Source organism: Dermochelys coriacea, chromosome 28, assembly GCF_009764565.3.
Source record: "Dermochelys coriacea isolate rDerCor1 chromosome 28, rDerCor1.pri.v4, whole genome shotgun sequence".
Lineage (NCBI taxonomy): Eukaryota > Metazoa > Chordata > Testudines > Dermochelyidae > Dermochelys > Dermochelys coriacea.
The window spans coordinates 1,481,007-1,547,585 of record NC_050095.1 but is presented as its reverse complement, the minus strand read 5'-3'; the positions used below and the strand labels follow the sequence as shown (position 1 = coordinate 1,547,585).

Sequence of the window (66,579 nt, the reverse complement as noted above, 5' to 3'; positions counted from 1 at the left end):
CCTGGCTCCCAGCCCCCCTGCTCTAACCCACCAGCCCCCTGCTCCCCTCCCAGACCTGGAGAGAACCCAGGAGTCCTGGCTCCAGCCCCCCTGCTCTAACCCACCAGCCCCCGCGCTCCCCTCCCAGACCTGGGAGAGAACCCAGGAGTCCTGGCTCCCAGCCCCCCTGCTCTAACCACCAGCCCCCGCTCCCCTCCCAGACCCGGGGAGAGAACCCAGGAGTCCGGGCTCCCAGCCCCCCTGCTCTAACCACCAGCCCCCCTCCCCTCCCCGAGCTGGGAGAGAACCCAGGAGTCCTGGGTCCCGGCCCACCCTGCTCTAACCCACCAGACCCCCTCCCCTCCCAGACCTGGGGAGAGAACCCAGGAGTCCTAGCTCCCAGCCCCCCCTTGCTCTAAGCCACCAGCCCCCCGCCCCTCCCGACCTGGGGAGAGAACCCAGGAGTCCTGGCTCCCAGCCCCCCTGCTCTAACCCCTGGCCCCCGCTCCCCTCCCAGAGCCAGGGAGAGAACCCAGGAGTCCTGGCTCCCAGCCCCTCCTGCTCTAACCACCAGCCCCCCGCTCCCTCCCAGACCTGGGGAGAGAACCCAGGAGTCCTGGCTCCCAGCCCCCCCTGCTAAACCCACCAGCCCCCGCCCCTCCCAGACCTGGGGAGAGAACCCAGGAGTCCTGGCTCCCAGCCCTCCTGCTCTAACCCACCAGCCCGCGCTCCCCTCCCAGACCTGGGGAGAGAACCCAGGAGTCCTGGCTCCCAGCCCCTCCTGCTCTAACCCACCAGCCCCGCGCTCCCCTCCCAGACCTGGGGAGAGAACCCAGGAGTCCTGGCTCCCAGCCCCTCCTGCTCTAACCCACCAGCCCCCCGCTCCTCCCAGACTGGGGAGAGAACCCAGGAGTCCTGGCTCCCAGCCCCCCTGCTCTAACCCACCAGCCCCGCGCTCCCCTCCCAGACCTGGGGAGAGAACCCAGGAGTCCTGGATCCCAGCCCCCCCTGCTCTAACCCACCAGCCCCCCGCTCCCCTCCCAGACCTGGGGAGAGAAACCCAGGAATCCTGGCTCCCAGCCCTCCTGCTCTACCCACCAGCCCCCCGCTCCTCCCAGACCTGGGGAGAGAACCCAGGAGTCCTGGCTCCCAGCCCCCCCTGCTCTAACCCACCAGCCCCGCGTCCCCTCCCAGACCTGGGGAGAGAACCCAGGAGTCCTGGCTCCCAGCCCCCCTGCTCTAACCCACCAGCCCCCGCTCCCTCCCAGACGGGAGAGAACCCAGGAGTCCTGGCTCCCAGCCCCCCTGCTCTAACCCACCAGCCCCCGCTCCCCTCCAGACTGGGGAAAGAACCCAGGAGTCCTGGCTCCCAGCCCCCCTGCTCTAACCACCAGCCCCCCATCCCTCCCAGATCTGGGGAGAGAACCCAGGGTCCTGGCTCCCAGCCCACCCTGCTCTAACCACCAGCCCCCCACCCTCCCAGACCTGGGGAGAGAACCCAGGAGTCCTATCTCCCAGCCCCCCCTGCTCTAAGCCACCAGCCCGCGCTCCCCTCCCAGTTCTGGGAGAGAACCCAGGAGTCCTGGCTCCCAGCCCCTCCTGCTCTAACCACCAGCCCCCCGCTCCCCTCCCAGCCCAGGGGAGAGAACCCAGGAGTCCTGGCTCCCAGCCCCTCTGCTCTAACCCACCAGCCCCCCGCTCCCCTCCCGACTGGGGAGAGAACAGGAGTCCTGGCTCCCAGCCCCCCTGCTATAACCCACCAGCCCCCCGCTCCCCTCCAGACCTGGGGAGAGAACCCAGGAGTCCTGGCTCCCAGCCCCTCCTGCTCTAACCACCAGCCCGCGCTCCCCTCCCAGACCTGGGGAGAGAACCCAGGAGTCCTGGCTCCCAGCCCCCTGCTCTAACCCACCAGCCCCCGCTCCCTCCCAGACCTGGGGAGAGAACCAGGAGTCCTGGCTCCCAGCCCCCCCTGCTCTAACCCACCAGCCCGCGATCCCCTCCCAGACCTGGGGGAGAACCCAGGAGTCCTGGCTCCCAGCCCCCCCTGCTCTAACCACCAGCCCCCGCTCCCCTCCCAGATGGGGAGAGAACCCAGGAGTCCTGGCTCCCAGCCCCCTGCTCTAACCCACCAGCCCCCGCTCCCCTCCCAGACTGGGAGAGAACCCAGGAGTCCTGGCTCCCAGCCCCCCCTGCTCTAACCACCAGCCCCCGCTCCCCTCCCAGACTGGGGAGAGAACCAGGAGTCCTGGCTCCCAGCCCCCCTGCTCTAACCCACCAGCCCCCCGCTCCCTCCCAGACCTGGGGAGAGAACCCAGGAGTCCTGGCTCCCAGCCCTCCCTGCTCTAACCACCAGCCCCCGCTCCCCTCCCAGACCTGGGGAGAGAACCCAGGAGTCCTGGCTCCAGCCCCCCTGCTCTAACCCACCAGCCCGCGCTCCCTCCCAGACTGGGGAGAGAACCAGGAGTCCTGGCTCCCAGCCCCCCTGCTCTAACCCACCAGCCCCCCGTCCCCTCCCCGACCTGGGGAGAGAACCCAGGAGTCCTGGCTCCCAGCCCTCCTGCTCTAACCCACCAGCCCCCTCTCCCTCCCAGACCTGGGGAGAGAACCCAGGAGTCCTGGCTGCCCCCCCTCTCTAACCCACCAGCCCACCGCTCCCTCCCAGACCTCGGGAGATAACCCAGGAGTCCTGGCTCCCGCCCCCCCTCTCTAACCCACCAGCCCCCTCTCACCTCCCAGACCTGGGGAGAGAACCAGGCGTCCTGGCTCCCAGCCCCCAGTGCTCTAACCCACCAGCCCCCTGCTCCCGTCCCAGACCTGGGGAGAGAACCCAGGGGTCCGGGCTCCCAGCCCCCCCTGCTCTAACCCACCAGCCCCCCGCTCTCCTCCCAGACCTAGGGAGAGAACCCAGGGGTCCTGGCTCCCAGCCCCTCTGCTCTAACCCACCAGCCCCCACTCCCCTCCCAGACCTGGGGAGAGAACCCAGGAGTCCTGGCTCCAGCCCCCCCTTCTCTAACCACCAGCCCCCACTCCCCTCCCAGACCTGGGGAGAGAACCCAGGAGTCCTGGCTCCAAGCCCCCCCTTCTCTAACCCACCAGCCCCCCCTCCCTCCCAGACCTGAGGAGAGAACCCAGGAGTCCTGGCTCCCAGCCCCCTCTGCTCTAACCACCAGCCCCCTCCCCTCCAGAGCTGGGGAGAGAACCCAGGAGTCCTGGCTCCACCCCCTGCTCTAACCCACCAGCCCCTCTCGCTCCCAGACCTGGGAGAGAACCAGGAGTCCTGGCTCCCAGCCCCCCTGCTCTAACCCACCAGCCCCCGCTCCCTCCCAGACCTGGGGAGAGAACCAGGAGTCCTGGCTCCCAGCCCCCCTGCTTAACCACCAGCCCCGCGCTCCCCTCCCAGACCTGGGAGAGAACCCAGGAGTCCTGGCTCCCCGCCCCCCCTGCTCTAACCACCAGCCCCCGCTCCCCTCCCAGAGCTGGGGAGAGGACCCAGGAGTCCTGGCTCCCAGCCCCCCCTGCTCTAACCACCAGTCCCCGCTCCCCTCCCAGAGCTGGGGAGAGAACCCAGGAGTCCTGGCTCCCAGCCCCCCTGCTCTAACCCACCAGCCCCCGCTCCCTCCCAGACCTGGGGAGAGAACCCAGGAACCCTGGCTCCCAGCCCCCCTGCTCTAACCCACCAGCCCCCGCCTCCCCTCCCAGACCTGGGAGGGAGAACCCAGGAGTCCTGCTCCCAGCCCCCCTGCTCTAACCCACCAGCCCCGCGCTCCCCTCCCGACCTGGGGAGAGAACCCAGGAGTCCTGGCTCCCAGCCCCCCTCCTCTAACCCACGAGCCCCCGCTCCCCTCCCAGAGCTGGGATAGAACCCAGGAGTTCTGGCTCCCGACCCCCTGCTCTAATCCACCAGCCCCCCGCTCCCTCCCAGAGGGGAAGAACCCAGGAGTCCTGGCTCCCAGCCCCTGCTCTAACCACCAGCCCCCCATCCCCTCCCAGATCTGGGGAGAGAACCAGGAGTCCTGGCTCCCAGCCCCCCTGCTCTAACCCACCAGCCCCCATCCCTCCCAGACCTGGGGAGAGAACCCAGGAGTCCTATCTCCCAGCCCCCCTGCTCTAAGCCACCAGCCCCCGCTCCCCTCCCGACCTGGGGAGAGAACCCAGGAGTCCTGGCTCCCAGCCCTCCTGCTCTAACCCACCAGCCCCGCTCCCCTCCCAGCCCAGGGGAGAGAACCCAGGAGTCCTGGCTCCCAGCCCCTCCTGCTCTAACCCACCAGCCCCCGCTCCCCTCCCAGACTGGGGAGAGAACCTAGGAGTCCTGGCTCCCAGCCCCCCCTGCTAACCACCAGCCCCCGCTCCCCTCCCAGACCTGGGGAGAGAACCCAGGAGTCCTGGCTCCCAGCCCTCCTGCTCTACCCACCAGCCCGCGCTCCCCTCCCAGACCTGGGGGAGAACCCAGGAGTCCTGGCTCCAGCCCCCTGCTCTAACCCACCAGCCCCGCGTCCCCTCCCAGACTGGGGAGAGAACCCAGGAGTCCTGGCTCCCAGCCCCCCTGCTCTAACCCACCAGCCCCCGCTCCCGTCCCAGACCTGGGGAGAGAACCCAGGAGTCCTGGCTCCCAGCCTCCCTGCTCTAACCACCAGCCCCCGCTCCCTCCCAGACCTGGGGAGAGAACCCAGGAGTCCTGGCTCCCAGCCCCCCTGCTCTAACCACCAGCCCCGCGTCCCCTCCCAGACCTGGGGAGAGAACCCAGGAGTCCTGGCTCCCAGCCCCCCTGCTCTAACCCACCAGCCCGCTCCCCTCCCAGACCTGGGGAGAGAACCCAGGAGTCCTGGCTCCCAGCCCTCCTGCTCTAACCCACCAGCCCCCGCTCCCCTCCCAGACTGGGGGAGAACCCAGGAGTCCTGGCTCCCAGCCCCCCTGCTCTAACCCACCAGCCCCGCGCTCCCCTCCCAGACTGGGGAGAGAACCCAGGAGTCCTGGCTCCCAGCCCCCTGCTCTAACCCACCAGCCCCCGCTCCCCTCCCAGAGCTGGGAGAGAACCCAGGAGTCCTGGCTCCCAGCCCTCCCTGCTCTAACCCACCAGCCCCCGCTCCCTCCCAGACCTGGGGAGAGAACCCAGGAGTCTGGCTCCCTGCCCCCCCTCTCTAAACCAGCCCACGCTCCCCTCCCAGACCTGGGAGATAACCAGGAGTCCTGGCTCCCGCCCCCCTTCTCTAACCCACCAGCCCCCGCTCCCCTCCCAGACCTGGGGAGAGAACCCAGGCGTCCTGGCTCCCAGCCCCCTGCTAACCCACCAGCCCCCTGCTCCCTCCCAGACTAGGGAGAGAAACCAGGGGTCCGGCTCCCAGTCCCCCCTGCTCTAACCCACCAGCCCCCGCTCTCCTCCCAGACCAGGGAGAGAACCCAGGGTCCTGGCTCCCAGCCCCTCTGCTCTAACCCACCAGCCCCCCACTCCCCTCCAGACCTGGGGAGAGAACCCAGGAGTCCTGGCTCCAGCCCCCCCTTCTCTAACCCACCAGCCCCCCACTCCCCTCCCAGACCTGGGGAGAGAACCCAGGAGTCCTGGCTCCAGCCCCCCTTCTCTAACCCACCAGCCCCCCGCTCCCTCCCAGACCTGAGGAGAGAACCCAGGAGTCCTGGCTCCAGCCCCTCTGCTCTAACACCAGCCCCCTCTCCTCCCAGAGCTGGGGAGAGAACCCAGGAGTCCTGGCTCACAGCCCCCCTGCTCTAACCCACCAGCCCCCCTCTCCGCTCCCAGACCTGGGGAGAGAACCCAGGAGTCCTGGCTCCCAGCCCCCCTGCCTAACCCACCAGCCCCCCTCTCCCCTCCCAGACCTGGGGAGAGAACCCAGGAGTCCTGGCTCCCCGCCCCCCCTTCTCTAACCCACCAGCCCACCGCTCCCTCCCAGATCGGGAGAAACCCAGGAGTCCTGGCTCCCCGCCCCCCTTCTCTAACCACCAGCCCCCCCGCTCCCTCCCAGACCTGGGGAGAGAACCAGGAGTCCTGGATCCCAGCCCCCCTGCTCTAACCACCAGCCCCCGCTTCCCTCCCAGACCTGGGGAGAGAACCCAGGAGTCCTGGCTCCAGTCCTCCCTGCTCTACCCACCAGCCCCCACTCCCTCCCAGACCTGAGGAGAGAAACCCAGGAGTCCTGGCTCCAGCCCCCCTGCTCTAACCCACCAGCCCCCTGCTCCCTCCCAGACCTGGGGAGAGAACCAGGAGTCCTGGCTCCAGCCCCCCCTGCTCTAACCCACCAGCCCCGCGCTCCCTCCCAGACCTGGGAGAGAACCCAGGAGTCCTGGCTCCCAGCCCCCTGCTCTAACCACAGCCCCCCGCTCCCCTCCCAGACTGGGGAAGAACCCAGGAGTCCTGGCTCCCAGCCCCCCCTGCTCTAACCCACCAGCCCCCCTCCCCTCCCAGACCTGGGGAGAGACCCAGGAGTCCTGGCTCCCAGCCCACCCTGCTCTAACCACCAGCCCCCTCCCCTCCCAGACCTGGGGAGAGAACCCAGGAGTCCTAGCTCCCGCCCCCCCTTGCTCTGACCACCAGCCCCGCTTCCCCTCCCAGACCTGGGGGAGAACCCAGGAGTCCTGGCTCCCGCCCCCCTGCTCTAACCCACCAGCCCCCGCTCCCCTCCCACACCTGGGGAGAGAACCCAGGAGTCCTGGCTCCCAGCCCCTCCTGCTCTAAACCCACCAGCCCCCGCTCCCTCCCAGACCTGGGAGAGAACCAGGAGTCCTGGCTCCCAGCCCCCCTGCTATACCCACCAGCCCCCGCTCCCCTCCCAGACCTGGGGAGAGAACCCAGGAGTCCTGGCTCCCAGCCCCCCTGCTCTAACCCACCAGCCCCCGCTCCCCTCCCAGACCTGGGGAGAGAACCCAGGAGTCCTGGCTCCCAGCCCCCCTGCTCTAACCCACCAGCCCCCCGCTCCCCTCCCAGACCTGGGGAGAGAACCCAGGAGTCCTGGCTCCCAGCCCCACTGCTCTAACCCACCAGCCCCCACTCCCCTCCCAGAGCTGGGGAGAGAACCCAGGAGTCCTGGCTCCCAGCCCCCTGCTAACCACCAGCCCCCCTCCCCTCCCAGAGCTGGGGAGAGAACCCAGGAGTCCTGGCTCCCAGCCCCCACTGCTCTAACCCCCCAGCCCCCACTGCCCTCCCAGAGCCAGGGAGAGAACCCAGGAGTCCTGCTCCCAGCCCCACCCTGCACTCACCCACCAGCCGCCACTCCCCTCCCAGAGCTGGGCAGAGAACCCAGGAGTCCTGGCTCCCAGCCCCTCCTGCTCTAACCCACCAGCCCCCCGCTCCCCTCCCAGCCTGGGGAGAGAACCCAGGAGTCCTGGCTCCCAGCCCCCCTGCTCTAACCCACCAGCCCCGCCTCCCCTCCCAGACTGGGGAGAGAACCAGGAGTCCTGGCTCCCAGCCCCCCTGCTCTAACCCACCAGCCCCCCGCTCCCCTCCCAGACTGGGGAGAGAACCCAGGAGTCCTGGCTCCCAGCCCCCCTGCTCTAACCCACCAGCCCCGCGCTCCCTCCCAGACCTGGGGAGAGAACCCAGGAGTCCTGGCTCCCAGCCCCCTGCTCTAACCCACCAGCCCCCCGCTCCCTCCCAGGCCTGGGGAGAGAACCCAGGAGTCTTGGCTCCCAGGCCCCCCGCCCTGCTCTAACCACTAGACCCCGCTTCCCTCCCAGACTGGGGAGAGAACCCAGGAGTCCTGGCTCCCAGCCCCTCGCTCTAACCCACCAGCCCCCCGCTCCCCTCCCAGACCTGGGGAGAGAACCCAGGAGTCCTGGCTCCCAGCCCCCCTGCTCTAACCCACCAGCCCCCCGCTCCCTCCCAGACCTGGGGAGAGAACCCAGGAGTCCTGGCTCCCAGCCCCCCTGCTCTAACCCACCAGCCCCGCGCTCCCCTCCCAGACCTGGGGAGAGAACCCAGGAGTCCTGGCTCCCAGCCCCCCCTGCTCTAACCACCAGCCCCCCGCTCCCCTCCCAGACCTGGGAGAGAACCCAGGAGTCCTGGCTCCCAGCCCCCCTGCTCTAACCCACCAGCCCCCCGCTCCCCTCCCAGCACTGGGGAGAGAACCCAGGAGTCCTGGCTCCCAGCCCCCCCTGCTCTAACCCACCAGCCCCGCGCTCCCCTCCCAGACCTGGGGAGAGAACCCAGGAGTCCTGGCTCCCAGCCCCCCCTGCTCTAACCCACCAGCCCCCCGCTCCCCTCCCAGACCTGGGGAGAGAACCCAGGAGTCCTGGCTCCAAGCCCTCCTGCTCTAACCCACCAGCCCCCCGCTCCCCTCCCAGACCTGGGGAGAGAACCCAGGAGTCCTGGCTCCCAGCCCCTCCTGCTCTAACCCACCATCCCCCCGCTCCCCTCCCAGACCTGGGGAGAGAACCCAGGAGTCCTGGCTCCCAGCTCATACTGTTGGCCCTGGGGCCGACACTGCAGGCTTGGGTGATGCGTGGTCCGATGGCGCCACCTGCTGGCCACAAGGTGGAACCGACACATTCCTAGAACCCGAGCGATTATATGTGGGCTAGATTCTGGGGCGGGGGCTGGGAGCCAGGACTCCTGGGTTCTCTCCCCGGCTCTTGGAGGCGAGTGTGAGCTGGTGGGTTAGAGCAGGGGGGGCTGGGAGCCAGGACTCCTGGGTTCTCTCCCTAGCTCTTGGAGGCGAGTCGGAGCTGGTGGGTTAGAGCTGGGGGGGCTGGGACCAGGAATCCTGGGTTCTCTCCCGGCTCTTGGAGGCGAGTGGGAGCTGGTGGGTTAGAGCCGGGGGGCTGGGAGCCAGGACTCCTGGGTTCTCTCCCTGGCTACTGGTGTAATTAAAAGAGTCTCTAGCCCCTACCGCTACTTTAAGCCCTGGGTATATGAGAATTGAAATGCTGAGTTGCCCCCCCCCAAGTGTGATGTCACTGCTGGGGCACCCCCCTGCTCCCCGCCTCTACTGGGTAGTTTCCTGCATTTGTGACTGTACCACAATGGACTTTGTGTCCAGAAATCTACCCAGGGCTTCCTCTGGGGCAGGGCAGCTGCTTATCCAGGGACTCCTTGCCCAGCTGCCTCCACCATGTGTCTTAGTGAGATGAGACAAAGGGTGAGGGTCCAAAAAACCATCCAGTTTCCTCCCTCCTTGCCCCCCCAATTCCCACCTCCCTTGCCTTGCCCCCCCCACACCCCAGGATTCCCAGAGTAGCCTGGGACAATAGAAGGAAATAGAGCAACTTCATTCAGGGACCAGCCAGTCCCAGCAGCCCCCCCCCCGCTCCCAATTCCTGGATCTAAAAAGGGAGGGTGCCTTAACAGAGCAGTGGGGTGAACTGAGCAGGGATCAGAGCCAGGATTCCTGGGTTCTCTCCCCGGCTCTGGGAGGGGAGGGGGGTCTGGTGGGTTAGAGCGGGGGGGCTGGGAGTCAGGACTCCTGGGTTCTCTCCCAGGCTCTGGGAGGGGAGTGGGGGCGGTGGATCAGAGCAGGGGGGCTGGGAGCCAGGACTCCTGGGTTCTCTCCCCGGCTCTGGGATGGGAATGGGGTGGTGGGTTAGAAGAGGGGGGAGCTTGGAGCTGGATTTGTTTGTGGATCTTGGAATTCTCCAGCCTTTTTCCTGAAAAGTCTATTAATACTCCCCCCGCCCCCCCCCATGGCTGGGCCAGGGCAGGAAGGATGTGAACTAGAGAGAGAACTTCCCCCCCCCCAGGACACTATAAGAGACCCCGCCTGGATCAGCCATTGGAGGCTGGTTCTCCGGACTGGGGGGTTCAGCTGGGAGATTACACTCCCGCCCCCCACAAAGTCCTGCTGGCAGGAAGGTTGGAGGGTCCCTGCTGGTCAGGGTGAGCTGTCACTGCCTGATTCCTGGGTTTCTCCCCGGCTCTGGGAGGGGAGTGGGGGCTGAATGGGTTAGAGCGGGGGAGCTGGAAGCCAGGACTCCTGGGTTCTCTGCCCGGCTCTGGGGGGGGAGTGGGGTCTAGTGGTTACAGCGGGGGGGCGGGGGCTGGGAGCCAGGACTCCTGGGTTCTCTCCCTGGCTCTGGCAGCAGAGTGGGGGTGGTGGGTTAGAGGATGGGGGGCTGGGAGTCAGGACCCCTGGGCTCTCTCTCGAGCTCTGGGAGGGGAGTGGGGGCTGGTGGTTAGAGCAGGCAGGGCTGGGAGCCAGGATGCCTGGGTTCTCTCCCCAGCTCTGGGACAGGAGTGGGGCTGGTGGTTAGATCCTGCCTTCCCCTGCTGTGTCCCTCACCCCCTGCCCTGTTAGTAACCCCATCTCCCCCCCCAGGCCCTGGCCTGCGGTGACCCCCCAGTGTCCGCAGTCACTATGAGCTTGGGTGGGGCCGGGGGCCCGGTGGGCTCCGTCCGGGAGTTCACGCGCCATGCCAGCGACGTGCTGCTCAACCTGGACCAGCTACGTCACCGCCGCGTCCTGACCGATGTCACCCTGCTGGTGGGAGGGCGCCCCCTGCTGGCCCACAAGGCTGTGCTCGCCGCCTGCAGGTGAGGGGGGGGCGGAGCTGTGATGGTCTGGGGGCGTGGCCAGAGAGGGTGTGGCTGGGAACTGCTGGGGCTTGGCTGTAGAGGGCGTGGCTGCTGAGCAGTGGGCGTGACTGGGAAGGGTGGGGGCGTGGCTAGAGGGGGCGTCACTCTGCCAGTAGAGAGGGTGTGGCTGTGAATGGGTGTGGCTGGCTAGAGGGGGCCAGGCTGGGGGGCGTGGCAAGAGAGGGCGTGGCTGAGAAGGCTGGGGCGTGGCTAGAGAAGGCATCGCTTTGTGGCTAGAAGGGCGTGGCTAGAGAGGGCGTGGCTTGGGAAGGGTGGGCATGGCTAGAAGAGGCGTCACTCTGCGGGTAGTGGGTGTGGCTGTGTGGCTAGAGAGGGCGTGGCTGGGAAGGGTGGGCGTGGCTAGAGAGGGCGTCACTCTGCGGGTAGTGGGTGCGGCTGTGTGGCTAGAGAGGGGCGTGTTTGGGAAGGGTGGGCGTGGCTAGAGAGGGCATCACCTGCGGGTAGTGGGTGTGGTTGTGTGGCAAGATGAGGGCGTGGCTGAGAAGGCTGGGGCGTGGCTAGAGAAGGCATCGCTTTGTGGCTAGAAAGGGGCGTGGCTAGAGATGGGCGCGGCTGGGAAGGGTGGGCGTGGCTAGAGAGGGCGTCACTCTGCAGGTAGTGGGTGTGGCTGTGTGGCTAGAAAGGGCAAGCTGGGAATCGTGGGCGTGGCTAGAGAGGGGGTGGCAGTTGCATGGGTGGGCGGGGCTGTAAGGGGCGCTGCCGGTAGGGGGCGATGGTGGGAAGGCGGGTGCATAACTGGGTGGGGACATGGCTGATGGGGTCACGGGAACGGGCTCTGAGTCGTGGGGTCGGGGATGGTGGTGGCCGTGGGGTGGCTCTGGTGGGGCAGGGATATGGCTGTAGGTTCGGTGGAACCACACGGCACGGGGGGGGCCACACCTATCTGGACCACAGCTGGGTCCCCGTCCTGTGGCGACGAGGGTGAGGGGAGGGCCGCTGGGCCACTCTGAGCCACCTTTGGGGTGGGGAGAGAAGAGGCTGAGGCATGGCCATGGGGGGGTGGAGTCTGGGCCACGCCCCAGTGTGGGAAGGGGAGGCGTGGCCAAAGGGGAGGTGTCTATCCCCACGCCCCGCCCCAGCGTGGTCTGGGTGGGCCACGGTGGATGCTGGGAGTTGTAGTCCGTGTCCCACTTCCCATCACCTTCTCTCACCATGGCAGTGGCTTCTTCTACTCCATCTTCCTGGCCCCAGGTGGGCAGCCGAGGTCACTGTCCTCACCCTGCCCGGCTCCATCCAGCCCGGGGGCTTCCAGGCCCTACTGGATTTCATGTACACCTCCCGCCTGCCCCTCACCCCGGCCTCCGTCCCCGCCCTGCTCAACGCCGCCACCTACTGCAGATGGAGCACGTGGTGGACGCCTGTCACCGCTTCATCCAGGCCGGTAGGGGCGCCGGCTCCCATCCGGCCGCCGGGCGGCTCAGGGGGGCGGGGAATGGGACACGAGGCCTGTCTCCTCTAGGGGGCGCCAGCTCCCACCTGGGCCCCAGGGCTGGGACGAGCTGGCTCAGGGGGGCGGGGAATGGGACATGGGGGCCTGTCTCCTCTAGGGGGCGCCGGCTCCCACCTGGCCCCAGGGCAGGGACTGGCTGGCATCGGGGTGGTGGGGTGGGATGGGTCACTGCTCCCCCTCATTTCATCCCTCTCTCTTGCAGTTACGATCCGCGCTAGCTTCTACCCAAGCCCCTCCCTTCCCCAGCGGACCCCAAATCCCTGGACACCCCCAAGGACCCTCAGATGACAGTGGGACGGTGCCCGCAGGGGGTCCCCACCCAGAGGGCTGAGCCCGGGGGCTCCCCTGCGATCGGCTCCTGCCAGGCCGCCGGCGAAGGATTCTGGGGGGGCGCCCCCGGGCGGGGAGCGGGGCCCCCCCGACAGTCCGTCGCGCTCCGAGGGGCACCCCGCCTCCCCCGAGTCCAGCGGCTGCGCCCCCGCCCCCAAGGCTGCAACTGGAGAAATACAAGTTCATCGTCCTGAACTCCCTCCGGGGGGAGGGGGCAGGGGGAGGGGGTGGGGCCGGCCCCCAGCCCCCAACCCCCTGACCCAGCCCGAGCCCCGGCCAGCAAAGACCAAGGTGCCAGCCGTGGGGGAAGAGGGGGGCGGCCCAGGAGCCAGCGTGACGGCGCCCTCTGTGGGTGAGTGGCTGAGCTGGGGGGTGGGGCATCTGGTCCCATATCGGGGGGAGAGGCGGCCGGTCCCATAGCCGGGCCCATACGCTGGGATGGGGAGGGGTGCCTGGGCCCATACGTTGGGGAGGAGGGGCGCCCGGGCCTATATGCTGAGTGGGGGAGGGGTGCCGGTCCCATACATCAATTGAGGGGGATGCCGGGTCCCATATACTTGGCGGGGGGAGAGGCACCTGGTCCATATGCCGAGCTGGGGCGGGGGAGAGGCACCCCGTCCCGTGTGCTGGAAGTGGGAGGGGTTTCCAGTTCCATATGTGGGAAGGGGGAGCGGGAGGGGCACCCGGTCCCATACGCGGAGTGGGGGAGTGGTACCCAGTCCAATATACGGGGCGGAGCGCCCAGCCCCATATATCAGTAGAGAGGGGGTGCCAGGTCCCATAGACTTGGGGGGGGAGAGGCACCTGGTCCATATGCCGAGGGGATCGGGGCTTCTGGTCCTATATGCTTGTGAGAGGGGGCTCCTGGTCCAATATACAGGGGCGGGGAGCTTGGGCCCATACGGTGAGTGGGGGGTGGGAGCCTAGGCCCCATATACTGGGGGCTGGGGGGAGCTATGCCTCATAGTAGCTGAGCCCCCCCCCACCCCTTTCCCATCTCCCCGCAGGCCGCACCCCGCCTTGTCACAGTGCCCCGTGTGCCCCCAGCGCCTGCAGGTGGGGGCCGCACTGCACCCACCCTGCCCCCACCTTCCCCAGGGGCGGCCCCAGCCCGCAACAGGTGAGGGGCGAGGAAGGGGGCTCTGTCCCCTGCACTGTGTTGGGGGGGGGGCTGGTCCATACGTGCTGTGGGGGGGAGGGGCCGGTCCCATTTACACTGTGAGGTGGAGGGAGGGGCCAGTCTGATACGTGCTGTGGGGTGGGGGCGGGGCCGGTCTGATATGTGGGGAGGGGGAGGGGCTGGTCCCATACGCGCTGTGGGGTGAAGGGAGGGGGCAAGTCCCATATGCTGTGGGGGGGGGGCTGGTCCCATATAGGCGCTGGGGGGATGGGCCAGTCCCATATGCTGCAGAGCGGGCTCTGAGTATTGGGGACCCCGCCCCCCGGGCCATCCTGAACCCTCTCACGGCCCCCTCCCCTCCCGCAGGTGCTGGGCTGTACGGCTGCGCGGCCTGCGAGCTGGGCCTGGAGGAGGAGGAGGAGGGGGAGGGGGAGGAAGGGGGAGCAGATGGGGGCAGGCCCCAGCGACTGCCCCCACGACAACAAACCGTTCAAGTGTCACCTCTGCCGCTCGGCTTTTCGCTACAAGGGCAACCTGCTTCCCACCGCGCCGTCCACACTGGTATGGGGTGCCGGGGGGGGACCAGGGGGACGGGTGGGGGCAGGGAGGGACCAGGGGAGGGGGTGGAGTCAGAACGGTCAGGGGGAGGGGACCAGGGGAGGTGGGCGGGACCAGGGGAGGTGGGTGGAGTCAGGAACGGTCAGGGGGAGGGGACCAGGGGAGGTGGGCGGGACCAGGGGAGGTGGGTGGAGTCAGGAAGGGTCAGGGGGGGGTTAATGGGAGGTGGGAAGGAACAGGGGAGGTGGGTGGAGTCAGGAACGGTCAGGGGGAGGGGACCAGGGGAGGTGGGTGGGACCAGGGGAGGTGGGTGGAGTCAGGAAGGGTCAGGGGGCGGGGTTAATGGGAGGTGGGTGGAGTCAGGAACGGTTGGGGGAGGGGACCAGGGGAGGTGGGCGGGACCAGGGGAGGTGGGTGGAGTCAGGAAGGGTCGGGGCGGGGTTAATGGGAGGTGGGAGGGAACAAGGGAGGTGGGTGGAGTCAGGAACAGTCGGGGGAGGGGACCAGGGGAGGTGGGCGGGACCAGGGAGGTGGGTGGAGTCAGGAAGGGTCAGGGGCGGGGTTAATGGGAGGTGGGTGGGGTCCGGGGAGGTGGGAGGGGCCAGGGAAAGGTGGGAAAAGTCAGCAGGAGGAGGAAGGGGTTAAGGGGAAGCAGGAGGACCAAGAGCATGTTGGAGGGCTCATGGGGAGGGGTCAGAGGGGAGGTGGGTGGGGCCAAAGAGGAGACAGGAAGGGGGTCAGGGGATTGGGGGAGGGGTCAGTGGGAGGCGACGTGAGGCTGTGCAGATCAGGAGAGCTTGGGGGGGGCCGTGCCGCCCCTAGCTGCCCCCTGTGTCCCCCCCAGGTGAGAAGCCATATCGCTGCGGAGTCTGTGGGGCCCAGTTCAACCGGCCAGCCAACCTCAAAACCCACTCGCGGATCCACTCAGGCGAAAAGCCCTACAAGTGTGAGACCTGCGGCTCCAGCTTCGTGCAGGTGCGGGGTGGGGGGCAGGGTAGGCTCTGCGGGGGTCGGGTGGAGATGAGGGGCTGTGAGGGGGAGGCCTGGGGCAAGGAGCAGTGAACGAAACTCATGCAATCAATAAGGGCCAACATACTGGGGGAGAAGTGGGATCTGAAGCCCCCGGCTCCCATAGACTCCAATGGGGAGCAGGGCCCCCTAGTGGCCAGGCCGGGTACTGCCACCCCGGGTCCCATAGATTCCAATGGGAAGCAGGGCCCCCTAGAGGCCTGGCCAAGTACTGCAGCCCCCTGGAATCTGATCACGGCTCTCTCCCCTCTCAGGTCGCCCACCTCCGGGCCCACGTGTTGATCCACACGGGTGAAAAGCCCTACCCGTGTGAGACGTGTGGGACACGCTTCCGGCACCTACAGACCCTCAAGAGCCACATCCGCATCCACACGGGCGAGAAACCGTATCACGTGAGTGGGGGGGGGGACGGGGACAGGACTCCTGGGTTCTCCCCCTGCCCGGCTCAGGGCACTGACCTCTGCTCTCTTGTGGCCCCCCCACAGTGCGAGACCTGCCACCTGCACTTCCGGCACAAGAGCCAGCTGCGGCTACACCTACGGCAGAAGCACGGGGCCGTCACCAACACCAAGATCCGCTACGCAGTGTTGGCCGGCCCCTCCGGCGCCCGCTGCTGAACGGGGACCGCGCTTCCTCCCCCTCTCACCAGAGAGCAGGAGAGAGACACAGCCCCTCCCCGCCCCCCCCCACCCCGCACCGCATCGCTGCTTACTTCGCTCCTGCCAGCAGGGGGAGCCGTGTCGAGGTAGGGGAAATTCCCGGCCTGTCAGGAGGGGCCCGCTGGTCGTGACCCCCTTTCATAGCATGTGTTGGCCTGCGGTGTCTGGGCTTGGCTGGGGGGGGGCACTACGGGACATGGGGGGCTATGGACTGCAGGGGGGAGGTCTCTCTGGTCTACGGAAGACACAGTTCCATATGTATAGGGGGGAGTGTATCTGCACCCTGTGTTTTTGAAGTGGGTCTGCCATTCCCTCCCCCCCCCCCCAAGCTGGGGAGGGAACCGGAGTCCTGGCTCCCAGCCCTCTGCTGTAACCACTAGACCCCACTCCCCATCCAAAGCCAGGGAGAGAACCCCGGAGTCCTGGCTCCCAGCTCCTCCTGCTCCAACCCACCAGACCCCACTCCCCTCCCAGAGCTCGGGAGAGAACCCAGGAGTCCTTGGTTCTTTAAGTAAATGTGGCACAGGAAGTGATGTCAGAGCTCTGCAGGCAGAGCGTTGTGAGAGACCGCGCCCTCCCCCCCCCACACTTTTCTTAACTACTGTACTTAATTTTCAGTTGATTTATGTTTCCTTCTGGAAGGCAATATCTCATTTGGTTAAATCAGTTTCAATCCAGAGTCACTCTGAATTCTCCCCTACCCTGGACATCTATGGACAACTGATGACGCCGGCTTGATGTTGGCTTAATTGGAGTCAACAGTTGCCAGTTGTGCATAGACTTCACTGAAGTTCTAATCGCGATCTAAATCTGGGAGGAGTGACTCTGATTTAACCACCCTGGAAGCCTCTCTAGCCAGCTAATTGTGACTCTGCAGTTTTGGTGACACTAGTGTCACTCCAGTTAAGTTCTCACCAAGAAGAAAAGGAGTACTTGTGGCACCTTAGAGACTAACAAATTTATTAGAGCATAAGCTTTCGTGAGCTACAGCTCACTTCATCGGATGCATTGCATTGCATTGCATCCGATGAAGTGAGCTGTAGCTCACGAAAGCTTATGCTCTAATAAATTTGTTAGTCTCTAAGGTGCCACAAGTACTCCTTTTTTTTTGCGAATACAGACTAACACGGCTGCTACTCTGAAACCTGTTCTCACCAAGGTTGGACATCTTTAGGGACACCGAAAGTCTCTGGTTTGACAGCCGTTTAATCAAAATCAGGGGTCACTAGCTGTCCATGAAGACCTCAAAGACATTCTAGTCCAGTCTCTAAATCTCTGTGGATTGACTCTGGATTGACTCTGATTTTACTAAAATCCAGATAAACCATTTGTCCACGGAGTCTTTACTGAAGATCTAGCCTACCCTAGAAGTCTCTATGGACAACTGGTGACTCCGGAGTTTTGCTTAAACCAGTTTTAATACAGAGTCACTCCAGTTGAGCTTTCCCCTACCCACGGTGTCTCTATGGACAACTGATGCCTCCAGCTTGATGCTGGTTCAAGAAGGTGTTTTCTTCTTTTCTTTTTCACAAAGGTTCTTTAAAGAATTAAATGTATTTTTTTGCTGACAGTGGCTTTTTCTGACCCGTATCTATCTATATTTTTTTAATCCCCCCCGCAAGTTGGGGGTGTATTTTTTGTTGCTTTTAATTTGCTTTGCAATGTCAGTGCTCGGAGCAAATGAAAATGGCGTTTGTAGCTCGGCCACTTGACCTTGTGTTAGTTAGTTGCCTGCTCTAGGAGGCTCTAGAGTTGTACTGGGGCAGGTCCATTGCAAAAGGGTTCTTGATGTGCTGGAGATCTCTGGAAGCATGAAGTGTAGCAAAGCAAGGAGTTTGATCCTAAGGTCTGGGGACCTTCTGGAGTTTATCAGGTTGGAGTCTGGAACGTAATGTATCCTATGTTCTAGGTATGGTTATCCAGCATGTAAATATTCCACCTTCTGAGTGTAGAACATCTACATTTATCTGGATATGGGATGCAGAACATCTAAGGTGTCTTGTCTATAGGATTGAGGGTTCTAGACTGTGTTCTTCGGGAGTCTACATATTCTAGCTCCAGAGTCCAGATCCTCCGAGATCTCCTCTTTACGGAATCCTGGGTTCCAGAATCTGTATTTTCTGAATCTAAATATTCCATCCGCCGAGTCTGGAGCCTCCTGGATCAAAGGTTTCAGGAGCAGAGGTTCTGGATTGCTAAAATGTAGATGATCCAGGTCCTCCATAGCATATGACCTCTGAGGTGTTCTGCCTATGGGTTCCTGACTTCCAGGCTTCCTCTCAATATTATGTCTCCAGATACTAGAATCTCTGAGGCCTCATGTCTACCAGATCCTGGGTTGTAGGCTCTTTTGAGTGTCTATCTCCAGATTGTGGAACCTCTCAGCTCAAGGGCTTCCAGAGCATGGGTTCTAGATTATTCATCTGTAACCCTTCCATATCCACTTTGCCTGATGGCTTTTGGGCATTTCAGGTTCTGGAGACCAAAGCTAGAGTGATGCAGAATGTTTAGTCTCTGGTCCCAGCTAAGGTTCTAGATTATCAATGGATGAGTCTAGAACACAACTGATTGATGGGCTGGATCATTAGATCAGGAATCCCTCTGGATTGGGAATACTGCAGGGTGCAAGATATTTGGCATGGGTGGCTGAGGACCCTACTCCCCCCAAGACAATTAAAGTCAGAGCAGGTTAGTGGGGCAAGAGAGGGATCTGGGATCACAGTGGCCCTAGAATAAAGCTCAAAACTTCAGCAGCAACTGGTCTTTGCTGCTCCAGAAGAGGTCTGGAACCTCTGGTGCTTCACGGCATGTGGGGAAACGGGAGAGACCTGTGGTTCTGGAATGAGGAGAGAAGTTTATCGCCTTCCAATTGCCAGGGGGAAGAGCAGATGGGAAAGGAGAGTCAAGAACAGCATAGTCTAAAGCAACCTAGGAATGGATAGTGTGGCACAGAATGGATAATGGAACCTACAACCAATGTATAGTAAAGGCTAGAACAAATAGTGCCCGCCCAGAATAGATAGCCCATTCTAGAATGGATAATGTAGTCTAGAACTGATGACATAGGAATACATGGTGTGGTCTAGAACAGATCGCCCAATCTCGAATCAATAGCTTAGGAAGGGATACCACACCTCGGAACGAAAAGACCCATCTAGAATGACAGCCCAGTCTAGAACACACAGTCTCTGAACAGTTTGCGCTGCCTATAATGGAGAGCACAACCGAGAATGGCTATGGTAGTCTAGAATTCATGAACAAGGAATGGATAACACCATCCAGGACAGCATAGTCTAGTACGGATAACCTAGGAAAGGATAGCCCAGTCTAGATCGGTAGCCCAATCTAGAACCCATTGCTTAGGAAGGGATACCGCAGCCTGGACCCATCTAGCACCATCTAGAATGGCTAGCCTAGGAAGGCTAGCACAGTCTAGAATGGCTAATCCAGTCTAGAATTGGCTGGGTGGTCTAGGATGGCTAGCCTAGGAGTAGATAGTGCAGACAGTGCAGTCTAGACGTGATAGGTTGGGATCAGGCGACCATCCACACAATGGGGCTCTAGTTGGACGTGGAACACACACATCTCCCTCTCCCATCTCCTACTCCCCACCTAGTAGGGGTCAGTTATTCTCCCTCTATCATGCGCACATGATGGGACTGGTTCCCACTACCACACATAAGGAAGATATCCCGTTCCCCACCCCTGAGCCAGCCAGAGCCCCGTCATGGGGCCGGATGGGAGCTGGCACCCGCTAGAGGGGACAGGCCCCATGCCCAATTCCCCACCCCCCGGAGCCAGCCAGTCCCCCACCCTTGGGCCAATTCACAGCTGGCATCCCCTAGAGGGGAAATTTAACAGCTATTCTTAGTGCAGGCTACTGGAGGGGTGCAGTGGCATATTTAACTTCCCCCACTCCTGTAGTTCTTCTGGGATTTGAAGACACCCCCTCCCCCAGCTACAAGCACATGTTGCCGGGAAACATGCAAACGGGGGTAAATTGCAGAGGTGGGAATATTATATATTGTCACAAAACGCTGTGGGGCAAAATGTGCTTTCAAGTCACGGCTCCGCCTTGGTGTTCTGGTGGGGGAGAGGTTTGGGTCGGGGGGGCTATTTGGAGCTGATTTGGGGGGTACCTGTCAAAAGCTGGTTCTGGCCTCACACCCTGTAGCACCTCAACACGCGGCTCGGTGGCTGGTTTCAATAAAGCTTTTTTGGACAGATGCACGGGTGCATTTTGTTTAGCAAGGCCCTGCCTGCCGGGGAAGAGCGGCCCTGCTGAGCCCCCTGCCCCGCCCCATACCCCCCAGCTCCCCCTAGAGCTGCCCTGGGGCCAGCCCTGCCTGCCAGGGGAGAGCGCCCCTGCTGAGCCCCCCAGCACCTATCCTGCAGCACAGCACCCCCTAGCGCCGCCCTGGGGCCAACACTCCCAGCACTGAAATGCAGCCACCTCTGGGATGGAGCAGCTGGTTATCCGGGGATCCCTCGCCCGGCGCTGAGATGCAGCCACATATGGGGGTGAGGGTGGGGGCGGGGGGGAACGAAAATCCCTACTCAGATGCAAATGATGGGAGGGAAGGCAGAATTGCCCACGACAAATCCCACCCAGCGACCTCGATCCAGTGTCCTTTGTGGGGACAGCACAACCGGCTCGTCTTTAGTTTTACCATATGACTCTGGGACAGCAGCAGGGTCTGGTGGTTAGAGCGAGGGGGGCAGGTGGGAGCCAGGACTCCTGGGTTCTCTCCCCAGTTCTAGGAGGGGAGTGGGGTCTAATGGTTAGAGCGGGGGGCTGGGAGCCAGGACTCCTGGGTTCTCTCCATGGCTCTGGGAAGGGAGTGGGGTCTAGTGGTTAGAACAGGAGGGGCTGGGAGCCAGAACTCCTGGGTTCTCTCCCCAGATCTGCTCCAAACTCACTGTTTAGCCTTGGACCAGTCACCCTTTTCTCTCCCTCTCCCCCTGGAAATCCACAGAGCTCATGCGTCTTCCTCTGGGGTGGGAAAGAAGCCCCAGGGGCTGGGCTGGGCTGCCTTGGGGTAGACCGGTTCCCTCCTAGCGGGCGAGGGGGGTGCTGGGCAGGATGGGACACAGAGCCGCAAGGGGCAGCTGAATTGCTGCAGGCCAACGAAGAGAATGGGGGTGTCACCCCCCCACCCCACTTGTCTTAGCTGGAAAAGAACTCATCCATAAGCTCTTAGGGATGGAACCCAGGTGTCCTGGCTCCCAGCTCTAACCCACTAGCCCCCACTCCCCTCCCAGAGCTGGGGAGAGAACCCAGGAGTCCTGGCTCCCAGCCCCCCCGCTCTAACCCACCAGCCCGCGCTCCCCTCCCAGAGCCGGGGAGAGAACCCAGGAGTCCGGGCTCCCTGTCCTGCTGTCTGCGCTCACTGAAGAGGGGCGGGGGGGGGCCCACAGACACGCCCCATCCCAGCTTCCTGTCCTAACAATGGACCCAGGGCAGCTGTGTCCTGCCAGTGTCCCTGCAGAGCGTCACTGCCTGATCTGGGAGCTTCCTGCAGAGCTGGGGGCGGGGGAGGGAGGACCGGGGGCTTGATTCAGATCAAGGTTCCCTGGGGTCAAGCCAGCGTCACCTCCCGAACTACAAGGCGGGGGGCAGGGCTGCATTCTGCTCTCAGCAACCCCGGGGTGAATTTGGAGTCAGCCACTAGGCCTCACTCCCCTTCAAGAGTCCTGGCTCCCAACCCCTCCCGCCACCCCCACTCTAACCCACCAGTCCCCCACTCCCCTCCCAGAGCCGGGGAGAGAAGTCAGGAGTCCTGGCTCCCAGCCCCCCCTGCTCTAACACTAGACCCCACTCCCCTCCCAGGGCCAGGGAGAGAACCCAGGAGTCCGGGTTCCCAGCCACCCTGCTCTGACCCACCAGCCCCCACTCCCCTCCCAGAGCCAGGGAGAGAACCCAGGAGTCCTGGCTCCCAGCCCCCCCCCGCTCTAACCACTAGACCCCACTCCCCTCCCAGAGCCGGGGAGAGAAGCTAGGAGTCCTACACCTTTAATACAAAAACAGGGACCCTCGATTATTATCCAGTTCTCCCCTGCACAACAGGTGTAAACAATTGCACTCCTTGATCTGTGATGAGGCTCACTTCTGGAGGGGCTGGGGGCAGGTCTTAGACACACTAGTCGTCTGGAAAAGGTGTGTGTGGGGGGAGTTTCGATTTGTGGGGCTAGATAGGAGCTGGTGCCCCCTACAGGGGACAGGCCCCGTGCCCCATTCCCTGCCCCCCTGAACCAGCCAGTCCCCCGACCTTGGCGCCAGATGGCAGCCGGCGCCCTCTAGGTAGCATTGTGTGTCCTGAGCCCCGTACTGCCCCCCACTCGAGAGGATTTCCCCTGCCTTACCCACAGCCCCCAGCTTCACAGACCCTCGTGAACCCCGACACCACCCCACTACAGGAGCTGGGGGGGCTATTGCTGAGGGGGGGCTCCAGACCCCCAGGATCAGTGGGGCTCCGGTCTCTGCCAGTGGCCCTACAGCCGTGCCTCTGCCACAGCCGGAGGCCAGCTGGCCGGATTTCCTTCCTGTGGCTCAGAGCCGGCAAGGGGGCGGGGAGCGGACATGGGGTCCCCCCCCCAGCTCCTTCCGCAACAGTCACAGAAGCAGGAAACAGGTGCGAAGACGTCATCCCTGGGCCCTCCCCACACAAACACACACACCAGTGACCCCGGAGGGCTGGGGTAAGTCACGGCCCCAAGGAGGCAGCCAGGCCGTGGGCCGGGGGAGACAGGGTGAGGCCGGGAAGGCAGAGAGTGGAGCCCAGACAGATCAGAGCGACAGGCCCATCTAGCCCGGTATCCAGCCTGCTGCCCTGGTCCCGATAGTTCAGTAACCTATGCTACCTTGGACTATTTCAGCCTGGTTATCCAGGGACCCCTCAGCCGGCACGAAGATGTGGCCACCTCTGGGGCGGGGCGGCTGGTGACACAGGGACCCTTCGCCCAGCGCCGAGATGCGGCCACCTCTGGGGCGGGGCGGTTGGTGACACGGGGACCCCTCGCCCGGCCTGAGATGTGGCCACCTCTGGGGCAGGGCGGCTGGTTATCCAGGGTATCCTTGCCCAGCACCGAAACTCACCCGCTGTTTGCAGTGGGACAAAACTCATCTAAACGCAATCCCACATTGCTCCCCCCGCCCGGCCCCGCTCCACCAACAACACTCCCCCATCAACCCCTCCCCACACACACAAACACACACGCACACACAGCCAACGCACGGGGCACAATCACACACTGCTGTGTGCACGCGCGCCCCCCATCTCCTTCCTTGTGTGTGCCCATGCACACTGCCCCCCCATGCTGCTGGTTTAGGGGGGAGGGGTTGCACAGCCTCCAGTCCCAACCCCCCCCTTACACACATACACACACTTCCTCCCAGTGGAAGGGGCGGCTGGGGGCGGGTAGGAGGAAACAGATCAGCTAGAAACTTCCAGGACCGATGGCCAAGAAAAACCAGAACCACCCCGACCCCCGCCCACCCCCACCGGATCCATCTCTCGGGAACCGCGCCCCCGCCCCACTAGCCCATTCTGCAGCTCGGGGCTGCCCCCTAGTGACAGAAGCTGGCCTCTCATTCCTGGTTCATTCCCAGTTTCTTCTCCCTCATTCCCAGGGTGTGTGTGTGTGTGTGTGTGGATGGAGCCCCAGAGTGCGATACAGGATTCCCAGGTCAAGCCGCGTCGCGGCTCCGTGACTCAGTTTCCCCACCTGCGCAAGGAGGATGTGACTCACTGAACCGCCACGGGAGACGCTTCCCAAGCAGCGGGCCGAGGGGTCACTGCACACCAGGCCCCAGACCCAGGCAGCCCCACTCAGGAATCCCTTCCCCCCCACCCCAACCAGCCTGCAATCCCCCAGCCCTGCTGCCTCACATCAGAGCCAAGGGCCCATCTACCCCGGCATCAGGCCTGCTGCCAAAATCTTCTGCAAAGAGCAGAGGTAAAAGAGCAGCAACCCAATGCTTTGCTAAAAGGGGTGGATTGTGTCGCTAATTCATGCCCCCCCAACCCCCCAACACACACACACACACACAGAGCAGAGGGCATCACACACACAACATTCACGTTATGTGAAGTATCATTGCCGGAGGAACCAGGCTTTTGACCCAGTGCAAGGCTTGGCTCATCACAGATGCTCCCCCTCGTGGCGGTCCTCCGGTGGTCTGCTTCTTCCCCTTGACTCACCCCTCCGGCCAGTTCACCTTCGCCCCTTCCCCTTCCGGGGCGATGAATCCAAACGTCCGATTCCTCCGTCCGGTCTGCAGCCCTCTGTCCTGGGCCCCATGCCCCGAGACCTCACACCCTTCTCTCCCCTGCCCCGGGACTTCAGCCCCTTTCCGAGCAGCAGGTTGGGGGGCCCGGGCCAGCCCGTCCCCGACGCCCGGCTGCCTGCTTTCGCCTCTCAGCTGGCCTCCCTGGAATTCCGGATCCTGCCCTGTTCTCAGGGCCCCCCACCGCTGGGGCCTGCCCCCCATCCCCGCTGGCCACTACTTCGGAGAGGACCCGTAGCTTCTCTATCCCCCTCCGGACCCCCCCAGGCTGCGCCACTCCCAGCGTCTGTGCTCTGCTCTCTCCCATCGGGGGAAGCGCGGTTCTCCAACGGGGCCTCGTGGCGGGTGATTGGGCACCGCGATCTTCGGTGCCGACTCCCTGGGGGCTCCAGCCCCGGAGCACCCATGGGAAAAATAAATAGTGGGAACCACAGCTGTTGGCTGGTGCCCCGATCAGCTAATTGGGGGCTCGGGGGGGGCGGAGCAAGGGCAGGGCCTTGCAGGAGGGAGTGGAACAAGGGCGGGGCCTCAGGGAAGGGAGTGGAGTGGGGGCGGGGCCTCGGGGGAGGGGGGAGAGTGAGGGAGGCGGAGGAGCGAGGGAGGGGGCTTGGGGGAGGGGGTGGAGCGAGCGTGGGGTCTTGGGGGAGGGAGCGGAGGGGGGGAAGAGGCGGAGCAAGAGCGGGGCCCGGGGGCGGTGGAGCAAGGGAGGGGGCTCGGGGGAGGGGCGGAGTGGGGGTGGAAAGAGGCGGAGAGACAGCAGGCCCCCTGGGGAGGGGGCAGAGCGAGGGCGGGGCCTTGCAGGAGGGGGTGGAGCAAGGGCGGGGCCTCAGGGAAGGGAGTGGAGTGGGGGCGGGGCCTCAGGGAGGGGGGAGAGCAAGGGAGGAGCCTTGGGGAGAGGGCAGTGCGAGCCTGGGGTCTTGTGGAGGGAGCGGAGTGGGGGCAGGAAGAGGCAGAGCAAGAGCAGGGCTTTGGGGGAGGGGGACGGAGCGAGGGTTTGGGTCTTGTGGGGTGGAGCAAGGCAGGGTCTAGATGATCTCCTGAGGTCCCTTCCAATCCTGATATTCTAGGGGGTGGCATGGGGGCGGGGCCTCAGGGCAGAGCACCCCCAGGGGGAAAGGAAAACTCACCGCCCGTGCCCACGATCCTGGACCGCATCGAAAAGGGGATGGTGGGCAGGAGCAGGGAGGTTTTGTTCCCTCCGGGTTTGGCTGCCCGGATCCTCCGTCCAGGGCTGGGGCCCACGGTTCCAGGGGGAGGGCGATGAATTGGAAGAGGGCCGGAGACGAGCCGTGAGAAATATTCAAGAGGTAGGAAACCCCGGCTTAGGGCGATCCCACCCCGGAGCCCGATCCATGTAGCGTCACCAAGAGACGGCTGAGGGGTGGCTTGCTCCCGGTGTGCCGTTGTGGGTGACGCCCCCAGACCGATTGCCAAGGGCCATCAGCGGGACAATGAGCCTGGGGATACAACTGATGGATACACCAACCTGGCTGGCTCTTTTGGGGTCAGAAGAACATTTTTGTATAGCAAGCAGAGGTTTTAAGTAACTTCTCACTCCACTGGACCTAGGTGCTGATTGGGAGCCAGACAACTGGAATACAATACCGGGCGCTGTGTGATTTCTGTTTTCGGCTTCTCGACAACCAGGAAGGGGGATCAGGAGCACAGTCTGTGACCGGTGGGTGACTCTAACTTCAGTGTTAACCACCAGTTTTGGGGAGAATCTGCGCTTCTTTTTGCAGCCTGCCCGGACCCTGGCATTTCCCCAGGCCACACGAGCCAGGAGAAATAGTCCAGAATTAGAAAACATGGCTTAGAACGATCCAATCCAGGAGCCCAAGTGTCACCAAGAGACAGCTGAGGGGTGACTGGATTCCTGTCTCTAGATATCTACGTAAGGAACATATATTTCACTCTCCAGCCTAGGAGAGGAAGGTCTAACACCGTCCAACGGCTGGAAGATGAAGCTAGACCAATTCAGACCGGAAAGATGGTGCAATTATTTTAAGAGTAATTAACAATTATCCCTGGTAAAAAAAACTGATGCCAGATTGCCTGTCTGAACGGGTCTAGCTTCAACGTCCAGCCGTCGGCTCTTGTTAGATGGAAGAGTCTAAATCAAATCTCCTGTCCCCCTTGTAGACCGGGATCAAATCACCCCTTCGCCTTCTCTCCGTGAAGCTAAACAGACCAAGCTCTTCTCATCTCTCAGCGTAAGGCACATTTTCAAATCTTTGCATCGTTCCAGTAGCTCTTCTCTGAACCCTCCCCGGTTTATCATCGACATCAGACGCGCCGTTGACCTCCCTCCTGGCTGGTCTATGGGCACAAGTTCTTTGTCTCTCGGACCACGCAGACTGCCACAGGAAAACATCCCCAGACTTGTTGGGTACATGGGGGATTTGCGTTAATTACCCCTCTTGTGTTTCTCCCTTCCGCTCCAAGTTCAGGAAACATAACCCCGTGGCCCACGAAGAGGCTCGGACGATTTGTAAAGTCAATACAATCAGCCTGGAATATTCCAGCGTTCTCCAAAGCATCATATCTGCCACACCTGACTCACACTTCACAGAAGTTACCAGCTATTAAGGATGGCCAGACTGGGTCAAACCAAGGGTCCATCTAGCCCAGTATCCTGTCATCCGACAGTGGCCAATGCCAGGTGCCCCAGAGGGAAGGAACAGAACAGGGAATCATCATTCCCAGCTTCTGGCAAACAGAGGCCAGGGACCCCGTCCCTGCCCACCCTGGCTAATAGTCATTGATGGACCTGTCCTCAATGAACTTATCTAGTTTTTTTTTTTTAACCCTGTTCTAGTCTTGGTCTTGAGAACATCCCCTGGTGAGGAGTTCCACAAGTTGACTGTGTGTTGTGTGAAGAAATACTTCCTTTTGTTTGTTTTAAACCTGCTGCCTATTTATTTCATTGGGTGACCCCTGGTTCATGAGTAAATAACACGTCCTTATTTACTTTCTCCACATCCGTCGTGATTTTATAGCCCTCAATCATATCCCCCCTTAGTCGTCTCTTTCCCATGCTGAAAAGTCCCGGTCTTATTCATCTCTCCTTGTACGGAAGCGGTTCCAGACCCCGAATCATTTTTGTTGCCCTTTTCTGCACCTTTTCCAATCCCAATAGATCTTTTTGGAGACGGGGCGACCACATCTGCACGCAGCATTCAAGCTGTGGGCGTCCCATGGATTTATATAGAGGCAACAGGATATTTTCTGTCCTATTATCTATCCCTCTCTTAATGATTCCCTGCATACTGTTGGCTTTTTTGACGCCGCTGCACATTGAGTGGATGTTTTCAGAGAACCAAGGATGCCAAGATCCCTTTCTTGAGTGGGAACAGCTCATTTAGACCCCATCCTTTTATGCGTATAGCTGGGATGATGCTTTCCAATGTGCATTACTTTGCATTGATCAACATTCAGTTTCAGCTGCCGTTGCGTTGCCGGGTCACCCGGTTTTGTGAGATCCCTTTGTAGCTCTTCGCAGTCTGATTTCCCAGTTTATATCTCCTCCTTTGACTCAAGTCTTTCTGCTTTCAGTCCATGTCTTCGTTCCCTTCTTTCCGGCAGACTATTTATTCCCCCCCTCCCTTTGATGGTTATTTTCATGGGGCTCCTGGCTTTTTCACAGCCAACCGACAAGCAACCCAGCGCCTCGAAGTCTCATAGTGACTTTCCCCCTTCCAAACACGGAGAATTTTTCATGGGCTTCTGGTTCCAAAAAGCAACACCCTGGAGTTGTCCCCTTTATTTGGTAAAAACGCCCGCCTATCTTCTTTTTTCAAACCACACCAGGCCAACCTGGAGGCAGACTATATCCGTCCGATTTTGCCACAAACTGAGATCTAACACCGGCTGATGTGAAGCTCAAAGAATATGCCTTGTCAGAGGAAAGTCAAAGCAGATGGCTTTCTACGCCCTTGGGTTTTTCACTCCCTCCTCTCTACCGGGACGATCCGTTGCAGCGCCGTTGGCATCCGACAGCGGCCTAGGAGCATTTGGGGCTAGATCCAGCCCCGCAAGGGAGTTGAAAACGCACGACGGCGGAAGGATCGGCTGCCGGTTGCGTTTCCGCCGATTCAATCAGCGTCGTCGGCCGCACTGTCATTGTAACTGAAGGGAGGCGGGGAACCGACCATTTGCCGTGTCCGGCGAGGGGAGAGCAAGGTGGGTTTGGTTCGATCGGCAGCAAAGGGAGAGGGAGGGGAGACATGAGGAGAAAATGCCCCCTTTGTGCAGGCCGCAGGGCAGCCCCATAGCCACACCCCATGCCCCCTCTGTGCAGGGCACACGGCAGCCCCATAGTCCCCCAGATATCCTCATAGCCCTCCTGGCTTCGATGTCTCCTCTGTGCAACCCCATAGCCCCCCCAGATGCCCCCTCTGTGCAGCCCCATAGCCCCCACCCCCTCTGTGCAGGGCACAGGGCACCCCATAGCCCCCCAGATATCCTCTCTGTGCAGCCCCATAGCCCTCCAAATGCACCCTTTGTGCAGGGCATAGGGCAGCCCCATAGCCCTCCGCACCCTGATGTCCCCTCTGTGCAGGCACAGGGCTGCGCCATAGCCCTCTGAGTCCCCCTTCTGTGCAGGAAACGGGACAGTCTCATAGCCGCCCCGATATCCCCTTTGCCAGGGCACATGGCAGCCTCATAGAGCCCCCCATGCCTCCTCTGTATAGCCTCATAGCCCTCCCACCTGCCCAAATGCTTCCTCTGTGCGGGGCACAGGGCAGCCCCATAGCCCCCCAGATAGCCTCTCTATGCAGCCCCATAGCCCTCCCCATGTCCCCTCTGTGCAGGGCACATGGCAGCCCCAGAGTGCCCCCAGATGTCCCCTCTGTGCAGGGCACATGGCAGCCCCAGAGTGCCCCCAGATGTCCTCTCTGTGCAGCCCCATAGCCCCCCAAATGCACCCAATGTTTCCTCTGTGCAGGGCACCCCCATAGCCGCCCCCCAGATGTCCCCTCTGTGCAGGGCACACAGCAGCCCCATAGCCCCCCAGATATCCTTTCTGAGCAGCCCCGATCCCCCCAAATGCCCCCTCTGAGCAGCCTCACAGCAGGCCTTCTATGCAGGGCGCAGGGCAGCCCCATAGCCCCTCTGTGCACCGCCAAAGCCGCCCCCCATGTCCCCTCTGTGCAGCCCCATAGGCCCCGACGTCCGCCCTGTGCAGCCCCAGGACAGCCCCCGAGCTCCGCCCCCAACACTGCCCTGTGTCAGGGAGGGGGGGCAGGGACAAGAGGCGGACCCACGAATTAAGCCCAAATCAGCGGATGCTCCGCTACAGCCCAGCCGCGCCTGCGCCGGTGGGGTGAGAGCGGGAGGCGGGGCTTCGGGGGCGTGGCCTGCTTCCCCCCCCCGGCTTCAGTCTCGGCTCGCCCGGGCGGCCGCCGCGCCGCGCCCCGCCCCTTTGGAACGTTGCGAGCCGGTGGCGCGGCCGCCGCGCCCCGCCCCTTTGGAACGTTGCGAGCAGGTGGCGCGGCCACGGCGGCCCACGTGAGCGCCCGGCGTGGGCGGGGGGGACGTGGGGTTTAGGGGTTGTTTTTTTTTTCCGGATTTGTGGGGTTCATTGGTCCTCGCATTCCCCCCCCCCCCGCTTCTTAAGGGGGTCCTGGCTCGCCAGCCCCTGGGAAGGCGGAGGGGGGGGAGCAGGCTGGTATCTGGGTATAACGCCCAGAGGGGGATTTCTGAAGGGGGGGGGATTTTTTGCCTTGGCTTTTTCGGGGGAGCAGCGGAGGCTGATGTGATGCTCGGCCAGGTAAGGATCGGGGGCGGGGAGATCAGCGACCAGGCGGGTATACAGGTGTAACGCCTGGCGAAGGGGAGGGATTGCCACCCCCCCTCCGGACTGGAGGGGCGGAAGGGAGGAGATGGCGTTTAGAGGTCCATGGTTTCCTGCTGCGATTCGATAGACTTTGACCCTGGCCACACTAGCTCTGGTGGTGGGGGAGGGGGAGACCCAATACTACTACTCCCCCCTCCCCCCCCCGCCAGCTGCTGTTGCTTCCCCCTTCCCTGGAGTGAGCATGGGGGAGTCACCTAGCTAAAGGGGTAATTTCCCCCCCCCCCATCGCAGCTCCCTCTACTAGATCCCTTCTGACTGCTTTTGATGCGGCTGATTCTGGGGTGAGTCGCTGCTGGGGGAGGACAGTGAGGGGGCATGTGATCTTGGGGGTGATGGAGATGGGTTCACCCTGGTATGTCTTGGCTCTGCTGGGGGCAAAGATGTTAATAAAATCCTGGTGGCAAGATTAAAGAGTTCAGCACGTGGGGGGGGGTCAATTTTTTGCTGATTTACTCTTAACTGTCACTGAAGGCGGGGAATAAATGTCTGATCCTCTTAAGGCAGTGGTTCTCAAACTTTTGTACTAGTGACCCCTTTCACATAGTAAGCCTCTGAGTGTGGACCCCCCCTTACAAATTAAAAACACGTTTTTATATATTTAACACCATTATAAATGCTGGAGGCAAAGCGGGGCTTGGGGTGGAGGCTGACAGCTTGTGACCCCCCCATGTAATAACCTCGTGACCCCCTGAGGGGTCCCAACCCCCAGTTTGAGAACTTCGGTCTTAAAGGTTTGTCTACCCTGGGACGTTCATTCAGTTCAAGGGCCAGGTGTGCGTTTAAATCTGCTCTGAAAATGGATTATCTGTATTAGCCAGTTCACGGGGACGCAGAATCGGGTCCTGTGTGTGTGTGGGAGTTAAGCAGATATGAAAGTGTAAATGAAAGTCTTGTCAGCTAAGCCTTTAAGTGCCGGAGCTACTCCTGAATCTCTGTGGAGACTCTGGATTAAGGGGGCTTCGTTCCGATCTATCTTCATCCACTTTGCGCCAGTCGCTTCCGTGTATGGAGAACCCCTTATTCAAGATGCAAAAAACTGAAGGCAATCTGGTTAACTGGGTTGAGGTGCAAAGTATGAAGTAAGCCGTTGATCAGAATAATTTCCCTTCAGAGAATTGTAGGACGGGAAGGGACCCCGAGAGGTCATCTAGTCCAGTCCCCTGCGCTCATGAAGTATTATCAATACCAGTGGTTTTCAAACCAGTACCAGTACTGCAAGGCCAATGGGAGTTTGTGGGGGGCGGGGGGGGGTACCTGTGGGCGAGAGCCTCCCGAGATAAGCCCAATCCCCTGCCCCACCCCTGAGCCCCCCCAAACCTGGAGCCCCCTCCTGCACCCTCATCCCCAGCCCCACCCCAGAGCCTGTACTCCTAGCCCAGAACCCTGACCCCCTCCTGCATCCCAACCCCCTGCCCCCGCCAGAGGCCCAACCCACACCCTGAATCCCTCATTCCCAGCCCCACACTGCAGCCCGCACCGCAACCCTGAGCCCCTCCCACACCCCAAACTCCTCATCCCCAGTTCCGGTGGCTCGTGGGCATCAACAATTTTCTTCAACTGGGGTCGCCAGGAAAAAAAAATTTGCAGACCACCGATCTAGACCACATCTCTCTTGGGTGCGACTCGCACGAGACCCCCATCACCGGTTCTTTGCTCCCGTAAAACTCCTATATAAGAAGTGAGATCGCTGCGTCACGTACGTGGAGGCTTGAAGACTTCCTTGAAAACCCAAATAAAGCAGGGTGTGAATGCGGTTCCACAAAAGCCCGATAGATCTGGCATATCAGGCTCTTGGATTGCCATGCGGTCAACTCCTAAAGATGACGGAAAGCAAAGATTGAAGAAAGCAGGCAGCGGAGAGTGTGGGTAGACTGTCTAGTTTACGTCTTTTCTTTTTTCTCTCATACCCCTTTTCCATTACAACCTTGCATGTCTCAACCCCTGTCCACGTGTGATATTCGAGAGAGCCTGAGTTTACTTCTCCACTCCGCCTGCTATTTCTGTCAATCAATCTCCCACTGCCTTGGACAAGTCACTGCGGTTCGCTCCAGCAGGCGGGCGTTTGGTGTTCTGAATTGTTGGAGCAATTTCTTACGGGTGGGGGGTGGGGGGAAATTCTCCACTGCTAACAATTTTGCAGTCGAGGTTGGAGGTTCGCCAAAGGGCTCAGCTCTGGGGATGGTTTTTTGGGGACGTTCCCCAGCTTGGGTTACGCGGGAATTTCAGCCTGGATGATCGCTCAAATGTTGCCCCGGTTCTTTTCGTTCCCTCCGAAGCGTCTGGCGTTGGCTGCTGCCGGAAGACAGGACACTGGGCTAGATGGATCTTTGGTCTGGCCCAGTCTGGCCATTACGTACTTTTGGGGGGCATGCACCCCAAATACCCGCCCTCCCAAATCTACTGTTTTCAACTCGGTTTTGTTCTTCTGTGGTTTGCTTGGATATCACAAGCTATGAATTGCTAAATCATAGAATTGTAGGGCTGGAAGGGACCTCGAGAGGTCAGCTAGTCTGGTCCCCTGCCCTCAAGGCAGGACTAAGTATTATCTAGACCATCCCTGACAGGTGTTTGTCTAACGTGCTCTTAAAAACCTCCAATGACGGAGATCCCACAACCTCTCTAGGCAATTTATTCCAGTGCTTAACCACCCTGACAGTTGGGAAATTTTTCCTAATGTCCAACCTAAACCTTCCTTGCTGCAATTTAAGCCGATTGCTTCCTGTCCTATCCTCAGCGGTTAAGGAGAACAAATTTTCTCCCTTCTCCTTGTACTCGAAAACTGTGATCGTGTCCCCTCTCGGTCTTCTCTTCTCCAGACTAAACAAACCCAAGTTTTTCAATCTTGCCTCCTGTTTTCTAGACCTTTCATCATTTTTGTTGCTCTTCTCTGGACTTTCTCCAATTTGTCCACCTCGGACCTGGAATGTGGCACCCAGAACGGGACACACTACTCCAGCTGAGGCCGTATGAGCGCGGAGCAGAGCGGAAGAATTACTTCTCGTGTCTGGCTTACGACGCTCCTGCTGATGCAGCCCAGACTGACGCTTGATTTTTTTTGCAGCAGGGTTACTCTGTTGACTCATATTTCGCTTGTGGTCCACTCTGACCCCTGGATCCCTTTCCGCAGTTCTCCTTCCTTGGTGATCATTTCCCATTTTGTAGGTGTGCAACTGATTGTTCCTTCCTAAGTGGAGTATTTTGCATTTGTCCTTATTGAATTTCATCCTCTTTACTTCAGACCACTTCTCCAGTTTGTCCAGATCATTTTGAATTTGAATCCTCTCCTCCAAGGCACTTGCAACCCCTCCTGGTTTGGTATCGTTTGCAAACTTTTACATGCGTTCCTGCTACCGACCAGGTCTGGAGGCCCAAAGTTATTGCAAAGCCTCTTTCAAGCGTCACGTACGTTTCCCGATGTGCAGGAGAACTTTCATTGGCCGCCGTTGTTCCGGGTCGTGGGTCGCTCTCTTTTTGCGCATGATACGTCAGGTTTAATCTTGCACTGAATATCTGGGGAGACTCTGGATTGAGAGGGCTTCGTTCCGATCTATCTTCATCCACTTTGCACCCAGTCTCCCAGGAGGGTCTGGCAGTGGGGAGAGGCCCGTTGATTTGAGGGGGAGGAGGGTCACCCCCTGGCTTTGGGCGCGTGCCTCTGGGATTGCCTGTAGAACAAAGAACTGAGGGAAGGCAGAAATTAGGGTCTTCCAGCTGAATGGTGCCCCCCCATGGAGCTTACTGTGTTGACACCCTAAATGACCAATCTCCCCAATAGAAAGGTGAGAAATAAGATTGGGGCAGGGGAATGGGTGGGGGGCACACAACCCCTGGCATGGGGGGAGGGGAATGGGGGGACACAGAGCCCCAGGCATGGAGCTGGAGGCCAGGAAGGGGGGGCACGGAGTCTTTGTGGGGGGGTATCAGTGAGAGATGCAAAGGGAGGGAAAAAGGAGCTGCTCAGAGGATGGGACTGGAGGAGCCAGGAGCTCCCCCCTACAGCCAGCCCCCACCCCGCCCCCCACAGTGCCCCCTACTGTACCCCAGGACAAAAGCATCTGTTCTAACACCCTGCTCTCTCTCCTGCAGTGAGCCCCATGCCGGTGGTGCACCCCGAACCCCCTGACGGGGGCTGGGGCTGGATGGTAGTGCTGGCTGCCTTCTTCCAGTCAGCGCTGGTTTTCGGGGTGATCCGCTCCTTCGGCGTCTTCTTCATGGAGTTTGTGGGGTACTTCGGGGAGCTGGCGGGGCAGGTCTCCTGGATCACCTCCATCGGGATCGCCGTCCAGCAGTTCGCTAGTGAGTTTGGGGGGGGGGCAGGGGATCCTGACCCTCTTTTGGAGGTAGGAGGGAGAACCCCACTCCTCCCCCAGAGTCAGCTGCATCGCAGGGTAACAGGGCCTGCCCGGTTTCTCTCTGCTGCCCCCTGCAGGTCCAGTGGGCAGCGCCCTCAGCACCCAGTATGGCGCCCGCCCCGTGGTGATGGCCGGGGGCATCCTCTCGGGGCTGGGCATGCTCCTGGCATCCTTCGCCACCAGCCTGACCCACCTGTACCTGAGCATCGGGCTGCTCTCAGGTAGGTCCCCCCGAACCCCCCCCCGCCTCAGTGCCCTCTGGGAGTATCGTTGTTCAAGGCTGGGAACAAGAGCTTCTGGGTAACCCAGTGCACCCTGGGACCATTCTCGCCCAAGACCAGGAGCAAGGGATTCTGGGTCTAATATCTGGTATTCCAGGCAGGAATGACCAGTTGTTGCCAGTGGTGGGTTTTCAGAGCTTCATTTCACTGCATTTTACCTTTTCCGGGAGTTCAAACAGCCAACCCGAGCAAAACCTTCGTTGGTGGGCTTGGCAACATTCGATGTTGTTCGTTTTAGAGCATTTAGATGGGTCATTTTGATGCTTTCTTTTAAAGCGTCTCTTTGAGATTTTTTTTTTTTTTTATCCACTTATGCTTTCACGGTTGCGTAAGATTACGGGTTAGAACCATTTTATTTTTTCAGGTTTTAGTGACTTAAATTTGCACCATTGCACAAAAAGATGGATGAAGTCTTTTGTTTTCTCCCCCCCTGGTTTTATGGATTGAAATTTGCAAAGCGGCGGGAAACCGCGAGGGCTGGTCGGACAAGTATTGACCAACAGACATAGAGGTTGAAAAAGTTAGACCTTGGTAGCCATAAAAACAGAAGTGGTCCCCATCACGTGTACAAACAAAGCTGGATTTCAGGATACTTTCTTTAATCCATATGGCACACAACTTTACTTTGCTGATCTGTACATTTCGATCTCTATTGATGACCATATCTGTTCGTTGGTTTGGGTGTCTATAGCTGCATGGGCGTTTACCAAAATTTACTGATGGGGGGGGGGGGAAATATAATTCTTCTAAGCCTACCTGTTGGAGACCATGAAGTCTTCCTGTCTTACTGTTCTACTAAATTAGGGCTTTAAAATAGTTGACCTTTTTCAAAATGGCTGCCATCATGTGGGGGGCAACCATGGACCCAGGGAGGAAGGAGCCAGGGCTGCTTCAAAATGGCTGCCACTGTGTCTGCGGAATCAGTGGGGAAGTTGTTTGGAGGGAGGAGAGCATAGGGGGGAAAGGAGTGGGGCGTTTTCAAAATGGCTGCCATCCTGGGGGGCGGGGAGAGAGGGAACTGTGGGGCCACAAGAGAAAGGAGCAGGGCCTTTTCAAAATGGCTGCCATCCCATGGGGGGAACTGTGGGTCCACAGGGGGAAAGGAGCAGGGCCTTTTCAAAATGCTGCCGCTGAGGGGGATGGTTCTGGGGGGGCATCAAAGGAAAGAGAGGACCATCAAAATGGCTACCGTTTCATGGGTGGGGGTTGGGAAAAGGAGCTAGGTCTCATTCAAAATGGCCTTCAGTATATGGTGGGAGGGTAATCACTGAGGCTGGGGTAGGAAGGAGCCGGGCCTCATTCAAAATGGCTGCAGCCACACGGCAGCCATTTTGGAAAAACGAGTTAAAAAGTGGATGAGCCCAAAACAGTCTCATTTGTGGCCATGTCTGGCCTGTTGCCATAACAACCTGGATGTGGAGGGGGCTGATGTGTGTATTTTACGCCTCCCCTCTTTTTTGCAGGCTTCGGGTGGGCCTTGGTCTTCACGCCCTCCGTGGCCTCGGTGGCCCGTTACTTCAAGAAGCGCCGGACGTTTGCCACGGGCTTGGCCTTCACGGGCGTGGGCTTGTCCTCCTTCGCCTTCTCCCCGCTCTTCCAGCTGCTGGTGGACACCTATGCCTGGCGGGGGGCCCTCCTGGTGGTGGCCGGCATGTCCTTCAACCTGGTGGTGTGCGGTGCCCTCATCCGCCCCCTGACCCTCAAGGAGGACCTGGCCAGCCCCGGGGACCCTGGCGGGAGCTGCCTGGGGAAGCTTTCCACCCTCTTTGGCCTGTCTTTGCTCTTCCACTGGCCCTTCATGAGGTTCGTCTTGGCCGTGACCTTGATCAACACCGGCTACTTCATTCCCTACATCCACTTGGTGGCCCGGGCCCGGGAGCTGGGCTTCGACGAGTACCAGGCTGCCTTCCTTATGTCCGTGGCGGCCATGGCTGACCTGTGTGGCCGCCTCCTCTCGGGTTGGCTGGCCGATTGCCGGGTTTTCCACCTTGGCCACATCTTGGTGGCCTGGACCTCCCTGACTGGCATTTCCTTGGCGCTGGTGCCTCTGGGGCGCAGCTACCCGCTGCTGATGGCCATCGGCGTCTGCTACGGGTTCTTCTCCGGGGCGCTCACCCCCGTGGTCTTTTCCATCCTGCCGGAAATCGTGGGCATCGGGCAGATTTTCGGCTCAATGGGGCTGCTGCAGATGATGGAGAGCATCGGTGGGCTTCTGGGAGCGCCATTCTCTGGTAGATTGCCGCTGGCTTTCTTCTCCTCCCGTTCAATTAATTGGAAATGAGCTCCTCCTTCCCCCATAAATCAATCCCCAACCCTGCCCTTTCCCTCGTAACCTTAAGTCATAGACTTGGTCCTTCTTGGAACCAAGACTCCTGGCCCCTACCCTGGTCTTGGGAACAGTGGTTAACATGTGAACATCATCCGACTTGGCATTAGCTGCCCTCCAACCCCAGATGGGGATAGAACCAGCAGTCCTGACTCCCAGTTCCCCCTGCGCCAACCAGCTAGACCCCACAAGGTTCTTGTGACTTCGTTCTAGGTTGCCCTGGTTCTAGGTCACCCTAGGTTTTGATCTAAGTCACCCTGGCTTCTTATGGCGTTGTAGGTCACATGTTCTAGTTTGCCCTACGTTATCTGGATGTTGTTCTAGATCGCTTTGTGTTCATATGACAGTCTAGGTCAACTCCATGTTCTAGGTTGTCATGTTCTCTCTGGATATTGTTCTAGATCACACTTGGCTCTTGTGTCATTTGAGATCGCCTTCATGTTCTAGGTTGCCCTATGTTCTCTGGCTATTGTTCTAGCTCACCCTGGGTTTTCCTGTTGTTGGTCTAGATGACTCTTTTCTTTCTCTGTTCCAGGTTGGCTGCGGGACATGACTGGGGATTATACAGCCTCTTTCCTGGCAGCTGGGGCTTTCCTCTTGGCCGGGAGCCTGGTTTTGGTCACTCTGCCCAACTTCTTCTCCTGCCTAGACTCCTCCCCTGCTGCCTGCCATGGCACCAAGGTGGAGGCTGGGGCAGAGCCAGCCGCACTGACAACGGCCTCTGGGGAACTTTACTCTCAGGACAGAGACTAGCCATCCAGAAGCCAAGATCTCAGAGAGCCGGCGTGACTGCAAGGGGGTGGTGGCAGTGGCTGGGTGAAGGGGGGAACCAAGGAAGGACAGCTCTTTTGGGGCCCCTCAATCCATTATCACAGCCTGGGGCTTCTCCTCCCCTCCCTGGGTCCAATCCCCTGTTTGTATCCTCTGATCCCTGGAGCGAACTCCTTGACTGGGACCAGGTTCTGGAAGAGCTAATGCGGTCAGGGCGTAGATTCCAGCCTGGGGAGGGGTCCTAGAGTTTTGCCTCTCTTCTTACCTACCATCCCCTTCAATATCTCCACCGAGAAGGATGCTCCTTCACAGAAATAAGCCACAGAAATACCCTTGCCCTCCTGGGTTCTCCGCCGGTCCTCCCATGGGCTCCAACCTCCCAGAAGCCTGCTGGAAGCTTAGGGCCCATTGTGGAGGTCCATAATTTGGGGAGGATGCTGAGGAAGCGGGGGAGGGTTCAGTCTATAAAGACTCCAGCGAGGAGCAGAAATTGGATCAGAGTCTGGGTCTAACACAAAGAACATTTTATAAAGTGGGGCGGAGGACCGGGCCACTGCGTTCATTTGGGGAAACCCTGTATACACCATCAATGGCAGATGTATGCAGACAGGAAATAAAAGGCCCACTCTCATAATATCGTGCGGTAGGCCCCTGCCTCAGTTTCCCCACTTGCTGCTGTGAATGGCTGGCAGGAAATGGACACCCAGCTTTGCACCCCACTTCGGGGGCGGGAGGTTAGTGATGTCCCAGAAATGCAGTTATGGGTGTAAAGGCCCCCCTCCCGGATTTATGGATTTTGTGCAGCTAGATGTGTAATTAGACGGGTATGGCTAGGGAAGGGGGGGGTCTCATCTGGCGTAGTTTAACCCCCCCTTAATGCTAATTTAAAGGGGGGAGGGAGTTGTTTAGCGAAATGAGGTTTTTTTTGGGGGGTGGGGAACAAAAGCAGTGGTTTCGAGTGCCACCTGTTTTGGAACAGAGCTGTGTTTGGGGGGAATTAAAACGAGCCAATTCCTCTAACGGGCGTCTGAGTTCCTGGTCCCCTAACCAGCGCGTGAGAGGAAGGGGCCCAAGTGGGTGACTTCAGCTTGGAAGTGGCCACAATGCCCGCTGGGCAGGAGGGCCAAAGGTTGAAAGTGCCTCACTGAAGCAAAGTGGGCTTGAAAGTTCATCTTGAGTTTTCTCAGATTGAAATGAACAGGTCTCTTCACAGCGGGGTGGGGGGGACGACAGCAGGGAGGGTGAATATTAATGGAGTAAGAAGGGAGGTTTCTCCAAGGATTGGGCAAAACAGCTTGGGGTAGGTTTGCAGAGTGGGGGAAAGTAAACAAGAAAAGGGATTAATTTAGGTATGGTGCAGACCTGGTGATGGAACCCAGGAGTCCTGGCTCCCGGCCCCGGCCCCGGCCCCTGCCCCTGCTCTAACCCACCAGACCCCACTCCGCTCCCAGAACTATCCTGTCCTTGGGAGTTTGCCCTGGGCTCCCCCTGTGATCCTGGCCCCTGTCCATTGTCTGGGGCATTGCCCATACCCTTTGTAATTCAGCCTTTCCCAGGCTCTTTGGAGGCGGCTGGTTATCCAGGGACGCCTCGCCCGGCACTGAGTTGCAGCCACCTCTGAGGCAGGGCGGCCGGTTATATGGGGACACCTTGCCCAGTGCTGAGATGTGGCCACCTCTGGAGCGTGGTGGCTGGTTATACAGGGATGCCTGGAAGCTGCATAGAAACTTTTTAAAGACACCATTTTAGGGGCTCCATTGAAAGGCATACCCCCAAATTTAAAAAATCCTAGCAAGAGAATCCAGAAAAGCATCACCATGGTTAAACAACCAAGTAAGAGAAGCAGTGAGAGGCAAAAAGGCATCCTTTAAAAAGTGGAAGTTAAATCCTAGTGCGGAAAACAGAAAGGAGTATAAACTCTGGGTAAAAATAAAATTAGGAAGGCCAAAAAGGAATTTGAAGAGCAGCTAGCCAAAGACCCAAAAAGTAACAGCAAAAAAATGTTTTAAGTGCATCAGAAGCAGGAAGCCTGCTAAACAACCAGTCGGGCCCCTGACCAATTGAGGTGCTAAAGGAGAAGTCAAGGACATTAAGGCCATTGTGGAGAAACTACATGAATTTTTTGCATCGGTCTTCCCGGCTGAGGACGTGAGGGAGATTCCCAAACCTGAGCCATTCTTTTTAGGTGACAGATTAAGGAACTGTCCCAGATTGAGGTATCATTAGAGGAGATTTTGGACCAAATTGATGAATTAAACAGCAGTAAGTCACCAGGACCAGCTGGTATTCACCCAAGAGTTCGGAATGAACTCAAACGTGTATGTCTACACTATGAAATTAGGTCGACTTCACAGAAGTCGATTTTATACAGTCGATTGCGTATGTCCACACTTAGCGCATTAAGTGGGAGGAGTGCATCCTCACTACCATGGCTAGCGTTGACTTACAGAGCGGTGCACTGTGAGTAGCTATCCCACAGTTCCTGCAGTCTCCGCCACCCATTGGAATTCTGGGTTAAGCTCCCAGTGCCTGATGGGGCAAACACATTGTTGCGGGTGGTTTTGGGTACATGTCGTCAGTCGTCCCTCCCTCTGTAAATAAATTTGTTAGTCTCTAAGGTGCCACAAGTATTCCTTTTCTTTTTTGCAAATACAGACTAACACAGCTGCTACTCTGAAACCCTCCCTCTGTGAAAGCAATGGCAGACAGTCTACCCCAGCTTACCCCTTGCTCCCATGGTTCATGAAGCCTGGATGGTAGTAAGGAGCAGTTCCACTATAGGCTAAGCAAGTGGAGAATGGTGGTAGAATGTGCCTTTGGACATTTAAAAGCGCGCTGGCGCTGTTGGTCAGACTTCAGCGCAACCAACATTTCTGTTGTTACTGCTTCTTGCTGTGTGCTCCATAATATCTGTGAGAGTAAGGGGGAGATGTTTATGGCCAGGTGGGAGGTTGAGGCAAATCGCCTGGCGTCCGATTTTGAGCAGCCAGACACCAGGGCGATTAGAAGAGCACAGTTAGGTGCGCTGCATCTCAGAGAGGCTTTGAAAACCAGTTTCATGACTGGCCAGACTACAGTGTGACCATAGTGTGTGTTTCTCCTTGATGCAAAGCCGCCCCCGTTGTTGATTTTAATTCCCTGTAAGCCAGCCACCCTCCCCACCCTTTGAAATAAAGTAACTTGTTTTGAAGCCATTCATTCTTTATTAATTAAAAAAATGAGATAACAGACAAGCCCGGGTGGGGTGGGGGAGGAGGGAAGGACAAGGCCACATGGCTTATTGTAGCCACACTACAAATCAAACTATTTGAATGACAGCCTTCTGTTGCTTGGGCCATCCTCTGGAGTGCAGTGGCTGGGTGCCCGGAGCCTCCCTGCCCGCATTCTTGGGCGTCTGGGTGAGGAGGCTATGGAACATGGGGAGGAGGTCAGGCAGTTATACAATGGATGCAGCTGGGGTCTGTGCTCTAGTTGGCTTTCCTGCAGCTCCCAACAGATGCTTCATCACGTCCGTTTGCTCCCCCATTAGCCTCAGCATCGCATCCTGCCTCCGCTCTTCGTGCTCACTGAATTCTTTTGTGGCCTCTGCCACTGAATGCCTCCAGGCATTACCAGGAATCAGCAACCTTTGGCATTTGGCACGCCAGGGTAAGCCACCTGGCAGGCCAGGCTGCTTTGTTTACCTGCTGCGTCTTCAGGTTCGGCCGATCGTGGCTCCTACTGGCCGCGGTTCACCGTTCCAGGCCAATGGGGGTTGCGGGAAGTGGCGCAGGCCAAGGGATGGTGACAAAACAGGCTTGGTCATGTGGACGGGTGCAGGGTTAAATTGATCTAATGCTGCTAAATTCAACCTAAACTCGTAGTGTAGACCAGGGCTAACTGTCATCTGTAATCGTTGAAATCAGCTTCGGTACCAGATGGCTAGCGGATGGCTAATCTTACGTCAATTTTTTCGAAAGGCTCCAGAGGTGGCATTTGCCTTTTGTTCTATTCACTGCGACTATAGCCAGTAGGCTAGCTTGCCTTTATTATATTGACTGCCAGCCACTAAACCAGAAGGTTTATTAGATGACAGGAACACAGTCCAAAACAGAGCTTGTAGGTACAGAAAACAGGACCCCCTCAGTCAGGTCCATCTTGGGGGGTTGGGAGCCCAGACCCAGGTTCTGGGCCTCCCTCTGCTTCCCCAGCCAGCTCCAAACTGAAACCCCCTCCAGCCCCTCCTCTGGCTTTTGTCTCTTCTCCAGGCAAGGAGGTCACCAGATCTCTTTGTTGTCCAACACCCTCAATTGGCACCTTGCAGGCCATCAGTTGCCAGGAGACCGGATGTCTGCAACAATCACACACCCTTATCCCACCACCTAGATATGTAAGAAATACCTAGGGGAAACTGAGGCACCCACACTATTCAAAGAAAACATTAAGAATGTTCCCACTTCGTCACACATGTGTCAACCACAGAGGTGTCCTGGCAATGAAATGACAAACATAACAGGTACATGAGATACATCAAAGGCTACCAGGCTTGCTTGCCTATATATTGTTTCTTATTTTCTTATGGGTTTGATTATTTGTTTGATTATTATAGGTTTATATTAGGGTATATTTTGGCTGTAACACAAGGGACCTGCAGCCCACACCCTGTATGTTGAGCTAAGGTGAAGTTAGCATACATATGTTTGGGACTTTTCACCTAGATAGATGGTTATGAGCTAAAACATAAGGTCTGCGACCTTTAACATAAATGATGTGTTAAAGCAGGTTGGTCTATGGGCTTTCCTAAGTTCAGACCCTTTTAAACTTAGGAGGAACACCACAACTTGGTGTGACAAAGTGAGGCTTTTCACCTTGTTATGTTGCATGTGAGTTTTACACAGTGTGTGCCTCAGTTTCCCTGAGTTCTGCACCAATGCCTAAGGGGTGGGTGTGATGGGTTTCCCCCCGGAACTATGGTACCCACCTGATCCACCAGCCGGGGCTCCCTTCACACTGTACTGCTGTGACAAGCTACAGACTCACTCTTGGTCTCACACTTTCACCAGCGCACATTCAGGTAGGGACACACCCAGTGGTGGTAACATGCCAACAGGCTTTCTGACCAGCCCCTGCATGGGAAAGCTTCAGCTAAGGAAGTGCCCAGATACTCAAAACCCAAAATTATACCATCCTGCACTGCACAGGGAACTGTACAGCGTAAGCTCATGAAATTCACCCCCTCTCTCAATGTGGAGAGGAAATATACACAGCTTTTCGTCCCTCATTATGATTCCCACACACTGGTTTCAGACAAAACAAAAACAAGTTTATTAATTACAAAAGATAGATGTGAAGTGATTATAAGGGTCAGCAAACAGATCAAACCCTTCTCCGGTTCAGTCCTGGTTTCTCGGGTGTTTCCAAGCATCTCCTTTGGACAGACCATCAGTGAAGAATAACCATGATGATGTCACTCCCCTGCATCAGTAGGAGCATCGCCAGCAGATCGAGGGAAGTGATTATTCCCCTCTATTCAGCACTGGTAAGGCCACATCTGGAGTATTTAGTCTAGTTTTGGGCCCCCCACTACAGAAAGGATGTGGACACGTTGGAGAGAGTCCAGCGGAGGGCAACAAAAATGATCAGGGGGCTGGGGCCCATGACTTACGAGGAGAGGCTGAGGGAACTGGGCTTGTTTAGTCTGCAGAAGAGAAGAGTGAGGGGGGATTTGATAGCAGCCTTCAACTACCTGAAGGGGGGTTCCACAGAGGATGGAGCTCGGCTGTTCTCAGTGGTAGCAGATGACAGAACAAGGAGTAATGGTCTCAAGTTGCAGTGGGGGAGGTTTAGGTTGGATATTAGGAAAAACTTTTTCATGAGGAGGGTGGTGAAGCACTGGAATGCGTTACCTAGGGAGGTGGTGGAATCTCCATCCTTAGAGGTTTTTAAGGCCCGGCTTGACAAAGCCCCGGCTAGGATGATTTAGTTGGGGTTGGTCCTGCTTTGAGCAGGGGGTTGGACTAGATACCTCCTGAGGTCCCTTCCAACCCTAATCTTCGATGATAGGGCAGGAACCCTTTGTCTCCCAAGTTTTTGACTCCTGCTGTTCTCTGATGGAGTCCGGTACCAGGTGACTTGGTTACATGCCCCTGTAGGGAGTCTCTGGGCGATGCTCAGGATCTGCTCCCTACGAAGCCAGTCAGGACTCTGGGGAGTCTCCTTTCTGGGAGCAGCCTGTCTGCAGGACACACAGCTCACCCGGCGTCCCCCTTCCTGGGTCTGACCTCGGAGCATCCAGCCTCCTCTGCCCCTCCGTGCGCTTCCCACAGCGAGTCTGCCTAGGCAGGGTCCTGGGAAAGCCAGAGGGTCCTGCCTCCCAATTCTGCAGTCAGATGTGACTCTCAGCCAGCCAGTAATGCAGAAGGTTTATTAGACGACAGGAACATGGTCTAAACCAGAGCTTGTAGGTGCAGAGAACAAAACCCCTCAGCTGGGTCCATTTTGGGGGGCAGTGAGCCAGACAACCCCGTCTGCACTTCACTCCATGTCCCCAGCCAGCCCCAAACTGAAACTCTCTCCAGCCCCCCGCCCTGCCCCTGGGCTTTGTCCCTTTCCCGGCCACGAAGGCCCCGGATTCCTTTGTTCTCCAACCCTTTAGCTCTCACCTTGCAGGGGGGAAGGGCCAGGCCATCAGTGGCCAGGAAACAGGATGTTGGCCATTCTCTGTGTCCAGACCCCTGCACGTACCTGCCCTCTAGGGCTCTGCAATTATCATAGACCCTTATCCCACCATCTAGAGATTTAAGAACGGCATAGGGGAAACTGAGGCACCTCCACACTATTCAGAGGAAACATTAAGAACAGTCCTGCTTCGTCACAGGCCATAACCGCCATGAATCAGAGGTTGGTTGTAGTGTCCCCAGGAAGGCTCCCCGGTGGGAGATTGGCATCTTCTGAGACCTCTTGTTTTCTCTAATGGGCCTTCCCAGAATGCAATCTAGATTGATTGCTTTCTGCCTTGTGGGCGATCCCCGGGTGCAAACAGATTTGTAACAGATGCATAGACCATATTCCTAACTTCAGATACCAAAATGATACATGCATACAAATTGGATAATCCTATTCATGGAATCATAACTTTTCCAATGATATCTCCCATGATCTATCCTGGGAAGCAAGACAAAGACCAGGAGGAGAAGCAAAGGACGTATCTGAGGTCGGATCGCTGGAAGCAGGCAGTCTGCGGGTGGGACTGGAAGAAGGAGAGTCCAGGGCGTGTGGCCCGGGATTCCTCCAAGATGGATTTGGCTGAAAGTCACTGATTTCTGTGCAACAAGGTTCTGTTCTACGCTGTGTTCCTGTCAACTAATAAACCTTCTGTTTTACGCTGGCTGAGAGTCATGTCTGACTGCGGGGTTGGGGTGCAGGACCCTCTGGCTTCCCCAGGAGCCCAGCCCGGGTGGACTCGCTGCGGGAAGTGCACGGTGAGGAAGGCGATGCTGAATGCTCCGAGGTCGGACCCTGGAAGGTGGAAGCCTTGTGAGCTTCTTGCCCTGGTGACAGTCTGCTCAGAGAGAGGAGGCTCCCTCAGAGTCCTGTCTGGCTTCGTAGGGAGTAGTTCCAGAGCACTGACTCGGTGACAATTGGTTTCAAGAGTGGGATAAACTGCAGCCTGTGGTTGGAGCATCCTGCAGTAAGTGACTGGAGAGCTGTAAAACGAAGTGGGATTAGCAGGAGACGGGCAGGCTGAAGGCTCCGAGAGGTGCAGTTCCAGGAGGCGGAGGAGCCTACAATTTAACCCCGAGAGAGAGTGGACCCCTGAGAAGGGCTGTCGATTCTTCTCAGGGACCGGGGGGAGCTGAGAGCACAGGCCTGTGAGCCCGAGACCACATGGGAACAGCGAGGAGATGGCCTATCACCATCTCCTTAAGAAGGACATTGTAGACCTGTGCAGGGAGAGAGGGCTGCTCATTGGAAAGCTCGCTGAGGCACAGCTGATTGCTCGGTTGGAAGAGGAGGATCGCGCCAAAGAGCCGGTCCCTGACTCAGCTGAGGCTGCGAGAGAGTCTGGGAACCGCCAGGCAGCCCCAGGGCCTGCACCAGTTCCCGAGCGAGCTGGGGCCCAGGGAGGGGCTGGGAGCAGCCAGGCAGCCCCAGGATCCACCTCCCCAACCAGCGGGGGATCTTCACGCTCTTGGAGGCGGAGCTGAAACAGAAATTGCTGAAGGACCAGGAGAAGCGATGGCAGAGTTGCAGCTGGGGCGAGTGGGGATGGGCCCCTGGGGGGGGGCCGAGCCCACAGGGAACGCCGATATAAAAGTGCAACCCCAGTTTAAGGAAGGGGAGGACATAGACGCCTTCCTCCCTACCTTTGACAAGGCCTGCAATGTGCACCAGGTTGACCCTGCAGACAGGCTCCGGAATCTCACCCCCTTACCGGGTCCTGAGGCCACAGAGATGTTCAGCCAGCTGGACGGGATGGAAGCCGGGGATAACGAACTGTTGAAACGGGCCCCGTGGCTGGAGTTTGAGCCGTCCCCCCGCGGCGTCTGGAGTATGCAGAAGACCTCGGGGATGACCTACCTGGAACTGGCCACCCCGATGGGGGAATGCACCCACCAGCAGGTGAACGGGACCGGGGCCCAGACCAGGGAGGATGTGTTGGAGCGGATGGGCCTGGAGTTCTGTGGCCCGACCTGAGGATGCGGCTGGTGGACAAGAGGCCAGAGGACCTGCGCCATCCGGGGCAGCTGGCTGGCGAGTTTGTAGACAGCAGGTTGGGATATGGAATGGAGTCCCAGGGGGGCACAAAAGGGGAGTCACCCAGGGGACCCTCCCAAAAGGTCCTGAGGGGGACCACCCATACCGGAGCTGACTGACTCCGACGGGACCTGAGGTGTCATTACGGCGTCCAGAGATGGGCCAGAGTCCACAAGCTCAGGAGAAGCACACCTGAGCCCTCAAAGGGTTAACTGGGTGGGAGCCCAGCCGGAGGAGGGGCAGGTTAGCAATGACTCAGGAGGGAGGAATCTCCTGGGGGGAGGGGGCTGGATGCTCCGGTTTCAGGGCGCTTGGTCTACAGGGTGAGCGTGGGGCGGTCCCTAGGAACGAGTTCCTGGAGTTCCCCTGGAGGTGGATGGGAAGACGGTCCAGGGATACGGGGACACTGGCACTGAGGTGATGCTGGCCTGGCACGAGGTGGTGGCCCCAGACTGGGTGGTGCCCAACACCTATTTGGGTGTGTGCAGGCCCCCGGTTAAGGTAACCAGGGTACATCTGAAATGGGGGGCCTAAAGATGTGAGGATGCACCGTCAATTGCCAACTGAGGTGCTGATGCGGGGTGACCTGGCAGATTGGCTGGGCGGACCCCCAGAGCACCCTAGTCATCACCCATAGCCAGATCCACCGAGGGGCACTCTGCCCTGACACCGGGGGGGGTACCCAGCAGGGCGGGTGGATTTTGCTCGGCAGAGGCAGACATTGCGGCCAATGCACTGCTGACCATTTTCAGCAGCATGGGGGTCCCCCGAGGAGGTCCTTACAGACCAGGGGTCCAACTTCCTGTCAGCCCCGCTGCGGTGCTGGTGGGAGAAGTGTGGGGTCCGGCACACGTGGGCCTCGGCGTATCCCCTTCAGTCCAACGGGCTGGTGGAGAGGTTCAGTGGGACTCTAAAGATGAAGCTGAAAACCTTTATGGACCAGCACCCGCAGGACCGGGAAAAGTACTTACTTCACCTGCTGTTCGCGTACAGGGAAGTGCCCCGGGAATCCACAGTGTTTTCCCCTTTTGAGTTGCTGTATGGGAGGAGAGTGAGGGGACCCCTGGACTTGGGGAGGGACAACTGGGAGAGGAAGGCCTCCCCCGATGGAGAATCAGTGGTGGAGCATGTCCTGATCTTCCGGGAAAAGCTCGCGGAGCTCATGGGCTTGGCCAGGGAGAACCTAGCCAGGGCCCAAGGGAAGCAGAAGGAGGAACTGGTCAGGGGCCCGGTGCTGGTAAACCCAGACTTTGACAAGCCCTTTATGGTGTTCACCGACGCCCCAGACACGGTGCAGACACCTCCATCGTGAATCTGAGCAAGAAGTCGCTCCCCCGAGAGCAGAGCTAGGCGGCTATAGAGAAGGAATGTCTGGCTATGGGGCGGGCCCTTAAAAAGCTGCAGCCGGATCCGGTTGGGCGTCCCTTCACCGTGTGCACTGACCATTCGCCCCTGATGTGGCGACACCAGATGAAAGGGGCCAGTGTCAAGCTCCTGTCCCTCCCAGGATTACGATATGGAGTGCCAACGTTAGAGCCGATGTTTTGTCCCGGAGAGGGGGCCCTGAACTTCCCCAGGTCGCTGGCTAACGTGACCCCCACTCAGTTCAGTTTCGGAGGGGGTGAGATATGACGAAGTGGGGATTTATTCACCTCGTTATGTTGCATGTGAGTCTTACTGTCCTGTAGTAATACTGAGTGTGCCTCAGTTTCCCTAGACGGTGGGAATTGGGTGTGTGATTTTTGCTGAGGCCCTCAGGAACAGGTGAGGCTGCCCAGCAGTCTGCATGTAGGCGGTGGCCGGTGCCCTTCGTAACTTGAGACCCAGGAGGGGGATGTGATCCGGTGACACTTTGCCTGGGAAGCGAGACAAAGACAAGGAAGAGGAGCAATGGGGGGGTTGCTGGAAGCTGGGCAGTCTGCTTGGGGGGACTGGAAGAGGGGGAGTCCAGGGCGTCCAGTGATAACTTAAGTAATCAATGTAATTAATACATAATCTAAAGATCAGGCAACCGAGGTGATCCCGGCAATTCCAGGCCGGTAAGCCTAATCTCAGTACCGGGCAAACTGGTTGAAACTCTAGTAAAGAGCCGAATGATCAGACGCAGTGATGAACACGGTTTGTTGGGGGAAGAGTCAGCATGGTTTTTGTAAAGGAAAATCACGCCTCGCTAATCTACTAGAATTCTCTGAGGGGGTCGACACGCATGTGGACAAGGGGGGATCCAGTGGATATAATGTACCTAGATTTTCAGGAAGCCTTCGATTAGGTCCCTCTCCAAAGGTTATTAAGCAAAGTGAGCTGCCGTGGGATAAAAGGGAAGGGTTTTTTTCATGGATCAGTAACTGGTTAAAAGACAGGAAACAAAGGGGAGGAATAAATGGTCCGTTTTCAGAGTGGAGAGAGGGAAATAGTGGTGTCTCCCAGGGCTCTGTTCTGGGATCAGTCCTATTCCACACGTTCATAAATGATCTGGGAAATCAGTGAGATGGCAAACTTGGCCAATGACACAAAACGACTCAAGATAGTTAAGTCCCAAGCAGACTGTGAAGAGCTACAGAAGGATCTCTCAAAACTGGGTAACAAAATAGCAGATGATATCCCAGCCCCACCCCCCTGCTCTAACCACTAGCCCCCACTCCCCTGCCAGAGCCAGGGAGAGAACCCAGGAGTCCTGGCTCCCAGCCCTCCCGCTCTAACCACTAGCCCCCACTCCCCTCCCAGATCTGGGGCGGGAACCCAGGAGTCCTGGCTTCCAGCCCTAACCCATCAGCCCCCACTCCCCTCCCAGAGCTGGGGAGAGAACCCAGGAGTCCTGGCTCCCAGCCCCCCCTGCTCTAACCACTAGCCCCCACTCCCCTCCCAGAGCCAGGGAGAGAACCCAGGAGTCCTGGCTTCCAGCCCCCCCCCCGTTCTAACCACTAGCCCCCACTACCCTCCCAGAGCCAGGGAGAGAACCAAGGAGTCCTGGCTTCCAGCCGTAATCCACCAGCCCCCACTCCCCTCCCAGAGCCAGGGAGAGAACCCAGGAGTCCTGGCTCCCAGCCCCCCCTGCTCTAACCACTAGCCCCCACTCCCTTCCCAGAGCCAGGGAAAGAACCCAGGAGTCCTGGCTTTCAGCCCTATCCCATCAGCCCCCACGCCTGTCCCAGAGCCAGGGAGAGAACCCAGGAGTCCTGGCGGTGCCCCAGGTACATTCCTTCTCAAGACCCATAGTTGTCTCAGTCCTGCCCTTAAAGCAGGGGGTTCTCAAACTTCACTGTGCCCCCTTTCTGACAACAAAAATGACTACACGACCCCAGGAGAGGGGACGGAAGCCTAAGCTTGACTCCCATTGCCCCGGGCAGGGGGAACAAAGCAGAAGGCTTGGGGCCCGGGCGGTGGGGCTCAGGCTTTCAGTCCCCAGGGTCCCAGCAACTCTCAGCCAGCTCTGGCCACCCCATTCAAATGGGGGTCCCAACCCACCGTTTGAGAACCACTGTCTTAAAGCGAAGGGGGAGGGGGAAGGAGCCAATGGCCTGGCTGGGGGGCGGGGGAGGGGAAGAAATTCTTGAGGACACAAAATGGACTTTGCCCCCCCATTTGCCGTGTAATCCAAGCCCCCCCCCCGTCGGACACGGCCTGCAGCCCCCGGCCCCCAGCCTTTCCCTGGAGCTCCTGGGACTCCCAGAGCTCAGCGCAGACCCAGAGGTACCTGGAAGCCAGGACGCCTGGGTTCTCTCCCCGGCTCTGGGAGGGAGTGGGGGCTGGTGGGTCAGAGCAAGGGGTGCTGGGAGCCAGGACTCCTGGGTTTTCTCCCCGGCTCTGGGAGGGGAGTGGGGGCTGGTGGGTTAAAGCAGGGGGGGCTGGGAGCCAGGACTCCTGGGTTCTCTCCCTGGCTCTGGGAGGGGAGTGGGGTCTGATGGGTTAAAGCAGGGGGGGCTGGGAGCCAGGAGTCCTGGGTTCTCTCCCCGGCTCTGGGAGGGGAACAGGATCTGGTGGTTAGAGCAGTGGGGGGATGGAAGCCAGGACTCCAGGAGGGAAGTGGGGTGTAGTGGTTAGAGCGGGGGGGGGGGCGCTGGGAGCCAGGACTCCTGGGTTCTAACCCGGCAAGGGGAGCGGGATGTAGTGGGGGTGGGGGAGGAGGCTGGAAGCCAGGACTCCTGCATTGTGTCATCAGCTGTGCTGGGAAGTTGCTGGCAGGAGCCTTTGTCTCCCTGTGCCTCAGTTTCCCCAACTGGATCTCAGGAATCGAGGAGACTAGCTCACCAGAGGACCCACAGCACCAAAGTTCATGGACTTACCCTCATCTCTTTCCCTTCAGCTGGTTTGTTTTTCCACCCCAGCCCCCAGCAACTTCTGATCTCCCGTCTCCAGGAAACAGCGATGGTGGACCCCATGGCAGAACATGCATGCCCTGAACCCCCCGACGGGGGCTGGGGTTGGATGGTGGTGCTAGCTGGCTTCCTCCAGTCGGCACTGGTTTTCGGGGTGATCCGCTCCTTCGGCGTCTTCTTCATGGAGTTTGTGGGGTACTTCGGGGAACTGGCAGGGTGCGTCTCGTGGGTGACCTCCATCGGGATCGCCGTGCAGCAGTTGGGGGGTGAGTGAGGGACCCCCCGCGGGGGTGGGGGGGGCTAAGATCTCAGGGACAGAAGTGGAGTAGCCGGGAACCCCCGCCCCCAGCCACCGCTCCCCAAAGAGCCCGCTGCTGGGGGAGGCCCAGAGCTCCCCCCCCAGCCCACTCCTCCCCCAGAGTCAGCTGCATCGCAGGGTAACAGGTCCCGCCCCGTGTCTCTCTGCTGCCCCCTGCAGGTCCGGTGGGCAGCGCCCTCAGCACCCAGTACGGCGCCCGCCCCGTGGTGATGGCTGGGGGCGTCCTCTCAGGACTGGGCATGTTCCTGGCATCCTTCGCCACCAGCCTGACCCACCTGTATCTGAGCATTGGGCTGCTCTCAGGTAGGTACCCCCTGATCCCCCCCGCCTCAGTGCCCTCTGGGAGTACCCTCGTTCAAGGCTGGGAGTAAGGGCTTCTGGGTAACCCAGTGCACCATGGTCTAGTTATAGTTGCCCAGAGCGCAGGGGCTCCTGGGTAAAATCCAGGCATCTGTGTCCTCAGGTTAGGGTCCTTGGGGGGTGTGTGTGTGGCTCTTTTAGGGTTCTCCAGCTATTCCTCCTCCCAGATGGGTCCTAGACATTAAGACCAGGAGGGGACCATCCAATCTGGCTTCCTGCACCATCCCTGCTGCCTACTCCTCCTTCCATCTCATATCTGGTGGTCAAGCTAGACCATGGCACACTAAGCAGGGGAAAATCACACCCACACCCACACCTCCCAGGGCCTTGGTTCTTGAGCTGTGTGGTGCCCATGGCCCAGACTCTGCTGCCCCTTCTGAGCTCTAGAACCCTCTGCTCTGGATCATCCATAGTTGCTCTAGCCCAGATCTCCATGCTCATGAGCGTGGCCTAGATCGTCGCAAGGCCAATTTCCTGCCTAGCTCAGGCCAGTCCATTTTACCCATTTCCTTTCCCACCACAGCTCCGGCAAGCTAGAGCAAGGGACAGCAATGATCTAGAACCCAGTGCAATGGCAGCTGGCACCTAGAACCCCCCACTCGCAGGCCTCACCAGGAGTTCCCCTCCCCCCATCCCAGACCCAGCCAGCATGGCTTGAGATGATGTCTCTAATTGCTCATGACTCTCCCACCCCCAGGCCAGATGCTAAAGGGACAATGGCTCTTTCTCCCCAGTCATGTCCTGCAGCCAACCTAGAACATAAAATGCTTTGGGTTACCTAGAACATATGGCATGTGTCACCTAGACCCCAGAGTATCTAATTGTTTAGACATCCTAGAACATACAATGCTTTGCGTTGTCTAGAATGCTCCATTCAGCCTGGTGTCCCACCTGCCCCATTCCCAGATCAGACCCCCAATTCTGGTTTTGGTCACCTGTTCCCTTTCCTTCCCCCCCTGCAGGACTGGGCTGGGCCTTGGTCTTCACCCCTTCCGTGGCTTCTGTGGCCCGGTACTTTGGCAAGCGCCGGGCCTTCGCCACGGGCCTGGCTGTCTCAGGGGCCGGCCTGGCCTCCTTTGCCTTCTCCCCACTCTTCCAGCTGCTGGTGGACACCTACGCCTGGCGGGGGGCCCTCCTGGTGGTGGCCGGCATCTCCTTCAACCTGGTGGCCGCCGGGGCCCTGCTGCGGCCATTGGAGCTGGAGGGCAACAAGGCATCCATGCCGGAGGCGGGGTGCCTGCAGCTGCCGGCCTTCTCCTCCCTCTGCCGGCCAGGCCTGGCCTGCCACGGGCCCTTCCTCCTGTTCTCTGCAGCCTTCATCTTGGTGGATGCCGGCTACTACGTGCCCTATGTCCACCTGGTGCCCCACGCCCGGGAGCTGGGCTTCGACGAATACCGAGCCGCCTTCCTCCTGTCCTCGGCCGCCATGGCCGACCTGTGCGGCCGCGTGGTGGGCGGCTGGCTGGCCGATCGCTTCGCCATCCGCCTAGTCCACAACCTGACCCTCTGGACCATCCTGACGGGCCTCTCCATGATGTTGGTGCCGCTGGGGCAGAGCTACTCCCTCCTGATGGGCCTCTGTGTCTGCTACGGCTTCTTCGCCGGCGCCCTGGTGCCCCTCCAGTTCTCCGGCCTGGCGGAGATTGTGGGAACGGGGCGCATCATGGAGGGGATTGGACTCATGCAAATGCTGGAAAGTGCTGGCTCCCTCGTGGGGGCCCCTCTGTCCGGTAAGGAACCAGGTTCTCTTTCTTACTGTGCTGCCCCCGTCCCTTTTGGACCCAGTATTTGGAACGGTTGCTGCCAGGAGAAATTGAGGAAGGAGGCAGATAAAGGTCTTTCCTGACAAGTGGCCCCAGGCAGCCCACTGTCCTTTGCCTGGTCTCTGACACATCCCCAGGGGCTGGTAGGGGAACCCGGGCCTGCCCTCTACTCTGGGTTCCAGCTCACAGGCTCTCCAGTCACTGCCCTACATCCTGGCTTCCCCCTCTCTCCCGTCTCTGGGTTCACCAGCCCCCCAATTCCCTCCTCCCAAGGAGCATCTATGGACTACCCCCTAGAGTCCCTACTTGGCCACCATAACCCTTCCAGTCTTGTGTGGGGGTGGACACCCACTCCACAAGTTCTAAGCCTTTCTTGCATGAATTCATCAATCTAGCTTTGTAGAGAGGGCTGTAGAGAGGGAGGGAAACAAAAAGGAAGGTGACCCATTAATTACAGGTAACCCCCAGAATTAAACCTTCCCCCAAAACAAGGTCCTGGCCTGGGACTCAGAAGACCTGGGTTCTAGTTGAACAACATGTTCTAGGTAACCCAAAGTCTCCCATTGTCTAAATAGCCCTAGGAATATGGCCGAAAGGAGATGCCAATCCTGGGTGCTAGGCTGTGGCACTCTGGGTCCTAGGTAGCTCTAACAACTCTAAAAAGCCCTAATCATATGATCTAAAGATGACTCCAATCCTGAGAGCTAATTCGTGGCATTCTGCGTTCTAAGAATGGGTTCTAGGTAGCCAATAAACCCATGTGGGCCTATGTAGCCTGAAATCATGTAGGCTAATGCCTGAGGTAGGCCAGCTAGCTAGAACATTATTAGTGATTGATTACTGTAGATATAGGAGCCCTTGTCATGGACTGGAACTTGATTGTGCTAGGTGCAGTATAGAATCCAAAGATGGTCCTTCCCCCAAAGCCCTTACCATCGAAGTATAAGACAAGAGACAACAGCAGGATATGTATAGAATATGGTGTTCTGGAGTCTAAGTATCACTGAAAATGTGTTTGAGATAATCCATGACTGGTCTGCATAGTCCCATGAGACTATCAAGCAGATATGTTCTAGGCTGTCCAAACCACCAGGCTTTGGGGTTCTAGGTAGCCCTTTCAGTACTTTCTAGGTAACCCATCACTTCGTACCATCTAGTCTGTCTAGACAGCAAGCTGTTCTGTGATTTAGGTGACACATACAATACTTTCTAGATAATCAGTGCAGGATGTCTAGGCAATGAGGGATTTTGGGTTCTAGGTAATGCATATTGTACACTTTAGATAACTCAAAGCCACATATGTTCTGGGATGTCTAGAGAATTAGATATTATGGGTTCCAGGTAACATGTAGTGCATTCTAGACAACACAAAGACTTGTATGTTCTAGCATGTCTAAATAATTAGATGCTCCAGATTCTAGGTTACACATGCAGTATGCTCTCAGTAACCCAAAGCATTGTTTGTTCTAGGTTGGCTGCGGGACATGACTGGGGACTACACAGCCTCTTTCATTGTAGCAGGGGCTTTCCTCCTCGCTGGAAGTTTGCTCCTTTTTGCCCTGCCAAATTATTTTTCCTGCCCCATGGACTCAACAACTGAGGAGGAGACCAGGGGGGATCCTTGAGACTTTAGCTCCTGGGGGGTTGTCCTAGAGAGTCAGATCAGAAGTGAGAGGTCAGCAGGAGGCAGAGCAGCGAGTACTGTATACGGAGCCAGCCAATAGGTGTCTGTTTCTTCGCTGACCATCGTAAGACGGTTGGAGGATGCATAAGAGATAGAAGGAGGAAGCTACCCAGTCCAGATTCACTCCTCTTTGCAAACTGGTGTCCAGAGCACCCTAGATCTTTCAGGCTAGAAAGGACCCCAATGGTCCCCTAGTCTGACCTTTTGCATGGCACAGAGAACTCCAGTCATTCCTGCCTACAGCCCATATCTGATGATCGAGCTAGCAGTCTTGATTTAAAAGGACATGTGTGACGGAGAAGACGCCACCACTCTAGGGGAAATTGGCCCCCCTAATTAATCGCCCTCCCCACGAAAAATTTGCACTTGATTGGCCGAGCTAGTGAAGGTCGTCTCCTCCCTTTGACCATGTTTCTCTCTCTGTCTGTGCGTAACACAATCGCAACCGGACGCCCTGGCTGATCGGTTCCAAATTTTCAGGGCATGGTCGAGGCGTTGATAGCTAGAACCCTGTTGATTTAGGGGGAGATTGGAAAACAAACTAACTGGGGAGAGGGACACACGGCGACTCTGCCAGCTCTGTGGTGCAGCCATGCGGCCACCTCTGGGGTGGGGCAGCTGGTTATACAGGGACCCTTCACCTGGTGCTGCATTGCCCCAGCAGTGGCTGCATCTCAGCACTGGGTGAGGGGCCCCTGTGTAACCAGCTATCCCCAGTTTTCTCCCACACCCACCAGGGGCCAAACTGATGGGGTTCATAGCCTAGCAACACATGGGGTGGGCAGAAGGATGGGCTGCCATTAGATGCCTCCTCTCAGCCTCACAATTCACAGCCTCACTTCACCTCACAATTCACTGATAAGAACGCCCAACCTTAGAGACCTGGGTTGACGTCTGGCACCAGGCACCCTGCTGCTGTTTGCTGGATCTCCAGAGCTGGGAGAGGGTCGAGGGGGGCCTCTGTGCAGCCCCACCCACCCGAGGTTAACAGCCACAGGGTCATTCTGCAGGGCACTCGCTGGGATGCAGCCACCTCTGGCGTAGGGCATGGCTGCTGATTCATGGCCCAACCCCCCTGCTGCGCTGCCCGGGGACCGTTCATCGTGGAGTCATCTCTGGGGTGGAGCAGATTGATCAGCCACACAGCAATGCTGCACAGAGATTGCTCACCCAGCACTGAGGGGCTACCCCCTCTGGGGAGGAGCGAGGCAGCTGATTATGCCAGACTCGCCTCCGGCGCACTGCACTGAATCTCCATGGAGCCCCCCAACGGGGGCTGGGGCTGGCTGGTGGCCCTGGCAGTCTTCCTGGAGTCGGGGTTGATTTTCGGGGTGATTCGCTCCTTCAGGGTCTTCTTCATGGAGTTTGTGGGGCACTTCGGGGAGCTGGCGGGGCGCGTGTTCTGGGTCACATCCATCACAATAGCCATCCTGCTGTTTGCTAGTGAGTATCGACTCTCCGGCCTTCTCCCTCCCCGCTTTAACCAGAGCGTCTCATCCCTCACTTGGCGGGGTGGCTGGTGACACAGGGACCCCTCGCCCGGCACTGAGATGCGGCCACCTCTGGGGCGAGGCAGCTGGTTACACCGGGACCCCACACCCGGTGCCGAGATGCAGCCACCTCTTCGCCAGGGCAGCCGTTTTTAACTGGGATTCTCCCAACCCCACTTATTGCACCATCCTCCAGGACAGGAGGGTGCTCTGAGCTCCACATACCTCCACTCCTCCCCCAGAGTCAGCTGCAGCCCAACCGGCCCAACCGGTATCCCTCTGCTGCCCCTTGCAGGTCCGGTGGGCACTGCCCTCAGCACCCAGTATGGCACGCGCCCCATGGTGATGGCCGGGGGTGTCCTCTCGGGGCTGGGCATGCTCCTGGCGTCCTTCGCCACCAGCCTGACATACCTGTACCTGAACATCGGGCTGCTCTCAGGTAGGTCCCCCCTGAGCGTATCCTCGCTCAAGGCCGGGAGCAAGGGCTTCTGGGTAACCCAGTGTACCATGGGAGTCTAGCCCCATTGCACAGGCCTCTTCCTGGAAGCAAGGCATTCTGGGTAAAATCTGGACAGAAGGATGCTCTGTGGTTGGGCAGTGAGGATTAAGTGCCCTTGGCTGTAGCTTAGAACTTTCTATAATGAAGGATCTGGAGAACCAGATTCTAGAACAGCAAACCCGGTTCTAGATCAGCAAACCCTGGTCCCAATCCCAGTGCAATGAGGATCTAGAGCTTTGAAGCTCCAGCCTTCACTATAACAAAGGGCTGACCCTGCCCATCGAGCTGTGAAATCTCTGCTCCACTCCCTCCTCCCCAGTAGCCTCTGGTGTCTGGATAATGCGAGGGAGGACATGGAGGTTTTGGTGTGCGGGCAATTCTCGACCAATGCAGGGGTGGGGGGAAGGAGGTCTGTGCATTTTGGGTCAAAACTGACATTTGTCGAAGTTTGTGGGTCATCAGAAAATCTGAACCAATCTCAGCTTTGCATGTTCTGATTTCGAGCATGTTTGGAAACAGAGTTGAAGGAAATTTGGACCTGACAAAATGAGAATGTTCTAATTTGGGGGGAAGTTTTCATGCCACACACACACCCCAACGCGAAATCAACACAGATCCATCAACCATTCTGGTGTAATTTGAGCTGCATTTTCGCAACTCCCATATGTTCTAGATAGCAAAAGCAGGATTCACGATGGGTTCTAGGTTGGCATAACATGGGTCATTCCAGAAGCACGATAGCTGTACAAGCTTCAGTCTACTTCAATTCAATAGGTTCTAGGTAGCACAGACAGGAGTCATGCCTAGTTCTAGGTTTGTCTTAACACAGTGTGCTCCAGATGCAACCTAGCCCTGTAAGCTGTAGTCTACTCCAGCTCCAGACCTTCTAGGTTGCACAAACAGGGATTCATGGTGGGTTCTAGATTGCATAGCATGGTGCATTCTAGATGTGTCCTAGGCCTATAAACTGTAGTTTACTCCAGCTCAATAAGTTCCAGGTAGCACACACAGGATTCATGATGGGTTCTAGGTTGGCTTAACAAGGGCTGTTCCAGATCATGACAGCTGTAAAGCTGGAGTCAATTCCAATTCCATATGTTCTAAGTAGCACAGACAGGATTCATGCCTAGTGCTAGGTTTGTCTTAACACAGTGTGTTCTAGATGCATCCTAGCTCCATAAGTTGTAGTCTACTCCAGCTCCAGACGTTCTAGGTAGCACAAACAGGATTCATGCTGGGTTCTACATTGGCTCAGCATGGTGCATTTCTAGACGCATCCATACAAGCTGTAGTCAACTCCGACTCAAACCATTCTAAGTAGCACAATCTTCTGGCTCAAAGCAGGAGAGCCCACCTCTCCAACCCTCATAACCCCAGTTCCCCACCTCTCTTGCAGGCTTTGTGGCATGCTAGTCTTTGCCCCTTCAGTGGCCATGCTTGCCCGTTACTTCAAACGATGCCGGGCGCTGGCCACTGCTGTGGCCTTCTCTGCACCTGGGTTGTCCTCGCTGGCCTTCTCCCCGCTCTTCCAGTTCCTGGTGGACTCCTATGGCTGGCGTGGAGGGCTCATGATCGTGGCAGGCCTGACCTTCCACCTGGTGGCATGTGGCGCCCTCCTCTGCCCGCTGGCCCTGGCAGAGAACTTGGCTCTGGCACCAGCCCCACAGAGGTCGTGGCTGGCAAAGCTGTCCTCCCTGTTTGGCTTGGCTTTGCTCACCAGTCGGCCTTTCCTGACCTTTGCTGTAGCTGGTCTGTTGATGAATTTGGGCTACCTTGTCCCCTTTGCCCACCTAGTGCCCCATGCCTGCGAGATAGGCTTTGACGAATACCAGGCTGCTTGCCTCGTGTCCGTGATGGGTGCCACCAATCCGGGTGGCCGCCTGGTGGCTGGCTGGCTGGATGCCCGCAGAACCTTCCGCCTCCTTCACACCCTGACTCTCTGGACCCTCCTGATGGGCATCACGCTGCTCCTGGTTCCCTTTAGGCACATCTGTCTCATCCTGATGGGCATTGACATCTGCTATGGGTTCTTAGCTGGCGTCATTATCCCACTGAAATTCTCCAGCCTGGTGGAAATCGTGGGGACTGGTCGGATCTCAGAAGCTACTGGGCTCGTAAACCTAATGGAAAGTTTTGGGGCTCTGGCTGGCCCCCCATTATCTGGTAAGGTCTTGGAGTTTGTCTTTCTCCCCCTACTTTAGGCAGCAAGCACCTCCCATCCCCTGGCTGCTCATTCCACACTCATGGATCAGGCAGTGTGAAGTGGCCAGGGAGGTTCTGGTGACCCACAAGCGGGAACCAGGTTGTAGGTGATCTCTTCAGTCTGGGTACCATTTCACCCATCCTCTAACCTTTGGGGTCACCGCTGGGGCCATGGTTTCATCATTCACAGACCCCTAAATTTGTACATTCTAGGTAGTGCTAGCCCTATGGGCTGTAGGCAGCTCTAGAACCTGGCTTTCTGAGTAACTGGAATGCTACATGCATAGGTTCTAGGTAGCTCTAACTCTATGTGCTAGACATGACTTCACATCCCAGCTGTCTAGATTATTTGAACACTAGAAGGCCTGGGTTCAAGATAGCTGTAACCATATTGGTTAAGTACAACTCCAGAACTTGGCTTTCTGGATAGTTGGAACACTATATTCCCTAGGTTCTAGGTAGCTCTAACCCTGTGGGTCATGGGCATCTCCTGAATCCAGCTTTCTAGGCAATTGGAACACTATCTGCTCTGCATTCTAGGTAGACTAGAAATGATGCAAGCTGGGTTCTAGGTACCCCTAATATTGGTATAACTCGTGTTCTTTTGTGTTCTAGGTTTCCTAAGGGATATGACCAGGAGCTACACAGTCTCTTTCATAGCATCTGGGACTTTCCTCATGGCGGGGGGCCTGGTCTTCTTTATGGTGCCGAACTTTTGCTCCTGTTCCACTGCTTCTCCTCCCAAACAGTCAGGTGACCCAGAGGATGCTGGGAATTTAACCCACCAGAATGGAGACCACCCTTGCACAAGAGAGCCTCGGGCGCTGACCTCTGGGAATGGCCCAGGACAAGTGTCCCCACTTAAATCAGGACAATAAGGTCCTAGAGAGGAGTGAGATGAAGTGACGTTGGAAATGGGGGAGGCGGGTAATCACAGCAGGCTAGATTCTGAGCTCAGTTCCAGTGGTGTAAATCCAGAGTAACTCCAGTTCAGTTAATGGTGTAAATCCAGAGTGGCTCCAGTTCGGTCAATGGTATAAGGATCAGACTCTGAGCTCAGTGATGCTAGCGTAGATCCAGAGTTTAGTGTAACGGCCAGATTCACATCTCTGTTCCACTGGTGTAAATCCAGAGTCATTCCAGTTCGGTCAATGGTGCAAATCCAGAGTCACTCCCAATCAATAAAAGCTATAAGGACCAGACTTTGATCTCAATTCCACCGGTGTAAATCCAGAGTCGCTGCAGTGCAAAAAGGACCAGATACTGAGCTCAGTACCACCAGTGTGAATCCAGAGCCACTCCAATTCACTCAGTGGCGTAAATCCAGAGTGACTCCAGTTCAGTCAATAGTTTAAATCCAGAGTCACTCTTCTGAGAGGGTTACTCCATTTTTACACCTCAGGTCCGCTCTTCCACCGGCTTCTCCCCTTGAAGTTCGTGTAGACCCTACCGAAAAAACATTTTCCACACGCGGCCTGCCGGAAAACCACGCTCTCGGCATTAAACGCAGGGTAGGCTCCAGGTTCACCCTATGAGCCGAGCCCGCAGCTGACTCCAGAGGTCCTTTTGAAGCTTCAGCTGTATTTCTTATCCGCAGCGCCCAACCCCACCCGCCCTTATCTCCGTGTCCCAGACCCATGGGCAAGCCTGGTCAATGTGACCCTTGGAGGGCAGAGACAGGGAGGCGGAAAGGAGACAGGCTGGAATCATGCGTGAGGTTTTGGGGGGTGTGGCTGAAAGAGGCTACAGAGACGTTGCAGATGTGGGGCGTGGGGACGAGCGGGGACTCCTGGGTTCTCTCCCCAGCTCTGGGAGGGGAGTGGGGGCTGGTGGGTTAGAGCAGGGGGGGCTGGGAGGCAGGACTCCTGGGTTCTCTCCCCGGCTCTGGGAGAGGAGTGGGGGCTGGTGGGTTAGAGCAGGTCGGGGGGGCTGGGAGCCAGGACTCCTGGACCCTAGCATCCCGGGGAGCGGGAAGGAATAGTGAACCTCACTGTCACCTGGAGATCTCCACGCTCCAGGGGGGGGGCAGAAGGGGCAATTTGGGTGGGGTACAAGAGGCATGTGGCCGGGCTGGGGTGAAATTCACCACCCCCAGATTTGCACCCAGAGGGGCTGCCCCGTGCCCGAGGATCCAAGCTCCTGAACGCGCCCACCGGGGAACGCCCAGGAGTGGGGTAGGTGAGGCGCTGCCCCCTCCAGCCCCAAGGGTGAACCCAGTGCTGCCCTCTAGGGGAGGAATGCTTTCCTGCAGCGAGACATGGACAATGCCGCCACCTGGTGGGGAGATGGAGAAACAGGCGACGAAGCTACAGGATCCCTGTGTAACCAGCCGCCCTGCCCCAGAGGTGGGCGCATCTCAGGGCCGGGCCAGGGGTCCCTGGATAACCAGCCGCCCCGCCCCAGAGATGGACGCAGGAGTTGATATTCCAGCCTGGTCTGTTTATTGCATGCCACCTTTGTACAGATGCCCGGATCTCCCGCTGCGCCCACAGTGGGAGGGGAGGGGGAAAGGGGGCTCCTCCTTCCCCTCCATTCAAAGACGGGGGACCCCCACTCAGAAGAAAGACATCTCATCCGGAGGAGGGGGCCATGTGTGTGTACATGGGCGGGGAGGTTTAAAACAACAAACAGGGAGAGTGGTCCCATAGAAACAATAAATAGGACAGGTGGGGATATGGGATTAGCCCCTGCCCCATAAATGGGGGGGGATCTGGGGGACAGAAGGGGGGCCAGGGAGAAGCCCCTCCCCATAATGGAGGTGGGGGATGGATAAGCCCCTGCCTTATAATGAGGGGACGATCTGGGGACCAAAAGATCAGGCCAGGGGCACGAGTGGGGACAACAGCAGATCGGCCCCACCCCTATTATCTCTTTCCCAAGAGTCACATCAAAGCAGCAGAACAATGAGGGGGGATAATTAACAAGGCAGCCTGGGGGGGGCGTCCCTGCTGCATTGCTGCCCCGCCCAGCCAGGGATGGGGGGGAGCCAGGAGTGGGGGAGGGGATTCCCCCCCACAGACACACGAAAGGCAATGGTGGCTAGGCGGTGCTCCCCCCCGGGGGCTACAGGGTGGTGAGTTTCAGGTCACGGCGGGTCAACTTCTCGGGGTTGTCGGACGCCATCAGGGAGAAGTCCCGGAAGATGTCGAGGTAGGTCTCGTCGCCTGGGAGGGCAAAGGGCATAGGAGTGGGGCAAGGTGCCCCACAGTCCCGACCCGCAGCCCCATGCTAGCCCAGCCTTGCCCCCTCCCAGCCCTGCCGGTGCCCCTCACTCCCGCCCCCCAGCCCCTGCCAGCCCAGCCCTGCCAGTGCCCCTCACTCCCGCCCCACAGCCCCCTGCTAGCCCCGCCCTGCCCCCCACAGCCCTGCCGGTGCCCCTCACTCCCGCCCCACAGCCCCCTGCTAGCCCAGCCCTGCCCCCCCAGCCCTGCCGGTGCCCCTCACTCCCGCCCTGCAGCCCCCTGCTAGCCCAGCCCTGCCCCCCCCAGCCCTGCCGGTGCCCCTCCGTCCCACCCTGCAGCCCCTGCTAGCCCAGCCCTGGGCCCCCAAGACAAGACACCCACCTGACTGTCCCTGCGCGACCTCTGCCTCCCGCATCTTGGCCAGCCGCAGCCTGCGGGGGGAAGGGGGGGCAGAAAATGAGACACGTTGCCCTCCCCCATCTCCCTGATTCACCCCTCCCCCTCCATCAGCACCCCCGCCTCCCCAACCTGGGGGGGGGGGGCGCGGACTCACAGGGTGACGATGTCAGCGTTGGCCGTGTCTATGGCGATGGAGAGCGGTTCCTTCCCCTCCACGTCCACCGCATTCAGATTGGCCCCCCGCTTGAGGAACAGGCAGGCCAGCCTATCAGAGAGCAGAACCGTGAGAAGCGGGTGGGGGTGGGGGGGGTCGAGAAGGTCCCCCATTCGGGTCGGCAACACAGCCCCGGCCCTGCTTAGCTTCGCGGCCGGTGCACCCAAGGGGTGGCGGGTGCCACCAGTGCGGCGGTGCTGGCGCCACGGCGCCCTCTAGCGGCCAGGTGAGGAACAGCAACCCCCCCAGAATTCGCCGTCCTGGCTGGGCGGGCCCCCGGGCGGGCCCCAGCCCCCCGAACCTACCCGGTGTGGCCCAGGATGGTGGCGTGGTGCAGGGGCCCCCGCCCGGCGCTGTCGGCCTGGTTGACGTTGGCTCCGTTCTGCAGCAGGAACTCGCAGGCCAGCAGGGAGTTCTGGGGACGGGGAGAGGCGGAGTGAGCCGGGGCACAAGGGGTTAACACCCCCCCCCCCACGCGCACCCCAGCTCAGCCCCGCTCTCCCCCCCCGCCCCCCACCTACCGCGGCCACGGCCTGCAGCAGCGGGGTCCGGCTGTCCTCGGCGGCGTTGACCCAGTTGACGTCGGCGCCGTGGGCCAGGGCGTCGGCCATGGTGGGCAGGTTCTGGTGGCCGGCGGCGCAGAAGAGCAGCGCCCCCGGGTGGAGACTGCGCAGGTCTTCGGGGGGGGAGCCGGCCTCTCCTGGCTCTGGAGCTGGGGAGAAAAGTGGGGGGGGCATCAGGGACAGGGGGGCCACCCAGCCATGCCCACTGGGCTACACCCAGGCCCCAAGGCGTCCCCCTGCCCAGCCGCACCCACCCCAGTCACATATCCCTGCCCCCCCCCCGGTTCTGCAGGGGTGGACGAAAGGGGCTGGGTTAGACACAGACACTGCCCCCCCCCGCAGCCCTACACTCCCCCCCTCCCACGGGATTCCCCCCTCCCCAGGATCCTAACCCCTTCCCCCATCAGGTACCTGCCGCCCGGCCAATGCTGCCCGCTTGGGGTTTGAGGGGGGGCCTGGGGGGCCGGTCCCGGTCGAGGGGTCCCCGGCGCCCCCCCCGGCTCAGCCGTGCCTCCGGCAACTTGGTGATGAATTTCTTCTCCACGTATTTGGCCCGGATCCAGCTCTCCTTCTCCGCCCTGTGGGAGGGGGAGTCCGGGGGGGGGCGGTGAGACGGGGCAGCCCCTGCTCGTGCGGGGGGAGAACGCAGCCTTGTGGGGGCGTTTGTGGGCGTGTGGGGAGGGGTCTCATGATGAGCAGCTGGGCTGGGGGAGGGGCCAGTGGGTTCAGGGGGGCGCTCTGGAGGGGGGCAGGTGAGGGTGGAGCCAGGGGGCATCACTGGGAGGGGCATGGCGAAGGGCCAGAGGGTTCAGGGGGGCGTTGGGGGGGGGCTCACCGGGAGCAGCCGGGCTGGGGTCTCTTGACCGTCATCTCGTCCACACGCGCCTCGTAGATGCGGTTCAGGGCTCCGTTCCCCAGCTCGCACATCAGCTGGGGGGGGGAAGGGACACACGGGGGGGCAGTCACAATCCAGATGTGGACCCCCCCCGGGCCTGACCCCCATCCCGTGGCCCAGTGACCAGAGCCCGCAACCCACCAACATGGGGGCGGGGTGTGACTCCACCGGCAAACAGCCCCCCAAGTCACCCTCTGCCTGCCCCCCTTAAGCCCACCCCTTGTGAGACACCCCCCCCGGGCGGACACCCCCCTCCCCCACCGTTACCTTGACGAGCTCCGGCTCCCAGGAGTCGAGCGTCAGGGAGCGAACCTTGGAGAAATGGACCCCCAGGCTCCTGCGACAGAAGGGAGGGAGTCAGCTGGGGGGGCTCAGAGGGGACCCCCCCGGCTGCCCCCCAAGGCCCATATGTGCTGGAGCTCTCGATGGCCAGGCTGGGGGGCTTGGGAGGGGGGCAAGGGGAGGTCGGGGCAGTGGAGGGATAGGGGCACAGTGAGGGGCCGGGGGGATTCGGGGGGGGACCAGTGGATGCCGGAGCACTCGGTGCACAGGGTGATGACCAGGTTGGGAAAGCTGGGGGAGATCGGGGTTCAGGAGGGAAGTGGGAGGCTCGGAGGGCCCCCGGGGGTTTTGGGGGGCCCCGGGGGGGCTCGGGGGGTACTGGAGGATGCCAGAGCACTCGGTGCACAGGGTGATGACCAGGCTGGGGAAGCTGGGAGAGATCGGGGTTTGGGAGGGCAGTGGGGGGTTCGGGAGGGAAGTGGGAGGCTCGGAGGGCCCCGGGGGGGCTCGGGAGGCCCCGCGGGGGCTCAGGGGGTACCGGTGGATGCCGGAGCACTCGGTGCACAGGGTGATGACCAGACCGGGGGAGATGGGGGAGATCTGGGTTCAGGAGGGCAGTGGGGGGCTTGGGGGGCCTTAAGGTTTTTGGGGGGCCCCGGGGGCGCTCGGGGGGTACTGGTGGACGCCGGAGCACTCGGTGCACAGGGTGATGACCAGGCCGGGGGAGCTGGGGGAGATCAGGGTTCAGGAGGGCAGTGGGGGGCTGGGGGGCCTCCGGGGTTTTGGGGGGCCCTGGGGGGGCTCGGGGGGTACCGGTGGATGCCGGAGCACTCGGTGCACAGGGTGATGACCAGGCTGGGGAAGCTGGGGGAGATCGGGGTTTGGGAGGGCAGTGTGGGGTTCGGTAGGGAAGTGGGAGGCTCGGAGGGCCCCCGGGGGTTTTGGGGGGCCCCGGGGGGGCTCGGGGGGTACCGGTGGATGCCGGAGCACTCGGTGCACAGGGTGATGACCAGGCTGGGGAAGCTGGGGGAGATCGGGGTTCGGGAGGGCAGTGGGGGGTTCGGTAGGGAAGTGGGAGGCTCGGAGGGCCCCCGGGGGTTTTGGGGGGCCCCGGGGGGGCTCGGGGGGTACCGGTGGATGCCGGAGCACTCGGTGCACAGGGTGATGACCAGGCTGGGGAAGCTGGGGGAGATCGGGGTTCGGGAGGGAAGTGGAAGGTTCGGAGGGCCCCGGGGGGACTCGGGGGGCCCCGCGGGGGCTCGGGGGGTACCGGTGGATGCCGGAGCACTCGGTGCACAGGGTGATGACCAGGCCGGGGGAGCTGGGGGAGATCAGGGTTCAGGAGGGCAGTGGGGGGCTCGGGGGGCCTTTGGGGTTTGGGGAGCCCCGGGGGCTCTCGGGGGTACCGGTGGACGCCGGAGCACTCGGTGCACAGGGTGATGACCAGGCTGGGGAAGCTGGGGGAGATCGGGGTTTGGGAGGGCAGTGGAGGGCTCGGGGGGCTCCCGGGAGTTTGGAGGGCCCCGGGGGGGCTCGGGGGGTACCGGTGGATGCCGGAGCACTCGGTGCACAGGGTGATGACAAGGCTGGGGAAGCTGGGGAAGATCGGGGTTTGGGAGGGCAGTGGGGGGTTCGGGAGGGAAGTGGGAGGCTCGGAGGGCCCCGGGGGGGCTCGGGGGGCCCCGCGGGAGCTCGGGGGGTACCGGTGGATGCCAGAGCACTCGGTGCACAGGGTGATGACCAGGCCGGGGGAGCTGGGGGAGATCAGGGTTCAGGAGGGCAGTGGGGGGCTTGGGGGGCCTTCAGGGTTTTGGGGGGCCCCGGGGGCGCTCGGGGGGGTACTGGTGGACGCCGGAGCACTCGGTGCACAGGGTGATGACCAGGCCGGGGGAGCTGGGGGAGATCAGGGTTCAGGAGGGCAGTGGGGGGCTGGGGGGCCTCCGGGGTTTTGGGGGGCCCCGGGGGGGCTCGGGGGGTACCGGTGGATGCCGGAGCACTCGGTGCACAGGGTGATGACCAGGCTGGGGAAGCTGGGAGAGATCGGGGTTTGGGAGGGCAGTGGGGGGTTCGGGAGGGAAGTGGGAGGCTCGGAGGGCCCCGCGGGGGCTCGGGGGGTACCGGTGGATGCCGGAGCACTCG

The 66,579-nt window shown here is 59.6% G+C and overlaps 5 protein-coding genes across 11 annotated transcripts in view; 4 read left to right on the top strand and 1 right to left on the bottom strand.

The window, feature by feature from the left end:
• The first annotated feature begins 9,035 nt into the window (after positions 1-9,035).
• On the top strand, positions 9,036-16,637 carry BCL6B (BCL6B transcription repressor). The gene is given in 18 exon segments (XM_043503615.1): positions 9,036-9,045; positions 9,672-9,796; positions 10,236-10,450; positions 11,673-11,709; positions 11,712-11,844; positions 11,847-11,892; positions 12,163-12,230; positions 12,233-12,289; positions 12,292-12,460; positions 12,462-12,548; positions 12,550-12,645; positions 13,301-13,413; positions 13,780-13,870; positions 13,872-13,945; positions 13,948-13,974; positions 14,816-14,946; positions 15,255-15,392; positions 15,486-16,637. Coding segments are annotated over 18 exon segments (1,749 nt in total). The 3' UTR covers positions 15,618-16,637.
• Positions 16,638-16,783: 146 nt separating this feature from the next.
• On the top strand, positions 16,784-39,315 carry LOC119849272 (monocarboxylate transporter 13-like). 5 transcript variants are annotated; one of them, XM_043503901.1, is made up of 6 exons: positions 16,784-16,803; positions 33,109-33,208; positions 33,893-34,102; positions 34,236-34,379; positions 35,903-36,670; positions 37,301-37,656. In XM_043503901.1, the coding sequence occupies exons 3-6, from the start codon at positions 33,901-33,903 to the stop codon at positions 37,516-37,518; spliced, it is 1,332 nt and encodes a 443-aa protein (XP_043359836.1). In that variant the 5' UTR covers positions 16,784-16,803; positions 33,109-33,208; positions 33,893-33,900; the 3' UTR covers positions 37,519-37,656. The 5 variants fall into 5 exon arrangements, with proteins under 5 accessions (XP_043359836.1, XP_038242055.1, XP_038242051.1 ...); XM_043503900.1 differs by lacking the exons at positions 16,784-16,803; positions 33,109-33,208 and adding exons at positions 29,518-29,719; positions 38,127-39,315 and having other exon boundaries at positions 37,301-37,333; XM_038386127.2 differs by lacking the exons at positions 16,784-16,803; positions 33,109-33,208 and adding an exon at positions 29,367-29,457.
• Positions 39,316-49,888: 10,573 nt separating this feature from the next.
• Positions 49,889-56,588, top strand: LOC119849231 (monocarboxylate transporter 13-like). Of its 2 annotated transcripts, none has more exons than XM_043503902.1 (5): positions 49,889-49,962; positions 50,629-50,854; positions 51,067-51,210; positions 52,230-52,997; positions 54,501-55,263. In XM_043503902.1, the coding sequence occupies exons 2-5, from the start codon at positions 50,638-50,640 to the stop codon at positions 54,653-54,655; spliced, it is 1,284 nt and encodes a 427-aa protein (XP_043359837.1). In that variant the 5' UTR covers positions 49,889-49,962; positions 50,629-50,637; the 3' UTR covers positions 54,656-55,263. The 2 variants fall into 2 exon arrangements, 1 of the variants encoding a protein (XP_043359837.1); XR_006277448.1 differs by lacking the exon at positions 49,889-49,962 and adding an exon at positions 56,500-56,588 and having other exon boundaries at positions 50,600-50,854; positions 54,501-55,140.
• Positions 55,971-60,248, top strand: LOC119849230 (monocarboxylate transporter 13-like). Its single transcript, XM_043503614.1, has 4 exons — positions 55,971-56,233; positions 56,453-56,647; positions 58,100-58,866; positions 59,521-60,248. The coding sequence occupies exons 1-4, from the start codon at positions 55,971-55,973 to the stop codon at positions 59,781-59,783; spliced, it is 1,488 nt and encodes a 495-aa protein (XP_043359549.1). The 3' UTR covers positions 59,784-60,248.
• Positions 60,249-61,323: 1,075 nt separating this feature from the next.
• The window catches only part of ACAP1 (ArfGAP with coiled-coil, ankyrin repeat and PH domains 1), a 28,119-nt gene continuing 22,863 nt past the window's right edge, over positions 61,324-66,579 (bottom strand). Inside the window, exons 15-22 of one of the 2 annotated variants that reach the window (XM_038386119.2) lie at positions 64,426-64,495; positions 64,099-64,193; positions 63,675-63,841; positions 63,222-63,412; positions 63,006-63,115; positions 62,641-62,751; positions 62,469-62,518; positions 61,324-62,069 (exon numbers count right to left, since the gene is read on the bottom strand). In XM_038386119.2, the coding sequence (XP_038242047.1) occupies positions 61,969-62,069; positions 62,469-62,518; positions 62,641-62,751; positions 63,006-63,115; positions 63,222-63,412; positions 63,675-63,841; positions 64,099-64,193; positions 64,426-64,495 (895 nt within the window). In that variant the 3' untranslated portion in view covers positions 61,324-61,968. The remainder of the gene's footprint in view (positions 62,070-62,468; positions 62,519-62,640; positions 62,752-63,005; positions 63,116-63,221; positions 63,413-63,674; positions 63,842-64,098; positions 64,194-64,425; positions 64,496-66,579) is intronic. The other variant, XM_043503648.1, reaches the window with a different exon arrangement.

Bases quoted from the DNA above. Each gene is read 5' to 3' on its own strand.
- LOC119849272 (XM_038386123.2), top strand. From the start codon at position 33,901: ATGCCGGTGGTGCACCCCGAACCCCCTGACGGGGGCTGGGGCTGGATG. The intron at 34,103-34,235 runs GTGAGTTTGGGG...TGCCCCCTGCAG, and splicing joins CGCCGTCCAGCAGTTCGCTA to GTCCAGTGGGCAGCGCCCTC. The intron at 36,671-37,300 runs GTAGATTGCCGC...TCTCTGTTCCAG, and splicing joins TCTGGGAGCGCCATTCTCTG to GTTGGCTGCGGGACATGACT.
- LOC119849231 (XM_043503902.1), top strand. From the start codon at position 50,638: ATGGTGGACCCCATGGCAGAACATGCATGCCCTGAACCCCCCGACGGG. The intron at 50,855-51,066 runs GTGAGTGAGGGA...TGCCCCCTGCAG, and splicing joins CGCCGTGCAGCAGTTGGGGG to GTCCGGTGGGCAGCGCCCTC. The intron at 52,998-54,500 runs GTAAGGAACCAG...TGTTTGTTCTAG, and splicing joins CGTGGGGGCCCCTCTGTCCG to GTTGGCTGCGGGACATGACT.
- LOC119849230 (XM_043503614.1), top strand. From the start codon at position 55,971: ATGGAGCCCCCCAACGGGGGCTGGGGCTGGCTGGTGGCCCTGGCAGTC. The intron at 56,648-58,099 runs GTCCCCCCTGAG...CCTCTCTTGCAG, and splicing joins ATCGGGCTGCTCTCAGGTAG to GCTTTGTGGCATGCTAGTCT. The intron at 58,867-59,520 runs GTAAGGTCTTGG...TTTGTGTTCTAG, and splicing joins GGCTGGCCCCCCATTATCTG to GTTTCCTAAGGGATATGACC.